The sequence below is a fragment of the Pollicipes pollicipes genome, unplaced genomic scaffold (assembly GCF_011947565.3).
Source record: "Pollicipes pollicipes isolate AB1234 unplaced genomic scaffold, Ppol_2.1 Scaffold_4002;HRSCAF=4701_pilon_pilon_pilon, whole genome shotgun sequence".
In the NCBI taxonomy this organism is placed as follows: Eukaryota; Metazoa; Arthropoda; class Thecostraca; order Pollicipedomorpha; family Pollicipedidae; genus Pollicipes; species Pollicipes pollicipes.
Window position 1 is genome coordinate 15643549 of NW_023596420.1, and position 71309 is coordinate 15714857.

A 71309-nucleotide genomic window follows, 5' to 3' on the forward strand; every position below is an offset into this window, starting at 1 on the left:
GCTGTCAATGAGTCACGTGCGTAATGCGCTAGATATCTTTCGGCATTTTTTATGTCTCATCGCCTTGGCGAACATTTTGGCCACTGGCCTGGGAAATGGTGCCGAAGATTTTGCCGGGCATCGCGTCATTTCACTTTTTACGGCGCGCTAGAAAATCTTCCAGGGGTTATAAATGTTTCCCCATCAGTCGGCCACGGGTTCTCAGCCTGTTCGCTACATCGAATCCTGCTTAAAACGTACATTACCTGTAGTCCATTGCGTTGTAACATGTCACTTACGTTACCGGAAGAGACACAATTTCATTCATTTTCTCATTCTTTCCAGCTCATAACATTATTTTTCCAGGTCGCGCAAAAGCTGCAGATATCGACCCTACGGAGACGCCCAGGGGTAGCACCACACGAGAGGCAAGGGAAAATCGCCCATTTCCATTTGTCAAGGGGGCAAATATAGCCCTCTGGTGGTTATGTTTACATCTCTTCTCCTGTCAGTTCTCCGCAATGCGAGACACAAAGCGCACAAACCCATCCCTGAAGTCATCAAACTTGATCGTCCTTTCGTGACCCTGCTGGCCAGTTCACCCACAACTGCATGCAATTTTAGTGTGCAGCAGGGGCTGAAAACTTGCTTTGCTTAATGATGACGCGGAGGAAGATCGCCCTACATAGTGTATTACGTAATTGCCGTCGCCTGAACCAAATGGATCCAGTTTATGCCGCAGTCGCATTTGCCTAGCTAAGCGCATCAAATCAAAGAACGCTTGGCTGCGCTTAAGACCGCACAATAATGGGTGTTGGTGAACACCTGGAGGGAGTATGTGAACTATGTGATCCTCAAGCAGCGCGTTATTGGGATGCTTTATCGACACCATAACAAATGACCGGATTTACTCCCTGTCTTTCTTTTGCCATAAGAAACAAAAAAAGAAACTTGGAATGTAGCGTCCAGGCCATAGTGCAGCTGCGGGGTAAAATGCATGAGATGTCACCCCGCAAAACACGTTTATACACTGATACCTTACACAGTCGACCGGACTAGATGATAACATGCACTGTTCTGAGAAGGAGCTACGACACTGCGGTAATATTTTCCGGCGGAATGAGCAGCGGACGTCCGCCCGCGTTGGGAATGCGAAGGGATGATAGCCACTTGGATCATTTCTTTCACGTCAACACCCAAAGGGTCGGCGTTAAAGTTTTAGAAAGTTCTGGGTCTCAGTCCCTGCCATAAACTCCGACCCCTGCGCCCCATGTCTTACAATGGTATAACTCAAAACACATGCGGATTGGCATAACAATGATCATTTACGGCAACGTCAATTATTGAACGCATGGTTCCTCGTCCACTCCCCTTCATTCAGGCGTCGCGATGGCTTTACGACCTCTTCCGACTTCCAAAGATTGCTGGCGCTTCCCTGCTGGCGACCCCCCCCCCCGCTTCTCCTGGGATAGGTGTGTGTGTGTGTTTGTGTGTGTGTGCTCGGATCCCCATGAAATTGTATACGGGGACACCCTTGGTGCTTAAGTAGATAAGAGTATAGGGCTCGGGCAACAGCGTAGAGTCCTCCAGGCACGTGGGAAGCACCCCGGACCAATGCGGCGGCCCACGGAACATCAAGAGTGCCCGGGCAGGTGAACAGAAAAGGACCGCCGGCAACAGAGTAGGGCCCTCCGCAAATGGAAGCCAGTGGCAAGTACCCGAGACTGTGAACAGTGCCGGAGTGACCGATGGGAGCGAACAGATGCCGGCAGATGCGCATGTGGGAGCCAGTGGCAGGTGCCCGGGACAATGTCAACAGTACCGGAGTGACCGAGAGCACGCCGGCAGGTGCGCATGTGGGAGCCAGTGGCAGATACCCGGGACAATGTGAACACTGCCAGAATGACCGAGAGCACGCCGGCATGTGCGCATGTGGGTCCTCTGCCAACGGGGCACGGCAACTTCCGAGCAGATGGAAAACTGTGGATCGTCCATGAGTCATGGACATCAGCCCGGCAAGTTGGGTCCTAACGGTAGCATGGATACCTCTGAACAAACACGAAGAGCCCAAGAGCAGAGTGGGAAGCCCCTTAGTGATCGAAAGTGGTCCGACATACACACAGGGCCCCCGTTGACAACGCGGGCAGCCGTGCAACGGAATACGCGCTACAACCTCTCCGACCCCCACCCTCCCAATTAACCAATAATTCTTCTTGTCTGTTCATTGTCCCTTCATTTTTACCAGCAGCCATTTCCGGTCGGCTGGAGGTCCGAGGACGTCCTACTCTTTTCACATTGTGTTGAAAACCCGCGTCCGTTTGGCCGGTTATGGACTCCTTCGAAACCTATGTACCGCTTCAGAGACTGGGGGAGGGGAGGGGGGGGGGGGGGGCCGTAAACCTCTTTGGATCTAGCAGTGGTTAGAACAGCTGCGCGTGGGCGAAAATCATTTCAGCGGGCGTGGGGGTAGCGGGAGAGTGGTGGGGGGGGGGGGGGGGGACTTGGCCGGGTGCGGGGGCGATCCCACGCTCTGTGGTACCAAAGATTCAGCATGCAACGAACGAGACAACGACAGGACTGACGACTTCTGATCAGATCTGCAACTAGCTCATTTGGTTGAGCGACAGGCAGGCTCAATCAAGTTAAGCTCAGTCAATAAATATCAGCCTTTGCAGTGGCAGGCAATCGACACTGAGTTGTTACTTGTCAAGCTTCATCATTTCCATTCCCCTTATCCCATCCGTGTTCCAGCCCCTGAGCCAGGTCAACAACGCTTGAGAGCATGGTCGACGCACGCGGCCTCCCACTCTCCGCGCTCTGAACACCCACTTGGTCAGGATGGGACGCGGGCAGCAGAGACCGCAGCAGCAGGCGGGCGGCTTGGTGAGCGGCACGGTCATCTCCTCCACCGCCTCCAGGAGCTTGGTCTCTCCGCCGAAGTACATCATACACAGATCCACAAACTTCGACACGCCGTTGCTCATGAAACTGGAAACACAAGGCGACGCTGCAGGAGACGCAGGCACTCTGGTAAGCTTGCTTTAAAGTCGTCATTGGTATGCACCAGGGCAGATTAATAATTTCATATCGACTGCCAGCCACATGAAATACAACTCAATTAGCGTGTTAGAAAGTTTCATTTTGAGGGCTGGATTACGCGGTCCGTACGTTTCTGTCCTTCGTTTTGATGCGTTTTTGCGTCGTCTAGGAGTGCAATCGTATCACGTCATCTAACCCAAGCATTGCACTATCAATATGAAGGCGTCCAGGTTATGAGATACTCAGTGTCTGCAACGCCTATTGGCAGCACCCACTCATGTCATCTTCACACTCACATGATTGCCACGGCTGCTAGAAGGCTGCTGGACGCTGGAACGATGAGACTGCACAGGCACATCAGGCTCACAAACTGCAAAGGACGGTACGCAGTCGTGTAAACCGCCTCCGCATGTAGCCGAATGCGCTCGTGCTGATATTTTAGGATGACTGCTCAAAAGGCACAACCGGAAAATACAGAATAGCAAAATTGGATACAGCATCTCCATACACTGCTGGAGGTCAATGTAACAACTGAGTAATTGCACTGGGATTTCTTGCTAGTGGCATTTCTGAGTGATATACCGTTACGTAATCCACCTGCTACCTACCTGGTGCCTCACCTGCTATCTACCTACCTGCGATAGTGCCCATACTCACACGTTATCCATGTCCTATCACCTGTGCCCACCTGTTATTCACCAGCCAGCCTTTTCCCAGGACTTAAGTCTTTAGTATGGAAGAGTGTCAGGTAACCTTACATCCAAACCTTGCTTTTGTGTTAGTACTTGCAAAAGTAGCTTGAGTGAAACTAATTACGACAGAAAAAGGTGCGAGCAGCAGAGCAGGTTGACATTCCTTGAGGTACTTACCAGACCTTGAGGTACTTACCAGACCTTGAGGTACTTACCAGACCTTGAGGTACTTACCAGACCTTGCGCAGGCGTATCACCCATACCCGCACCCATTCCCCTATTTTTCTTCAAATCCCTCACTCTTATCCTAAATCCTTACCCATTCGATATGACCCACGCATTTACCTAACTGTTACCCAACGGCTGTTTACCCAACTGGCTGTTAAGTCTTCTATTATTCCCTTATTAAGATTATCGTGGATTAGGGGTCTCAATTTTTGTAAGTGACCGGAGAGAGGGGAAGCCGATGACCGGACGACCAGCCCAACCCCATATCTTTCTCAACGGCTTTTGCCAACTCAATTTTGACGAAGGTAGTTCGCATGTAAAATGTTTGTATGAAATACCAAATAGTTCATCATTTAAGCACCGTCGCCGCCTTGCCAAGGTGGCCGCAAAGGGAAGGGCTCTGGAGACACGTGCGTTTTCTCATCAAAGAGTAAAGACTGGAGGCCTGGAGGCCGTCATAGGGCGCCGAAAGCTTTCCTCCATGGCGGCCACAGGCGGCAGCCGCCATTTTTGGTCATGGGGACGGCGACAGGGTTAGCCATGAATGACTTGATGAAGATAGCTAGAGACACCAAACTTACCAAATGGATTGGGCTGTACGTGACCTCACTTATGTCAGAACTTGAGGTTCTTTCATCATAAATTTGAGGTCAAATAAGGTCAAACAAGGTCAAACTCTAGTTTTTGGTGTTTCAAGTGCCCCAGGCATCCTCGTGCAACAGCCGTGCAGCTAGATACCTGTTCTTATCAAGAGGTCATTGAGGTGAGTGACCTCGCTTAACCTTAATAAAGTCAAGGTGGCCAATGTCTACGACGTTGCTTTTATTTTTTCCATTCTAATAAACATCAGGGATTTCGCTGGGCGGTATGTTCTTAAAAACAAAATGCTGACACTGGTCATTTTAGTTCAGTGACCTACTTTTACCTTAAAAAAGTCGATGGAACATGACTGTTGCAGTCCCTGTCATTAATAAACTAGAAATGAGCGTCAGAAACCACCCCACAAAACCAAGCTCTCGATTAAAAAACGGATTAGTTTTGATCTTGATCTGACTTTTATACTTGACCGTAGGTCAATATAATTGATTTAAATTCAAAATTTGATTGGTTTATTGTCTAAGAAAATATCTCAGACAGATATGGCTTTGGCTAGCACCCCGTTATTGCATCACATTGAACAATTTCCAAGAAATGCCATTCGCTGACAGCCATGGCCTGACTTTGGCCGACCGTAAGCCAGCGACCTTACAGATTGCATGTAATTTTATGTACCAAGGGATCCGCTATTAATTCTCTACAGTTATGCACAGTTTGACGCGGCTTCGCCTCGCTGTTCCGAAATCAATCTGGAAAATCTTTCGTTTGGGGAGTTAATATCACCTCCACCCGAGTGCGTGTTAAGTTACAATTTTTGTGCGACACGCAAGCGGCGTGCGACAATTTTTGTCTGAATTTTACGTCAAACCACATTTTTTTAATTCAGCTACGTCAGGCTAACCAGGCTGGCACGTGTTTGCCTGGTTAGAAGGCGGTCGAGGGTCGTGTAGCTGCGTGCCACGGTAAATGTCCTTTGGTGCTGTTTGGATAAGGCAACAAGACAAAACGGATCCATTGAACGTGTGTTACATTAATGGGATGGTAGGTTCGGGGTGCTAGCAATAAGCTATTTTCAGCACGGAATCAGATTACGAATTCGTCCAAACCAGACTATCGTTTTTCGTATTTTTGTCATTTTGTAGTTGCACTGGACCTAGAACCTGAACTAACGATGCCACGCGCGCAAAAACAATGTGTTTCCTGATTTTTCTCATAAGACCTAACAACAAAGCAACTCGAGTCCCTACTTCGGGTAAAACGAGGATAGGTTTGGAGGATAGGTTCGTTGCCCACCATGGGTAGGAGACCAAATGTCGCTTGGCATAAAAGAGTCCTCAAGACCGGTGAATCAGTGGCATAAATGCCATGCTTGGGCTGCGGAGAAAAGGCGTCTGGGCTCAGGTTAGACGGACTAAAAACCGTCAAATATGCAATGGTTTACCCTCGATACCTAAAGTTACCCCTCATTTGAGCACACAATTTTGAGTTTACGGGGTCGGGTTACCCCGCTGCACCCTCCATGGCCATGCCACTGCGATGAAGGGTCAGAAGAGATGCCTTTGTGTGATGGCCAACTTTTTCCTGCACTTTTGCGATATTCCAGCCAAAAACTGCGACGGAGCCCAAGCCAACAACGGGGAACTCCAATTTGGGGTATGTCAATTTGGGGGTAGGTCCTCACAAACGAATACAAATCAACAGTCCAGACGTGGATTGCGTTTCTTCTCAAGCACTGCCACAGCATGCTCCTGTTACAGATGGCACGAGGCTCAGGCGAAAATGTCTGTTAGTTCTGCAAAGTCTACGGATAAGGTCACGGCCGCTGGGCGTGACAGGCTGATAGACGCACCTATGTTTTCCAAACCAGTAAAAAATCCTGCGAATATTCAGTTTCAAACAGCTGTGCAAATGTAAATGTTATGCAGAACTGATGTTTACCTCATTTGCTATGAGTACACCCTTGCTCACAGGTCCGTGCCCAGACTGAACCTCCAGGTCGGTGCCCACACCGGACTCCCAGGCCCGTGGCCAGACCGAACCTCCAGGTCGGTGCCCAGACCGGACTCCCAGGCCCGTGGCCAGACCGAACTTCCAGGTCGGTGCCCAGACCGGACTCCCAGGCCCGTGCCCAGACCGGACTCCCAGGCCCGTGCCCAGACCGGACTCCCAGGCCCGTGGCCAGACCGAACTTCCAGGTCCGTGCCCAGACAGGACCCCCAGGCCCGTGACCAGACTGAACCTCCAGGTCGGTGCCCAGACCGGACTCCCAGGCCCGTGGCCAGACCGAACTTCCAGGTCCGTGCCCAGACAGGACCCCCAGGCCCGTGGCCAGACCGAACTCTTCTGGGGGAGAAGCAATGTTACGAACGGCTTACACAGCGCTGCTTGCAGCGTTCTTTATAGAGCCCCAAGCAAGCTGGTGCGGCTAACGGGGAAGGGGAGATACAATGTTGGGCAAAAGGAGCAGAAGCAGCAAGGTAAATTCCCTTGTTTTACTAATGCTGATGCGTATTCTAGATGCTAGAAGCGTTAGAAAAACGGGATGTCTAAATGCCGAGCAGACCAAGTGATGGCATGTAGAAGAGTCCGAAGAATATTCGTTTGTAGCTAAGTTGTCGGCACCACTGCGAGGAACGCACGTTTGCTTCTACACAACGGTCGCCTTCGGCCGCCTTCGTAACACACGTTTGCTTCTAGCTGAGTCATACGCGCGCCATTGTGGCACCACGACGCACTCAGCTGCTCAAACGATATGGTGTCGCCTGCCTCCCACCCTGGCAGGAAGGGCGGATACCCCGGGGATTCTAGCTGAGTCATGCGGTCACTCAAGCGACTAGGTGTTTACAACACGTAATGTCGAAGCGGAAGCCAGTGACTTCGAAGTTTATAAACGCGAAGTGGAAGTCCAGTCAGTATCTTCGAACTTGCAAACACGGACCCAAAGCGTATCAAGTTGGCACAGAATCTTGCGTACAATGTTACTGTACAGAAGTCTTCTTTTGGCGCCTGCCAAAACTCTGTGGTGCTAGGAAAGGACTTGCGTACTCGTCTTGCGTGCTAATGTGCACACACCGATTCGGACAGTTAGTTCTCCGGCCGCCCTCAGGCGTCACTTGGTTCCGAAAACGACAGGCTTCGTTTGCAGCCATGTATGTGTCGCGGCATCGGAAGGCTGTGTGATAGGCATATCGAGGCGACAGGGCTGGCCCGCGTGTTTCTGCGAAGCAACGTCAAACCTGCCGTGAAAAGTCACCACCAAAACCCGAAAACAGCAGTTTAAGATTGTATGAAGCCTAAACTAGACCCACAATTCGAAAATTGTTCGAAGTCAAATTCGAAACCAGTTTTAAAAATTAACGAGAAATTCGAATCATTCATAAAATGGCACGAAGCCGAGGCCAAATCCACTGCTTTCTGCGGCTTCCCGGAGCCGATGCCGAAATAGACTTTAACCTCATGAAGTCGCCCATACCTGCTCCCAGCATAACTGAAGACTTCGGGACATTCAAAACCCCACGCGGATGCCGATCACCATCGAGTGAGCGCGAAGAGCTGTAGACATGCTATTGCTTCCACCTTGCTGTCCTCGCTCAAATATCGCCTGGTTGCCATCGAGATGTGGAAACTTTTTGGGCCGAAAGAGCGTGTCAACACAAAAGCTTAAGCAACGCCTCAACACGCAGCTGCCATAACAGGTTTGAGGTTAGAAGCTGATATGGTTGACACAGTTTTGCTATAATTGTTACAAATTTCGACACAGGGAGGGGTCTCATCCAATATTCGCGGGACAAGACCGCTGTACCATGCGTACAAGAGTTGCAGGGACGAGGCTGGAGAGTGCACCGCAGATCCCAGGGAAGCATGGGACGGGGCTGAAGAGTGTACTGCAGATCCCCAGGGAACGCACGGGACGAGGTTAAGGAGTGTAGTACCGCAGATCCCCGCGGATGCACGGGACAGGACTGAGGAGTGCTCCGCATATCGTAGGGGAGGCACGGACACCCAGCGAACCTGCCTCGCTACGGGCCCGCCAACTCTCATCACACACCATCGCTGCCGCATTGGACACCGAAAGCGCGAGCATCGATGCAAAAATTGCGTTCAGCATGAGGCTTTGGCACGTTCTACACGCGCAAACAGAGGCTTGCGGTGAGTTCCTTTCGTAGTTCGGGGGCTAGGCCACCAGCATTCCCATCCGCTGATTGATGCGCCGTACACGACAGCCATAGCCTGATCATCGTCACGTTACCATACATGTGGCGTTCCTGCGGCACCTCTCACCGGATAGATCGCATTAATCCAGACGATTTTGCGCCGCCATTGTCTTGGTGCATCCTTGTTGACGATTATCGTCGTCTTCACGAGAAGCCCGCACAATAGCAGCACAATTAGAGATGCTATCGTCCAGAGGGCTATGACGTACCCACCGAGATCTGAAAATAATTAATGTCTAGTCTACAAATGCACAGAGTGCCTGTGCCGTCGCACAAATGCAAACGTCCGTTGGTATTGATATCCGCTGTATCCCGCAACTTTCGACGAAAATAGATGTTTTAATTCACCTAGTAGCTACTGATATAAAGGGAAACATAACCCGGTATGCAGCAATCTAGCGTAGTCTTCAAAGTCACATTTTTGCCATTCAGAAAGCTCACATTGTTAAATAGATTGGCCAATCGAAAACCCGTCGTTTAGTTAAATATGCTGAATAAATCTGTGTTATAGACTGACTATTTGGCATCCACCTTTTTCACATGAACTCTCTTTTCATGCTTCGATTATTTCACGAAGTCCCTGACAGAGGCCCTATGGGAAACAAATATCAAGTAATGATAAAAATACAAAATGGCGAAATATTAGTCCGTTGTGTTGTAGCCGAACACATATTGCTTAACCACAACCATAGACGTTTTGGGCGTTTGAATTCTTGGACTAATGCGTATTTTGTATTCTTCTTTTTGGTATGGGGAGAATCACATAATAATTTAAATGCATCCACCAATGTCTGCAATACGAATATCAGCCAAGAACAAAAAGCGTCTGGAAAACCGACTGCCGCCTTCACAACTTCTGTACACGAATGCAAGAGACCAGAACCCGGCATCATACCCTCTTTTCAGTTCCCGTCTGAAAATTCTCTCCTGATGTCTGTATGCGATTTATTACTGGTTGACGCGTGTAAGATACACTCGAGCAAAAAGAGCGTCATTATCATGAGCCGTAACTATAAATACATCTAATCATGAACAAACCGTCTATGAGCTCTCTGGTTGTTGGAGCCTTGATGACTGGCGGACATTCGCTGTTGTTCAGGTATCCACTCCCGAAGTTGACGGCCATTGCTGCTACGATTGCTCCACACCAGGATGTGGACAGCTACTGAAGAGGGCGGCCGCGGCCTGGGAACAAAGAAGCATAGTTCGGAATGGCGCTCCTCTGGGCGTGTGCACATGCACTGGCTGGCTCGCTTGTCGCGCCATGTTGGGCCCCCGCTCCGAGGGAGGAGGAGGGGAGAGTAAGAAGAGAGGGAGGTTCACTCCACTCCGCAGTGCCGACACGGACGACGCCTTCCTGACTCTGCCGAGCCAGCAGGAGTGGAGCCGGAGTGGCGGAGGAGTGGGACCGCGCGCGCCGATCGGGGCGGCAGCACACAGACCCGGCTGATAACGGCAGGTGCTATCAGTGGGGCGCCGAACAAGATTGCGTTGTCCTCATGGCGCTCCCAGCACCGGAAGAACTGTGACGACCGTGCCAGTTCAGAAGGAACTGTGAATTGAGCTGTGAATTGCATTTCTACGACGGAGCGGAGGGCAGAGTTCTCGCCCAGCGGAGTTTGTGCGCACCCACACACTTCACCATCGAAGCGGTCCTCTCAATGTCGTACTCTCTTGGTGTATCTAATTACATGGCGATCAGGTGAATCAAGGAACGCCTTCGGCGAGAACTAGTCCTGGATAGTTCAGGTTACACATGTGATCGTCATGAGGTCCGGGTCAGTTAAGGAATCTCTTAAGGGGGCATGATTGGTTGACAAGAACGCGGTGAGAGGCGATGCATTATAATGTTAGAGAGCTGAAGGGCCAGGGATCAGATGAGACGAAACGCCCGTAGGCTTTCAAACAGAGGCCTTCAAACCAAGCGAGTCCCGACCGGATTCGAAACGCTCTGGGTGCTCTAGCCGCTCAAAGGTTTCTAAACAATTTTGAGCATGTCATTGCCATAGCAACCCAATGAGCACCATGATGCAAAACAAATCCAGTGCTGCTCTTCTGCCAGCATCAGCAGCGGAATGCTCCACACGTCAGCAAATGAGCTGGCAGTGGCATATTTCAGTAAAATTTATGGATACACTCACTTTAAGGTGCGGCGCTGATGATGTCTAATGCATTCAGCTGGTCCACGGTGTCACATTTCCGACACACAATCTTACTCACCGATTAAAATCCACAGCCGAATGTTTGTTCAGCCGAGGAAGCCGCCACAGCTCCTGCCCTGCAACCCAACGTGCCTCGTCACCGTGGCGCCTGACGCCCCGTCCTCACCGTCACCCGGTCCCGGCACGACTCTCCGCTCGCTCGGCCTCACGCCCGCTGCACTCGCGCCTCACTCGCGCCCCTCCGCGGGACACCGCCGCGCCACACACGCCGCGCGCCGACGGCCGGCGCGTCCGGCGGAGAAAGCGAGCATTGGCGCACAATAGTCACAATAGATTTTCGCATCACAATGGGTTTCCCTGGACGATGTAACGATGCCATTTATTTCGCCGCCGTGCCGCCACCAAATGTATTTCATTGATGGATCAAACTTGTCATGCCATAGAGTCATTAGGGCCGTAGGACGACCTTGTTTGTGGCCTCAGCTGCCTTGCATGTCCTGACACACCCATTTTCACGTCACTTTATCGTCGTTTTCAGCTACTGTTTATCTACATTTCCGAGGTCGTTGTCCGCACAGCCTTTAACAACTACCCAATCAAAGAGAGGTGATAAGTGCATTCGCAAAGAACATTGCCATTGCACACTTACATAAGGCAATCTTAAGAGTTATTCATCATCAAATAATCAGGGAAAAGAGAGATAAATGCATTGATATTTCGGCTATATGTGCTTGTTAAAACGATTATGAGCAGTAAATCTAAAGTCCTGCTCAAAATTCTGCTAAATTTGTTTAGATTTCTTGCTCTCAAGCGTTTTGAAAAGGCATAGAGCCGAAATATTAGCGCCTCTATCAATATTTCGACACGGAATTTCGGTCTGTTCGCTTGACTTTTGCGGCCGCCGAGTTGTGACTTGATGCCGCCAGAGACATCTCTATAACTTTTAACTCTGAATGTCCTTGCCGCTTTTTTTACCTATTGATGTCAGTTATCTCTTCATGATGAGGTAAATACTGGGCGGCCCGGTATTCCACTGATTCCGAAAGAGGTATGACGGCCGTCTGCACCAATCAGGACAACCGACTGCTCTCTACCGATCTTGTTAACCGGCGAACGACCTGCCGCCGGTAGTTTGCAAGTGGCTAGAAGCTTTTCGCCCCAAGATTTCTGAGAATATTTGGTGGAATGTTGCGGTTTCTAAGTTGCTGAGGCCTCGGCGAACAGGACAAGCTGTCATACTGGGGTACCTAGCTTTGGTGGCAAATTCAAGGTGGCGGCAGGTGGAACGATTGTCGTGTTGTGCATGTATGTGGACCAAGTAAGAACCAAACACTTGCATTGTCTTTAAAAATGATTGAGTAGTTGACTACATAGCTATTAAACACACTGCTTACAATGTAGAAGGAGAGCGGGTAGGTTTTTACGCAGAACATGCGCCCCTAAAACCCAAATCATCATCATCATTATCATCTCGAGCAGATAGTTTCTGGTTCTTTCATCCTTTTTTAGTCAATCAAGCCCCGCTTTCCGATGTGTATGAGACTTATGACGGACATCTGGTGCAAACTGAGTAACTTATGTTAGAACTTAATTTTTAAAAAGGCCCATCTATGCTCCGACCTACTCCCGCATCACCACTCCCAGCGCGCGTTATGCGCACTAGTAGTGACACCTAGCGGTCAATAGATGTAGGCGAGCCTCGCAACTTCAGCCCACAACTAATGCGGACGATGGTGAGGTGGGGAGGTTGGGGGAGGGGAGGCAGTGCACGTAGTTTCGTAAAATTAGTTGCGGTGGGGTTTAGCAGTGCAAAATGGCGAAACCTACACACAAAATACACTCAAGACGGGTTTCTCCGGATCTGACCTTCTCCCCTCTCAGCGTTCGAGAGAGGGACTGCAGAGACCATCTGAGAGACGGACAGCGGAGCCAACTGCGGACACTACTCTGTACCGACAGGAGAGATATGACACAAGCCGGCGTGGGCAGCAGTGAACAACTATGCGTCGATGTTTGGAGCGAGGCGCGGCCGGTGCACCAATCCCCGTGACGTGCGTTCGCAGTGGATCCACAGCAGCAACGCCCGCGTTCATTCAGGACCCGCACCGCCCCATGACCCGACTTTTCAACTGGAGCTTCGCTTTGCAGTGAGATAAAGACGAGACGATCGCTTTGCGCGGTGTGGGGATCAAGTAGAGTTGATGGAAGACCTCTGGGCGTGGGCGTTTGCGCAATTCGCCTGGAAGAGACCTGGTTTGTCGAGGAAAGCTGACAAAGCGGGTCTCCTTGATCTTGCTTGTCTCTCCTCTCCTCTCCTCTCTCCCTGCTTTTTCGCGTCCTAAGTTAAGAGTTCTTACACCGGCAGCTGTAGGCCTTCTTTATATCAACATGTACTGGTTAAACTGCGTTATCGAGCAAACACCGGCTGCATTATCTAGATAAATTTAAGATTTGTCAAGGCAATTAATTGACCTGCCCTTACTGGTATGTTGAACGCCAATTATTGTCAGTTAAATAACTAAAGCTCAGGTGCTGAAAGCCTCGTGGTCAGGGCCCTTCTTCTTACATCGAGTGTGTTCTTTGTGCACAGAAAACAAAACACAAATCCGACTTCGCGACAGCAGTTTTTACCTTTCAATAAATAGCGGACAGTCGACATTTTGGCGCTCGTGTCACGCTTATTTCACAATGGAACCCCCTTTGACACGTTTGGCATGGGCCCGTTTTCGACCTGTGGTCCGCCCCTTTTTGCGACTCGAAATTTCCCTTCTTCCGTCTTAATCACCAATCGGATGACGGAGTCCGAATAATACTGACGTTGTAATATTGCAGGAAAACCCTGTTTAGTCAAACAGCTTGGCTGCAATCTTCTTAACAACTCATGGAGGAGCACAATGTTAAAAGAATGCCTCTCCACCCTGAAGCCCGCATGAGCCTGCGGTCAGTGCTAGCGATGCTGTTCACTTCTGGAAGTGTGAGTGCGGGGCTGCGCTGAGCCGGGCCGGGCCGAGCCGTTCAAGTCAAACGTTCTCTCACAGTTCAGATAAAGCTCGCGCGACTTCTTGCCCCGCGAATTCGCCCGCAATGATCGCAGGAGAAAGCTCAGCTGCCATTTATACTGTTCTTGCCACTGCTGCAACGTAATGATCTAGACTTGATTGCTGCCTCATGTTTTGCTGTGGTGTGTTGCTCTGCAAATGCAGAATAGTGGAATGCTCCAGGAGGGTCCAATTTTACAGGTTGCAATTTCCCTAATCATTATCTTGTCTTGCCAGGATACGTCTAGCTGGCTTCTTAAACAGTCTTTATCTAACGAAGAAGCAATCCAACGCAAAATGCCTGTTTTTATTAAACATTAGGCCTGCTGGGAGGTCCAGCACAGTCCACGACCCGCTGCAGATCATGTTTAGGTTGAAAGGTTTGACTGGTTCGAGTTCCTTAAAAAGAAAGGCAGATCGACCCATGACTGCATAACGCTTAAGGATTTCCTGACTTCGAAGGCCGCTGCAGGAGTGAGATTCAGTTCTTGTTAGTGATCAGTTATCACAGATGAACCGCAGACCTATGGTTTCGTCATCGCACGCAGCAAATTTCCAACCCTCTTACAGGGGGCCGGAATATTGGGTCATCGGTATACAAGGTTTAAAGCATTCTGATCAAGGGTAATTGCTAAAATAACTAAAGAAGCACGGAGCATTGAGCGCAGGCGGTCATGACCGGTGGAAAGAAAATAACACTATGAAAATGCAAATAAGAATAAAAAGGAATTAACAGTATTTTCCAAGTGCCTACGCTGTAAGACTGCAATGCGCCGTAGAATGGGTGTTGGCATGCGTAAGCCACACTGAACAACATATTTGGCCCTCACGCTCAAGAAGATTACAAATCTGAACTAGATTGAGCGCCACCTGAACAAAGAGATTGCAATCTGGTTTGGTGGAACGAACTGGTACAGTCCATGCATAATGCGACAATCATTTTCAAATATATTTAAACTTTATGTGCAATCTTAAAAAAGGACTGCAATATGGGTGGTATATTCCTATAAATCAAACTTCCCAGCTGCGATCATAATGGTATGACTTTTGCGTACTCGTCTCCCCTTCGTGTGCATGCCAGTGTCAAAATATTTTTTTGAATTATTACGGCATAAGGAAAAAACTCCTGGAAAAATCAAATAAACTAAGAGAGAAGGCTACAAATTTCCACATGTTGGAATCAAAGCCAGGTGTGTGTGCGCCAAGTCTGGTTCATATCAAAGCATGCTTATTATGGTATATGTATCGGCGGGTTACTTACAGCAGCTAAGCACTCGGTATAGTATCCCATTACTGGTACAAATGACACAAAATGGATGAAACAGCGTGGTAACAGCTTGGTTAGCACTCCTGCATAGTTGCACTGCGAACGACGAATGCAATATCTTAGGGCACATTAGTACCCAGGTTTGACATACGTTAAAAGTGTTACTTCCCCGCAATAAGGAAGGGAAACCATTAACATGGGTTGCCATTGCACGACAGCCTGCGAAAGCTGAACTTGATATGCCTCCCATGTAAGTTGTTGTTGTGACTGGGACTTAAGAACACGCTCAGCTGCTGAGACTAAAGGACGACGCATGCCTCGCACCCCGACAAGAAAGGCGGGCTCTGCGAGGAATCGTCCCGCACTTCAGATTTGTCAAACGAGCATCTTAAACACTACGCTGTCGGCACGCCTGTAAACTTGCTTACGATCTTACTTTGCACGACTGCATGTGAATATGCCGAAAAGACCACAAAGCTTGTTATGACCTTGTTGCGGTCAAGACGAACAGCTTCAAAACGGCGAGTTGGTGCGATCGCATGACCCGATGTTTCTCTCGGTTTAAATATTTGATGAGAAATCGGCTGAGCAGTATTTTGTGTTGAATTCGCTTCTCGGCGTAAGTAGTTAAGTAATGTCGAAATATCGATTGAAAGCTGTTGCCCTACGTCAGCTCATACATTTTTCATAAATTTAAACATTGCCTTTGAAGCATTTGATTGCCTAAAGGTCTAACCACCCGGCGACAAGTGATGACGACCAAGCACGATGTCGAGTGATGGCACGATTCATCGACGGTTCCGTTGGGATGAACAATTCAATAAGAAGCTTGTTCGGGAGTTTTTCTTGTTAAATACCCGCGTCGGTTTGAATGATAACACTGTGTTAAAATGCCCATTGGAAGCTGTTGCCCTTCATTAATCAGCTCATAAGCGTTCCGATCAAGAGAGACGTTCACTTTAGGAGTACACTTTAGAGGCCAAAAAGGTGAAATACTGCCAGAGGTGAAAAACTACCGATTTACAGGACATGGTAGGTGACAGAATTGAACGCTTTTGCGAGCTGTTTGGTGGCAGGATTGTGAAAACAGAAACAAAATACAACGGAGCATCCCACTAGGACGAAATTCAAGGCTTAGCATTGGCCTGTACTCACCAACGCTCGCATCGTGAGCTTGTGTAGAGCACATGCCGAAGCATTGACGATTCGCTGTATGAGCAAGTTGAACCACAAAGTGTGGCCAATGGTAGTAGCTTTAATCCGGATAGCAGGTGACAGAAGTTTACTGCAAACTATACACTATCAAGGCTGACGTCGCAGATCAGTGGTGGACAATGCTTTTCTAATGACCCTCAGATTTGATGACAGCTCTTCACAGATTTCTCAGCCAAGATTCACTTCACATCATGAAGAGTGTAAATTACCAAATAACTCAGCTTATTACTAGTCGTAAGAAACATGACTAGCCTCAGCGCTTCGGGACGGACGTGGTCAGTCTGCACTGCTAGTACGCGGCGTTTTTAATCACGTGCAGTTTAAGACCGATGGCCTAAAACTCTCGTCACGCGGCTGTGACCGGGCTTAGTGAAAGGCTGTGGGCTGCCGTTGGTTGTGTTTCTGTCGTGAGAAGCTCACCGCCTCGAAAATCTTCGGATTCGCTGGTCGCCTCTTCTAAGGACTTGCCATTTAGGGCGTCCGCGATAATAGCGTTAAAAAGCCCTGCCGATCTAGGAGGCTCATTATTTGTGGATTTCCGAACTAAAGCTTCAGAGGTCAGCGGAGAATGTTGGTGCGACACACGCCAGGGATCCAGCCGGGTTTCCTCCCGCCGAGAGGAGCAGCGGCTTTGGGGTAAGGTCGAGTATCGCAGGCATAGGCCTCGCACGCCGTGTGCGCACTATAGATTACACCAGCTGACCAGCTGACAGGTGTGAGATGAAACGCGTGTTATTACCATTTATGGTATATAACTCCCGGCATTTACAAATGTCTTGTGCAACTAGTGATACCAATATCGCATGGGTTTCAAACTAAACTCCATTGATTGAGGCCATGTCAGGAAGGGTAGGGTCTACGCCGACAATAACGGTGACATGCGAAGATAGTGCAGGTCGGCAATGCCTCCGACTGATTGTGCGATGACGTCACTAGACCAGAAGTGCTGTTAGTTTCAGGTGCTTGTAGAAGTATGATAATCGGTAGATGTATGGCTACATAGATGCAGTTTTGCAAAACACACAGGGGCGAAGGAGGGAGGGGGCTCAAGAAGAAAACTGCTGAGCCCGCCTCCAAAACACGAATCAAAGTTTTCTCCCCTTGATGTGGCCCACTTTCATGTCTGAGTTGGGAGCGGGGACGAAGCTGCTCAAAATTGGTTTGCGGTGCTCCGAACTCTCAAAAATGATGAGGGATGAAAAATGATGACTGAAAATGATAAAAAGAAGTAGCAAGCTGCATCATATGGATGGGAGGCACAATCCCACAGGGTTGAAAGACGTACCTTTCTTGTCACTGACGAAATTTTGAACAGTCTCAACAGTCACCTGAAGCCAAATCTTTCAGAAACCGTTGCAGTGTAACTCTTAATGTCATAGAACACAAAAACAAACGCAAATGAAATGCAATGCAACATAACCATCAAACATTTTTGTCCCGGGAGTTCCTTTACACTTAAGTATCATTTGCTGGCCGTCAAACCCGGAATTTTGATTGGGACTTAACTAATAAATTTATTAGATAAGGGCATTAATAACCTTTAGGCTGGTTGCTTAACATGATCAGCCTAGAGACATGTAGTTTCCTATTCAGTTATTAGGGGGAGGGGAGGGGAGGGGAGGGGGGGGGATTGTGCCTCCTAACCAGGGATGCAATTTCCTATGTTAAGTTATCATTTTTGTCCATTATCCATCATTCATCATAATTTGTGGGGTTCAGCCCCCAAAACTGATTTTGAGACACTACACCCTTGTTCCCAACTGTGAAAAGAAAATACGTCAAATCTAGGGAGAAAGCTGTTTTAAGTGTATTTCGAAGGCAGACTCAACCATTCTCTCTTCTCGTACCCCTCCCTCACTCACCCCCACGTATTTTGCAAAACTGCATGCATCCCTGTAGCCCCACAATTACCGACATAGCTCTACAACCACCTCAAAACAAAGTCACTTTTCTTTTTGTGACCCCCGCGTACAATCAAAAGGAGGCGTTAGCGACCTTCACAATCTCGGCATAGTTATGGCCGGTGCAAAACCCGCACTTTTTAACGTGGTCTTAACTATTTAGTGTAAAACTCATGCAATATTGATATCAACAGCTGCCAACGACATTTTTGAACATCTCTAGCACCTTCATTTGGCTTTATATGCAACATGATGACAATTGAAAGCGTTTTATCTCACGCCTGTCCACCGATCAGTACGCTAAGCCGGAGGGGAAACGTGCAATGTGAGAGGCTTATCCCAGCGATGCTTGGCTTCTTACCTCAAAGCCGCTGTTCATTTCAATAGTAGGTGGCGCCGGATGAATCCTTGACATGTATCGTTCCAGCTTCCGTTTACCTCTGAAGCTACACTTCAGGTATCCACAAACAGCATCCCTTCGGGATCGGCAGGGCTTTTTAATGCTATTACCTTAAAAACTGACGATCAGCTACGTTCTTCTAGCCAGTCAGCTTCTCACGACATGGACGTAACCAACAGCAGACCACAGCCTTACACTGAACCCAGTCCATTCCCGCGTGGCGAAGACACGAGCCCACCTGCCTCAAATGACACGACGCTTTAAAACGCTGCGTAGCAAACTGATCACATTCAGCGCAAGATGCTGTGGCCAGCCACGGTTCTTACGACTAGTAATAAGCCTAGTTCTTTGGTATTTTCCACTGTTGAGTGTGTGGAGTGAGCCTTACGTAGGTTGCCGCGTGCACTTGCGAGGACCGATATGCACATCCACGAGTGCATACGGGTGAGAGTTCTGCTGTGTGCGATTACGGGGTGTGCGCTGCCCAAATGCTAATAAGAAACTGGCGAGTTTGGCCCTTGAGCGACGCAGAAACCAGAATCGTTGCTTACTGCTAAACAAGGTCGCCATGTATTAAAACGTATATATAGCCCCAGCGCCAGAAGTCCAAAACTGGCTGTTTTTCCGGATTGGGAAGTACAATTTCCCAGGCGTGGATAGAAGAGGTCAGAAATATGAATTCTGACTATTTTGGAAAGCTATGAAATTTCATTTCAGGTACTGCAGTTATGGAGATAGGCTATAACTGTGGTTATAGACGTTATCCGTGGTGTGAAAAGAGACTAATTATCAACTTAAGGTAATGCAGTTGTAACATAAAAAAGTGTACGACCAATGGCAGAGCTGTGATGGATGAATTAAATTCTGTAAGAGTTTATTCTCCAACACTGGCGTCACCCAGCATGTCCTGAGATAGTGCACGGGGTTTTGTTATGTGTCATTTATGATCGTAGTGCGACCGCTGACCAAACATGCTCTCGCCTTTCTCCATGCATGAGACGCCTTAAGTTTGAACCGAACTGACGTGCTCACCGGCCTTAAGCTCGCTGCGCCGGCCACTCATGCACAAAGACCTACTCTTTAATCACCGGGTGCTTTTGGCATGGCCAGAAAACGATACTTAAGTGCAAATGAACCTTCGCAACGCAAATGTTTATGATCTTAGTCTCATTGCCTTTCCTTTATCTTTGTTTTGTGTGGTTCGTCGTTTTTATAGTAATATTGCAGCGGTTCCTGATAGATTTTGCCCCACGTGACAAAGTAGGCTGTTCCGAATTTCGTCGGTGACAGTAAAGACACTTTCACCACTGTGTACTACCACCCGATTTCTTCGAGGTTTTGGGGTTTGATGGGCAGGCTTGACTGTCTTCTTTGCTTCTGAATATCTAGGAGCCTCTAAACATCTTGGAAACCGTCTGAACGTTTTGAGACGATCTATTCTTGTTTAGGCTCAGTTGGCACCCAAGGTTCTCCAACATATAAAGTCAAGGATCCACCATTGGGCCCTCTGACTGGCTGCAGGCCCGTTGGTGGCATTGGAACCCTTGACTTAGCCTATTCCTTTTGTCAGGTTGTTTGTGTTAGGCCAGCCAATATGTATCTCAGTACATGTCGGCCACTTTGGGAATACTGGCTCTATTTCAAGATATATACGCTTGCTGACTGTTCCTGGTCATTCTGTGCCCTTTTGGCACACTTTTGTGCCATTTTGGCATGCTTCTGTGTCCTTTTGGCACCCTTCGAGCCTTGGGTTGACATTACAGAGGTGGTGTCTACGTGTTTTGAAAGCTTACAGTGGTGCGGCTGTCGTCAAATCTTTTATATTTGGTGCAGAAAGATGTACCACTTTGTAAACACGCATGGGATAGTGCTTTCAGCAAAAACAGAATTATGAAATTTATGGTCCATCTTTCGGCCCTGAAATAAAAAAAACAAATTCGCCTGCTTGTGGGGCGCCTTGGCAATGCTGTGTTCCTCATGTTGTTTTTTATGACAGCTCCTTCAACTCCAACATCGCAAACTTTCCGGCGCACCAAAATTGCATTCCCTTATCCGTTCAAGTTCACGAAGGCTTTTCGTATCTCCTTTTAACCAGCGCAAAATTAAAGTTCTATCCCCGTCGCATGGTCTCTCAATTACACTGATGCGACACTGTTTTTTGCGTCTCATTACCATCTGATTTAAAAACTCGGTGAGTGCCAAACACGTAGTGCCACCAGTGAGTGCATGTTGGGTAATAGATGCGTAAAAATCGCCAATGCTACTTAGATATCGAGTAAGAGAAAAAAGTCCGTGAAAGGCGATCACTTGGATGGCGGTCCAGCGTCGACGCACCAAGCAATGCTCGGCACATAGCCCACGTGGCCGATCCGAGAGGGTTTCGATATGTCTTCGGACATACCCAACAGGCTGCCCTGGCGGCCTGGGAAGGGGCGGGGCTCGGGTGGGGCACCGCTCCCAGGTCCGCCCACGCCCCACCGGTGCGTCAGCGGCCGGCCGCCAGCCAGCGCTCCCACCGCCGCAGTCACCAGCCACCCGACGCCCACACTGCGCATGCGCAGGTCGGCGCAGAAGCGACTCCGGCGGGAGCTCCCTTCCAAGCAGACTTTGACACCAGTGCACTGATTCGCCGATACCGTTCCCACCAACTTATCCTTTCCCTGCCAGCTGGCTTCGAAGCTCCGGTCAGACTATGCAGCGGGCCTGCGGTTAGGCGGGAGGGGGGGGGGGGGGGGCGGGCCGGGGGCGGCCGGTGGGCACGCTGGTGCCGCCCCTGCGCCGGCGCCGGTGACGCGCCGGACAGCGGGGCCGGGCCAGGACATACCGAGGTACGTGGTGGCCGGTGGAGGCCGCGCCCGCCCCTAGCGCGTGCAGACAAGAATGTGGTCACTGCTTCTGGTCGCCCACCATGCCCTGCTCTGCAGCGATGGCTGAGTTTGAGGTGAGGCTGCGTGCAGGGGAGAGGCGTTGTGGGCCAGCGGTGTTGGCGGAGGGCTTCGGGTGGCATGGTTTCGTCGTTACTTACATTATTCTGTAGCGCCGGCGCTGCGTGGTGAACGGAACGTGCGTCGACGTCGACGAGTGAGCGCTGTGTGTCGACCGAGGCCCTGCAGCGCCACACGTGCGTGTCCCGGAGACAAGTGTCGGGCCGAATGCTTCGACTCTGGCTTGTTTTCGTTCTCGGCGAGCCGCCTCGCCAACACCTGCCTTCCACACGTGTTTGTGGGGACGCCTCGATAAAGCCATCGCCGATCCCACGCACCTCTTGCCATTATGGAGGTGGATCCGTGACTCATTGAAAGGCGGCTAGTGCGGAAATAATTCCGAAAGTTGCATAACGAACGCTTCACCCCGGTGGGCATAAACTCTAGTGGGTAGGTTCTCCCACACGGCGAGCAGCCGCCTACCAGGGAATAATGACGAATAAGGGAATAACGAGATTTTAGAGTGGGTTAACGGACATATGGATCAAGAATGAATGCCGTTCAACAAGTTTTCAAATGCTCTGATGGTTATGTTCTTAAATGCATTAACAGAGGTTTCTGTGAGCATCGACAGTGACCGCGCAACATCATGCACTGCAGCCACACCACTGAGCTTCCGTTGTATTTTTAATGCGTGTCATCGGGGCCTTTAGTTGACACGGTGTTCTGTATAGGTTTGCACGTGCCGCCGCGCTGCTCACGTGGACAACCATGGTGAAGCGTGCGCCCAGCCACTAATGCAAGTGGTTCGCATGTACGTGTGCGGAAGTCACTAAATCAAAATCTCGTGTGGCGTCACGTGCCAAGGAGCCACAGAATGTCCACTACAGTTTCATTACACTGAAGCCCGCTTACGCGTCTGGCCGCTGGTGAGCCCGACAGGCCGGGCGCGGCCGCGGGCTACTCGCGGGAGGCGGTCGAGCACGCGTCGTCGGCCGAGCACCGTCACGTGGACGACACTGCAACGGAGACGGCAGCGGATTGACCGGCTTATAGGTGGCGCTGACGGACCGCTGCCGGTCCTCTCGCCCGATCGTCGGCTCTTCCTGAGAACACGCGCTGCAGGGGGAGTTGAAGGGAATGCTATATGAAAAATTGCGGCAATACAGCCTTTGCTCGCTCGTGATCGCAATGCTTGCAACGGGGCAACCATTTGCGAAGGACGGTATGCGTGACCTTTGGTGGTCGAGCTGATCAATGGGCGAGGATGGTATGGAAAGGCAAGAAAAGAGTTCAGGTGTATGACCGGGAGAACTGTCCTCGCATATGCACCGAACGGGGAAAGACCTGTGGATTTTATTCATTGCGGCCGCACGGTCTATCCTGAGGCCTATCCTTACAGTGCATCCATCATATATGTTCAGAGAATTAATCAAGATTAAGTCATCAGTCAGTAGTAGGTCATCAGTTATTTTTTTCTAATCTCACTGTTTCAATGGATTTCTCGTCTGTTACTAGTCACATGTAATGATATTGATAGCCTGATAATGTTGAAAACTTTGAGGTAATGACTGCATCGCAAGCAGTAAAACTTGCTTTATGATTTAATACTTTAATAAACGCTGGTATTCCTTTCGTATTTGCATCTATTTTTAAGAGCTGCTACTTTCAAACTACTAGCTTTTGTAAACGCTATCTTAAATGTGAGCAGTGTTTGTGCATGTTAAGAAACTATCGACTCGTTGAAAACAGTTTAATTAACCTGACATGATATATATATATATATATATATATATATACACATACACACAAATATATTATATGCATATATCGCACGACAATTCTCGACATTCTCGACAAACGGGCGCCGATAGTCCACCGTTTACAAGGAATAAGAGATGCATGGATCTGCCGTCTGTGAGACCCGGGAGGCAGAGGCCTGCCACCTCTGCTAAGCGTTGTTGTAGACCTCTGGAAATGCATCGGATTACAGAGTGTTTTTTGAGTCCAGTATGCATGCCATGCGTCGTAAGTCTGGTTTATTTTTTGGTCGAGGAAGGGTCCGGCCCACAACCCTCCTGAATCTCCAGCACTCCTGCTGAGACACGGGCCCCAGGGGTCTGCTGTCTCTGAGACACGGGCCCCAGGGGTCTGCTGTCTCTGAGACACGGGCCCCAGGGGTCTGCTGTCTCTGAGACACGGGCCCCAGGGGTCTGCTGTCTCTGAGACACGGGCCCCAGGGGTCTGCTGTCTCTGAGACACGGGCCCCAGGGGTCTGCTGTCTCTGAGACACGGGCCCCAGGGGTCTGCTGTCTCTGAGACACGGGCCCCAGGGGTCTGCTGTCTCTGAGACACGGGCCCCGGGGGTCTGCTGTCTCTGAGACACGGGCCCCGGGGGTCTGTGGTCTCTGATACACTGGCTCAGAGGCCTTGCTGTCTTTGCCGGAGGCTTTTTGAAGAAAGGAAACCAGGGATTTCTCTCCGAGAAATGCAATATTGGGACCCTTGTCCTTATTTACCAATATTAAACTGATGAGTCATACCGGATGGATCAGACCAATCAGAATTGGACGACCTGCATTAGGATCAGGAGCTGAAATGTATCCTTTTATAATACATGCCTATGTTTCTACATGTAATATAAATAAGACCAAATTACTCTGCCAATTTGTCAAAAATTGAAATAGAGCAAAAACCGTAAGTTTGCATCGGAAACATCTTGTACGCAACGAAAGAATACCTGACTTTCGATACACACTGTATTTCGTCCAATACCCGAATTGGGATCAGGTCGTATACTGGGACTTAATCAGTAATTGCCTCGGGTAAATTTTGGTTCAAGCAATTGATTGACATTGGTAACATCTGCTGTTGTTATAGCTAGCATGTCACTGTACCCACCAGTCATAGCGGTGATCGATCACCTCAAAATTTGCGCATATGATGATTTGGATACAGAAGCCATTAATGCCACGCAGGCGCAGCATTGGAAGCAACATGCCTTATGTTAACCAGGGACGATAAAGTATCAGTGATGAAGCGATTTGATCCATCAGCTGAGTAGGTGCACATTCACTTGTACTGTGAGTTTCGCGGACAAACGCGATCTGTTGGGATGGAATGCCCAACAGCCTATTCAAACATCTTTGCAGATTATAAAACAACGCCCTGCGCTGTTGTGTTTCTGCCATTCAGCCTGCGGGCGGATTTCTTCGGATCCAGCACAAACCGCCATGCTCTGGTATATCCATCCCGAGTACGTCGGCAGGATGCCGTCTACGTCTGTGGAGTATGCGTTCAGCGGGCCCAGTTGACTTCGTATAACTCGATTTCTGCTTGACCTTAGTCTCGTTTGATCACTTAGAACATACCCAAGGTGAGCCTCATTTATCACGGCTTTGGATAGAAATGTGAGCAAGCTCCGGCAGGTGACCAGCTCTTCAGAGCCACACTCACGAATTGCAAATTCGGCCTTCTGACAGTTGGATAACGTGGCGGGTGGTACATTGACGACTGTCGGCGTTCAGTCGTCACTCATCCTCGTCGTTTGGCCCTGGGCCGCCTCAGCTCATGGCCCTGCCAACCTTTGAACAGGGCGCACTATCGTCGTTATGGCAACGGCGCCGTAGTGACATCTGTGCGCCATGCATGAAACTTTCGTATCCAGCCGGGCTGGCAGTGTGCGCCGGCCTCTGACGCGCGTTTTTGTGCCAATATCGGGCGCGCTAGCGCCACCGATCCGTGGCGGCGGCGGCGCGAACTAAAAACTCGATGCGCCGTCTGCTACTGGGAGCGCGGTACGTCGGGCGGTGCGCCGACCCCTGCCCGGCTCGATGGGCGGGACATCTGTCCTCGGGACGGCAGCCTCGCAGCGCGCGGGGCGCCGCACGCTGGAGCGCCGGAGCCGCGGCGGCTCGTCTCCTCCATGGAAAAATCTAGACGTGCAGCGAACGCGCTGCAGGACCACCCGGCAACCTGGAATATTCCATTGCTGCTTGTTCAAGCCGAATGTCCTCGTCCTCGTGCGGCCAGGCTCCGGACAGTTGAGGCCCGTTGCGGCTATCCCATTCTGGGTCATTTTGTCTGAGCGGCGCAGCGGCCCGCGCGCTGGCCAGCCGGCGGGAGGTGAGAGTTGGCGGCTGGCGCTGGCAACCTTGGACCCGGGGCCGGCCGCGGCCGGCCGAGGCTCGGGCGTCCGAGCGCGGGCGGCGTTGGGGCTCGGGACGCCGGCCGCGGCCCCGGCGGCCGACCCTCCTTTCACCAGCGCCTGCCGCCGCCTGCCGCCCGGCCCCAGCGGCGAAAACAAGGGGCGCGTTCAGAGGGGGCCGCCGTTGGAAGGGGGGGGGGGGACAGGACGCGCTGGGGGAGCGTGGGCCGCAGCTGCAGCAGAAGGCAGTCGGCTCGCCGGCGCCCAGCAGTGACAGGCGGGAAGGGACGGGACGGACGGGACGGACGAGTGGGGATCCGCTTCAGGGGTGCGAGACGCCAATATTATATCCGCTTGCGATTGAGCATTGAGACTGCTTCATAATTGGGCTGTGAACCGACTGCTCGTCAATTCGAAACAGGTTTTTGCGCCCTGCTATGCTCAAAATTAGTATTTGTAGATATCTACGTGAGATACCTGTACTGATCCAAGTCCTGTGCTACATTCGGTTGAAGCTTCAGCATAGGTTGATTTTAGAACCCGCTTCGAATCGATATACTTTTGCAAAATGTCTGCCGTTATGGCACTGCCCCCCACTCCCTCCATCAATGGAAAAATTGAACGTAAGCGTTATTCAGACTTACACAACTTCGTCCAAACCGGGGATTTGTGTACCAAACCAAGCGGGCATATGGCGGAGCATTGGAAGTTGTCCGGTTTGAGGAGGGATTTTCTATACGCTCTCCCACGTTCGATGTCCACACACCAGGGCGTAACCGCACATTCGTGGTTGCTGGGGTTCGGAGACTGAGTCTGTAGTATCCGCTGTGTTGCCATATCCTATGAGCACGACACAAAATATCCTAATCTGCCTGAGCGTAAAATCTCAAACCCCGATGATCCCAGCTGTGGGTAGCGTATTGTCATGACTAAAGCACACAGTCGCCGTGCGTTGGGGGGGGGGGGGGGACTGCTCCAAAACTTAAACAATCTTGTTTTCTTTTAATAATCGGACAATTACGATTGCAAACGTCAGCTCTTCATTCTTAAGAAACTCAGAACAGCGTAACTACGGTAACGTGTATGCTCCACCTACGTGCCGCCGTGTCTAAACGTAAGCGAACGTGACTTATGACCATTATGGAGATATTACTGCAGCGTGCTCCCATAAGACCGATGTTAAATAATGCCAATACATTGTAGATAAAAACCGTCGCAACGTAACAAGACTTTGCCTAGGAGAATTCCAAACAATGGAGTATGCAAGACCTTCTTTGCATTTAATTCACTGAATATTCTTCTCTGGATTTCCAAACCCGTCAACGAAGAACAAGACAAGTGGAGCATATGTGCACCACAGGTGCTTGTTTTATGCATATGCGATCTCCATGGCTCAGCGGTGAGGAATCGAATCCCATTTAACGTAGCAAAGGCAACTTTGTACCAAATCTTCTCCAGCCCCTAAAAACCTTCAGAACGCCCGTCACAAGCCGCGCACCCTCGCGACGGCCACCGCCGGTCGGTTCAGCGGGCGTGCGGACGGGCGGCAGCGGCGGAGCGGCCGGCGTCCGCCGGCCGGCCGCCGGCCGCTCCCCCCGCCGCCCGGTCCAACCGCCTCTGTCCGCCCGGCCGGCGCCGCGCGCCACCACAGCCGTTCCGCCGCCGGCCGCCGCTCGATTCTCGCCCTTAGCGGCCGATCGAAGCAACCGGGACGCGGGCCTCCTACGTTTATTCCCGCAGTCGATAAGGCCGACGCTTTTTGTTTTGCGGCGTTGCCAGGGCAGCACGGCAGGCGATTGTGAGCCTTACGCGCCAGCGGCGGGAGTGGGCTTGGGTTTGGCAGCTTTCCAGCGCCGGTGAGTGCGGCGGGGCGCGCACCGATGAAATAAAGGCGAAGGGAAATTTGGGAAAGAAGATCAGCTGAAAGGAATGTCAGCTGTTACGGCGGGCGGTTTGCAAACTATGAGCGTGGCCGGGCGGTGATGAACGCGACCCGGGGTCACACCGACATGGCCGCCGGCCGGGCGGGCACGACTGGGAGCTGGTGCCCCGTGATCCGCCAGTGGGTCTTTCATTCAGAGGAAGCTACGCTCCGAAACGAATCGAAATTTTGCTAAAGACAGCTAACATGTGCCAAGGCGCTATCACCGCATTTAAACTCGAGGACAAAGCTGGATAAGTGATATATGTGGTGTGATTGTACGGAAAGTTGTTTTTCGCTGAATTCATAGTTTTACTCAGAGGTTTGATGATGCCGAAATGCCGAACATCCACTTCGCATAATTTGCGTTTTTTTTTTGTCCGAGGCTCCAATGTCGGTCATCTTTTCCACATTCGGCGGTCATCTATGGGCCACACACACGTCGCTCACATGATGCAATGCTGGTGTTGGTTCTCTCCCGACCACCAAGCTTAGGGGGCTGGGCGTAAAAAGTGTCAGTGTGACATCCTGATTCATTGAGCATCACTCGTTTGCCGGGGAGCTCTCTCTTAACGCTGCGGTAGTCCTGCAGAGTTTTAACCTTAACATGGGCCCCGTGAAAGGCGGTTAGTAGTATGATGCTCTGATTCTGGCGACGTTTTAGCTCCACAGCGGTGCGGCAAAAAGCAAAGCGCGAGAGTAATCATGTTTCTTTTGTGGAAGATTTGTTATGTGTTTAGTAGGACATTCTTGACGTGTTCCTGGAAAAAATAAAGTCGGGCAATCCTTTTGATAGGCCCGGTCCTTCAACAACTATGCATGCATCCTTTGCAGTTTTTAGCGCAGACGAATGTGGGTACATATAAGCGTAAACCCACTGCACTGTACGTATAGTTAGACATCACCAACCAAGCCATATGCATATATGTATATTTTACATAGATCTATACAATTAGAAGAAAATAATTAATTAGAACATGAAATAATATAAAAAGTCCAACAAAATATTAGGTATACACACCCACACATTATATTAACCCTGCTATGAGCGCAAAATACCCTCGGCGGTCGGCACGCCGTTAAGCCCCAGTCATCATGATCTGTGTGCCGTTTGCGGTTTCTCCTAGGCAGTCATGCTTTGGTCAGTCCTTAGCGATGGGCTATAGACATACTTGTTCAAAGCTGCCATAATCATCGTATTCGCCATGCACGTAGCCAGCGCTAATAACAAAGCGTTGCATAATTATTGCGGCGTAGGGTCAAACGGGCAAGGGTTGTGAATCAGAGGTATTTTGCCTGAACTCACTACAATTGGAAGTGCTTCTACCGTTCCTTTGCCACTGTCTTACGCAGTATATATATACATATATATATATATATATATATATATATATACATATATACACACACACATATATACTAGCAGTGAGTGACGGGCCAAACGCATTTAGCATGTTAATTGGGCCGGCCGACGAGCCAGTCAGATCATTCGTGGCGAAAACGCAAGGAGGCAGTTCGGTCCCAATGTCAAATTAGACGACCTGCATAGGAACTGCCATTGACAAGTCGATCCCACAGCTACAGCCCCCACTGCTACAGTCGGGCAGCAACGGCGAGCGGCAGCGAATCGCCAGGGAAATCAGCCAGTTCCATGCGCACTCGGGCGTCGGGGCGGGCCCGGTCGCTGCGCGGCAGTCGGACCCCTGGCGCCCAGTGTCTTTAAAACCTGATCGAGCACCGCACCGTCACATAGATGGCTGCGTACAGGCATTGCGGCGGACAGGGGTCAGGAATGGTGCGAGGTCAGGTATCGACATCCCACCATCCGGCGCGCATCTTTTGGCACGTGCAAAGTCCCTGCATTGCCGGGCCTGGCCCGTTCCGGCGGCACTGGTACGTGTTTTTTCCCGGCCGCCAGTACAGTGACATCAAAATCCCGTCTCTTCTCGAAACCAGCGGCTGTCGGGCGCAGCGCGCCGGGCTTGACTGGGACGCGGCGCCGACTACGACGCGACAGCCGCCAGCCGCGCTGCCGCTGCCATTTCCGGTGCGCCTGCGGCCGGCGAGCGGCGCCGGACCGGTCGGCCCGCACGCGTAGATGTCGCTGTCGGTCCCTACCGGGCCGCTACGCCGAGTACGGTCACTACCGGGCCGGATCGGGTCGGGTCGGCTACGGCGCTGGCGTGCTCGGGTCTGGCGGGTACGGCCGCAGTCCGCACACGCCCGAGGGCGCCAGCCTCGGCGCGGTGGAGGCGAGGTCAGCGGCGGCCTCGTCGCCGCCGCTGCCGCTCGGCCTCTCGCCCGCCTGCAAACCGCCTGCTGGCCGTCAGAGCCTAGTGTGCCGCGCCGCCCAGAGATGGCGCTGGTGGGCCGCCCGCCTTTGTGCCGCCGACTGCGCCGCTGCACGGACCGGTCGGCCTAGAATTTGGCAGCGCGGAAACCTGTCCCGAGTCCAGATCTGGCAACCGGCGTCGTGCCGCTGTGTTCGAGGCAGGCAGAGTTGCACAGTTTGCAGGTTCATGCAACAACTTGCAACTGACCGCCTACCAGAAGACAGACATAAGGAACGATATATCAACTCTAATAAAATATTGCACGTTTGTGAAAGGAAAAAGTCCAGCGAAGTGGGTGCGTCCAAAAATCATTGTAACACATGCAGTGTACGACCAATTTTAGTGCACAGTGTTACTATATTTAGTAGTACATTATCCTGATTTATTTTACGTTTTTTGGTGGAGACCCTTCAACGCGCGTTTTCGCTGCCCATTCCGTGGCTGCACAGAATGTGGTAAACCCAGCCAGTGTTTCGCATGGTTGGCAGCAAACCAAAAACGTGCGCTGGATGAAAACCTTCGAACTGAAAGTAATAGCGTTGCTGGTCTTCACAAATCAGCTGTAATGTGTAAAGTACACCAATAAGCAGCTGGAAGTTAAGTCCATTGGGCACGTTAAGTCGGTGTTCATTGGTGACATTGTAGTGCTGTGTGCTGACCAGAGACGCTCACGTGGATCAGCTTAAATCAGCTCCTCGCTGCAATCGCTGGCGTGGCTGGAGCCTGCGTGCTTCCGTCCTCTGTCATTCATGGTGAAACTTTTACCTTGCGTACTGCGGAGGAGCAGCAGCATCTGCCCCCCCCCCCCCCCCAGATTTCCCATCTGCAACGTGGAGCCCTTAGGGGTTGAGTACAAATAACTGATTTTCACGCTCTGTGCACGCAAATGGACCACCATAAGTTCCATGGCTTCCGCAAGCCTTCTGATGCAAGACCGTGACAACAGGGTATGCAGCGTGTCGGGAACTCCCGTGAGCGGACACGTCCGAGCGCTGGCCGGGGTATGCAAGGCACCACTCTCGGGAGAGACTGCACTGCTGTCTGGCCGCGCTGACGGCTAACCACATCGCTCTGGCCGCGCTGACGGCTAACCACATCGCTCTGGCCGCGCTGACGGCTAACCACATCGCTCTGGCCGCGCTGACGGCTAACCACATCGCTCTGGCCGCGCTGACGGCTAACCACATCGCTCTGGCCGCGCTGACGGCTAACCACATCGCTCTGGCCGCGCTGACGGCTAACCACATCGCTCTGGCCGCGCTGACGGCTAACCACATCGCTGCCATCAAACACTCGGCAGACGCCGTATTTAAAGGGGCTGGTGAACACCACGACTGCGCAGCCAGCCTGGCTGGCGCGTCCCTCCGCCAGTTCGGCTCGAGAGGGGATGGGGGGGGGGGGGGGCTACTTGGAGACGCCGGCTGCGGCGAGCAAGCGGCCAGTCCTCGGCGCTTGTGCGACCGCTGCAAGCTCGTGCATCTCGCAGCCACATCGACAAGGGCTGCAACGTCTGGTCCGCAGACTGCCAGTCATTTTTACCTGGCAAAGCCGGTTTTGGCGCGGTTGCAGGAGTTTCCAGTCCGCACCGACGTGGACCGAGAGTTTCCCGCCAAAATCCGCTTCTGCTGGGCGGCAACGCTCCCGGTAGGGCGCGCGTGGGGAGTGGGCCCGGCCAGCGGCTGTGTTTATGCTCAGCTGCAGATTTGGGTGCGCTTTTAATTAGCCCAGTAGCCCGTTCCATGCCAGCTTACCTCCTGCGTAATGTCCACAGATAACGCGGTCGTGATAACGTCTGCACTCCCCCGATGTTCTTTTTCGCGGTCGCAACCGAACTCTGCCTTCGCAAGTAATCCTGACTCCCAAATAAGTATCGCTGCCTCCCACGTTCAGCGTTCTGCATGTCACACGTCCCTGCGCATGCCGCATCCCTTCATCGCGGCAGGCGGTAAGCACTGCAGGTGTTGGTTCACCTCGTCTTATGCCGCCAACGCTCTTGCTAGTGCTGCAGGCTCGTAATCTCACCAGGACAGCGTCAGTACACACCGAGCAAGGTCCTCATTAGATGAACAGGACCGCAGACATGCGGTGCTGTTCGGTATCGTCACATTGGACTCCATTGGATACCCCGGTGCCCACGGCTCCTGGCGCGCCGTCGTGGCGGGGGGGGGGGGGGGGTACGTGCGCTGGTCCCAGGCGCTCCGACGGGGCGGCCTCGACTCACTCGCGCGCCACTGCGCGAGGTCCCGCGCCAGCCGACGGTGAGGCCGCTTTCTACGGCCCAGTCGATGCGGTGGCCTCCACGCGCCAGCCCCGGCCACGTTAGTGGGACACGCCAGCCGAGCGCGGCGGTGCGCTGCTCCGCTGGCGGCCACCTAGCGGCGATGTATCGCACCACGACCTCGGCTCCGTCCGCTGGGTGGCGGGGCGATTTGTGATGTGACGGTCGGATGCATGTGACTTGGGCGCGACGGCAGGCCCACCGTGACGAGTCACGGCGTTTGAAGCAAATGAGAGGCCGCTCCCTCGGCCGCGGTGCAAAACAGCTGTTGAGGTACTTACTAGAGCGGCTGTGACAATGCGCTGCTAACTGGGCCGAAGGGATTTCTATCAGTGTTCAAATGTGGATTTTGAAATAATCATGTCGTTGGCACGTGCGCTAGAAACTTTTTTGAATGCCATCCAGTTATGAGCATGGTTATTAATAGTTAGGTTTGAATGTGGTAATGCATATGGTATGAACGATATGCGATATTTCGACCGGCGTGCAACGATGAGTCTCCTGATTATGCGAATCTTGCGAATCGATTTTTTTTTGCGTGCCATGGTCTGCCACAGCCCGAGCCGCTCCGCGTTTCCGCCACTGACAGGCTTCTACGCCGGCAGGTTGACGTCATGGGTCACGTGGTGTCGGAGGCACCGGAGTCGGGCCTGAAGCGTCCACCGGAGTCGGCCGACCCGGGCAGCAAGCGACCGCGTCCGGCCGAGTGGACCGAGGAGACGCCGCCGCCCTCGCCGCACGACTCCTCGTCCGACGCCAGCGACGACGAGTCGGACGAGGAGGATGAGGACGAGGAGCCGGAGCGCGGCTACCAGGGCAGCATCCTGGCGTCATGCCTGCTGTCGGACAAGCGGACGGCGTTCGCGCCGGACGCCGAGCCGGCCTACAGCCCGGCGTGCGAGCTGGGCCGCGCCGGGCCCGCGTTCGGCGGCTGGTACCCGGACGGCGGCTTCCAGCGGCCGCAGAACCAGACGGTCGAGTGCGACGGTAAGAGCTACATCCAGCTGGGTGCGGTGCCGCCGCGCCGCGAGCGCTCGCAGTTCTACCGGTACCAGCGCTTCACGGCTCTGCACGCCACCATGGTGAAGCTCAGCCGACACCGGCGCATGATGGATCCGCTGCTGCGCAAGTCGGTGCTGCTGTTCAACACGATGCGCCACATCGAGCGCGAGCTGGAGCAGGAGGGGCTGAGCCTGGCGGCCGCGTTCAACCCGCACCACTTCGACAGCGGCCCGCTGACGCTGGACCCGCCGCCCCCGCCGTCGCCACCGCCACAGTCACCGCCGCCTCCGCCGCCGTTGCCGCCGCCGCCGCCGGCGTTGACGGCAGGGCCGGCGTCGGACGAAATTAACTGGGGCTCAGTGCTGAGCCTAGGCAGCCAACCGGAGCTGGAGCTACTGGCAGCAGACGGGGTGCCGCCCGGCTGGGCGCTGCCGCCGCTGTCGGCCGAGGACGTGCTGCGCTCGGTGCCGAACGAGCGGCGCGACGAGTCGACCGACGCTGTCGCCTCCCTGCTGGCACTCTAGCGTCGCGCCGTCCGCCGCCTGGCGCCGCCTCTGTGATATTGCGAGTACCTGGCCGGCCGGCAGGCGGCAGCACCGGCGGCGCTGCTCAAGGGGACTCACGCGGGCGAGCCCGTCTGTCAAAGCAAAGTACAAATGGGCGCGGGCAGGGCCCCGGGTGGAGTCCGGGACTGGCCGGTCGAAGGTGGTGGGTCGGTGTAGGGCGGCGCGTGGAACGGTGACCGTGACAGGCCCATTCCAGGCAACACTGCCCCTTCGGTGCCTCCCGGGGTGCACCATCGTCACACAGCGTGCTCAAATTCGTTGGCGTAGGGCGAGGCGCGACGGACCTGCCCAACGGGAGACTGGTCGGCCTCTACGGGCGGTCACGGAAATCACAAAGCTATAATTCAAGCTATTTAATGCCTAGCAGTATTTTGAAACAAGCAAAGTAGATTTTCGTATTAGTTTCAGGCGTCTGGGAAGCGACACTAACAAGTGCTGCCGAACCCCGCAACAGGCGGCAGAGCCCCGCCGCGGGTCCAGTGCCAATAGCAACACGAGCTGGATTTTCGTACTTCGTGACTTATGGCTACGGCCGAAAGGAACTTGGCTGGCAACCAGCCGACACGCGCACGCAATCTTTAGTTTTATACTACGGTTATCACCCCGTGAGATGTCGGCACTGGCCGCCACGTATTTATTCAGTTGTCGGTCTGCTTACTCTGTCTCGTCGAATGTCTCCACTCCAGTGTGTGAAAGATGACTGCAATTCGCAACGTTGGGTCTGCTTTACTTGCCATGCCCACATATCTTAGTGTCGCTGCTTTTATTCTTTTCATCCGCACGCTAGCGGGAAAGAGGTCCGCTTCTGCCTAACGTCTCACTTTCTGCATTTATGGCGCATCCTGAGCACCCGCGCCAGCAGTCAGAGCCGGACGGCGGTAGACGTAGGCAGGGGGCTGTGCAGAGTGACCGGTGGTGACGGATACTCCGGTCGATGGTGAAGTCGCCGCGTACGCGAGCACAAATGGTGCTCAACGAGGGCCACAGCTACCGGCGGGTGATTGTGTGCGCTGTATGACTCCGGGCAAGCTCAACAGGCACCTGGGTGAATTTCCAGGTGTTCACATTCACAAGCGTTGTGACAGAACGCGATTTCAAATCATCGAAGCATCCAGATTTATATCGTGTTTTGTACTATTGTAAATATTTGTATTCCATTTCGGAATAAACGTGAGTCATGCATATGTCGCGATTTGTTTGAAGCCGCTGCGGCGGGACGATAGCCAGCCCATCGCACGTGTCGCACTGGCACCAGCAAGCAGAGCGGACCTCAAGACGCCTCCCGCGACGAGCAGGCGTCCCAGAACACATCTGATAAGGGAAGCTGGCAAAGCTCGCGAAAGCGCGCCGGCGACAAGCCGTGCGAATCTGCGCACAATTCTCCGAGAATGGCACGCGCCGTGCGAAGCCCCCAGCCGCATATACAGACGGACGGGCGCCCAGGCTGAGATTCAAATTATCATCGAACGACAGGTTAGCAAAATGGAACCCGACGCGATGTGAAAACACCATCGTGCCCATGGAGCGCGGCCCACAATCGGTTCCCAGCTAGAGGACGAGACTGGCTGCTGCTGACAACGCTCCCACCAACGGGAGATGGGGCCTGATCCGTGAGGTCCAGCAGCGGGCCAGGCTAACCGTGCGACCACTCCTCAGGAACAGCGTCAACCCAGGGAGACAGACAGCAGCCAGAAAACGACAGGCTATCGGCACGCCATCAATAGTGAACAAGGGCTGCAGCAAGGCAGTGCTCGAACATTTTCATTGCATCAAAATGTTTGAGTGAGGCCACGGATTGCGAAACTCAAAATTTGTTGGTCTCATACATTCGCGAAAACATAGGCTTGACGTGGTTGGGAAAATGGTTGATATTCTGCGGTACCATAACAGCATGTGCTGTGCACTGGGCAACGCGAGGAGAAGAGAACTAAAATCGGAAAACGTTTTCCTTTATGTGCCGTTTCCTTTCTTTTGCCATTTCTAACACGCTGCCTTCGACTGGCGCATCAGCTGCAAATCGCAGATAAACGAGATATGGTTGACTTGACCCGCTGCTGGTGGCGTCTACTCACCGGCCATAACATCAAGAATCCCACCGACAACAAAAAGCGTGTGACACATCGCCCACGGATGATAATGATGATGATTTGGGGTTTTAGGGCGCATCGACTGCTGAAGTACATGCAGCGCCCATAACTATCAATTTATGCAGAGCCGTCAATCAGAGAAGTGCATCAATCAGGTCACCCTCTAAGGCCTTGATGATCAGCCCTAGCATCATGATGAACAGATTACTGGGAAATCTATAGCGCGAAGAAACTGGAGCACTTTACCAAACTCGACGGCGTTCGAAGAATCCTCTAAAAAGTCACATAGCGTGCGACTCTGTACGTAGTGTCCGAAAAACTGCGCTCTCGTTGCAGTGAGGTGGCGGCAAGCGACCAGTACGTGATGCACGGCCAGTGTGTCAGAGCATCGACTGCAGCGTGGTCTGTCGCCAGCCAATAGCAGATGACGGTGCGTAACGTATGTGTGACCTATGCGTAACCGGCAAAGGGCAACTTCTTCCACCCGATTGTCCCGAAAGCACGATTGCCATAGTCCAATACGGGGTTTCACCGACTGCAGCTTGTTGGCGCTCAGCGAGTTCCAGTGGAACTGCCATCGCTTCTGCATAAACAACGATACTGCGGGGTACATGTCTTGAGCTGGTAGTGGTGTTATAAAAATTCTAGTCCCTGTCGTAGCGCGCTTTGCTGCCGCGTCAGCAAGATCATTTCCGCATATCCCCACGTGACCTGGGATCCAGCATAGAACGACCGTTTTTCCTGCTCGATCCAGTGATCTAAGACGCCATTGAATGTTCTGGACCAGTGGATTCGACGGGGAGAAGCCGCCAACAGCCAGGAGACTGCTCAGGGAGTCGGAAAGAATCAAATGCAGATTGCTATCGTCCACTTCAATAAAACAGAGAGCTTTGCTGATGGATATAAGCTCGGAGGTGAAGACCGACGCGTGTGCAGGCAGTGTGAATGACCGTGTTGTGGATCCACACACAAAAGCGCGCCCTACACCTGCGTCCGTCTTTGAACCATCCGTATAAGTCGTCATGCACCCATCAAAAGAAGCTATGTGTTCTAAGGCTGCCCCTTTAAGTTCCGTCATGAGAACGCGTTGCTTTTTCATGTTTGATAACGAATTATCCACCCTTGGCGATGCTAGCTCCCAGGGAGCAGTCTTCATGAGTTTAGGTCTGATGACACGCCGTAGGTTCAGGCCGCTCGCGTCTAGAAGTTCTCTCATTCGTACACAAAAGGGGAAGTTTGTGGAGACCGTTGACGTAGAAAAAGCCTTCGTAAGCTACTCGAAAACACTGCTTTGTAGGTGGGATGATCTAGGAACTGCGCCAGCTTGCACGTGTAGCGCAATCCCAGCATCTGCCTTCGCAATGCTAGTAGGGGCTCGTGAGCCTCCACCAGAAGACTATCTATGGGCGGTGTTTGAAAGGCTCCTGTGGCGATACGGAGTGCAGCGTGATGCGCCGTGTTTAAAGTCGTTTGATCAGGTCTGACGAACCGTCATAGATAAAACAACCGTAGTCAAGTTTTGAACGAATCAGGGAGCGGTATAGGAGTACGAGTGCCCTCCGATCAGCACCATATGTTGCTGATGAGATGCTGATATGATGTTGAGAGATTTTAAACATTTGTCGCGGAGATTTCTTATGTGCTCACGGTATGTTAGGCGTCGGTCAAATCGTGTACCGAGAAATTTCACGGTACTGCCATCGGCGACGCGTTGCCCATACAGCCTGATTTCCATATCAGGACAGTGACCGCGACGACGACAGAAATGGACTACAGTTGTCTTCGATGCGGAAAACCGGAAACCGTTGAGCACACTCCACTTCTCCAGACCTGTGACAGCCAGCTGCAGCTGTCGCTCCATCATGCGAGTGGTCAATGAGCTACACCAAATAGCGAAGTCGTCTACAAACAGAGAACGGCTAATCCCATGTGGAAGCGTGTCCCCTATGTCGTTTATCATTACTGCGGAAAGAATGACACTTAATACGCTGCCCTGAGGCACACCATTGCCCTGCGGATACCTGTCGGAGCGATGAGAACTAACACGCACCCGAAAGAATCTGTCAGTCAAAAAGTTTTGTAAAAACTTTCCCATGTGGCCGCGGATGCCACAATCAAGTAATTTCATCAAAATTCCATGTCTCCATGTGGTGTCATAAGCTTTTTCTATGTCAAAGAAGATGGCGCCGGTATGACACTTGCTACTATATCCGGCTCGCACTGCGGTATCAAGAGTTAAGATGTGGTCAAGCGTGCTCCTGTTCTTACGGAATCCGCACTGAGCATTCGTGAAAAAGTTTTGACGTTCTTAAGTCCACGAGAGCCGCACATTCACCATTCTTTCCATGAAATTACAAAGCGAAGATGTGAGGGCAATCGGGCGGTAGTCAACAGCGTTCGTCCCACTTTTCCCGGCTTTTAAAATAGGCACTACTATGGCCTCTCACCAGATTGGCGGGAAGTTACCTGACTCCCACATGCAGTTGAAAGTGCCAGCAACGCTCGTAGTACACGGGGAGGAAAATGACGTATCATATCATTGTGGATGAGGTCGGGCCCCCTCCGCTACACTACGCAGCGAGCAAATGGCCGCTTAAAGCTCCATCATAGTGAAATGTTTGTTGTACGTCAGAACGTCATCTGTATAAAAATCAACCTGCGAAGTTTCACATCGTGCCCTGTGCCGCAAAAACCGTGGATCGCAGGTGCCATTTCGGCAACGGTCTGACAGGGCTTCCCCAATGGCTTCTGCCACATCACTTGGGTGAGTGATGTCTTGACTTCCCACTCGCAGTACGGGAAGGAAAACTGGTGGATGCAGTCCAGCGATTCGTTTAATGCGGCCCCATACATGTGACGTCGGCGTGTGGCGATTCAGTGAATTGACGTAGCTGCGCCATGATGCACGTTTCGCCTCTCGTATAGTGCGGCGTGCGGCCGCGCGTGGTTGCCTGAAAGCCAAAAGGTTTAATGTGTTGCTATGCCGGTCAAAAGCCCTAAAAGCTCTCCAACGTGCACGAATATCGTCGCGACACTCGTCGCTCCACCAAGGTACAGGAGTGCGACGAGGGCATCCGGAGGTGCGCGGAATGCCTCCTTTCGCCGCATGCAATACGAGAGACGTAAACTCCTCCGTCGTCGGAGTTGCAGAGTCGAAATCTTTAGAAAAGGTTTCGTCCAAACGGGTCTCAAATCCACTCCAGTCCGCCTTCTTGAAATTCCAACGCTGAGGTCGAGTACCAGGGACAGTACCGCCACGGTACCGAACCCAGACCGGAAAATGGTCACTTCCAAGGGGGTCCTCTGAAGCATCCCAGGTGAAGTGTGGTAACAACAGCGGACTACAAATGCTCAGGTCTAGCACCGACGATTGTCCTGATGGCAATGCAAAATGCGTTCTTGATCCTGTATTTAAAACGCACAAACCTTCGTCACGCATGAGAGCCTCACATAGCCTCCCGCGAGTGTTCGTGGAAGCACACCCCCACACAGTGTGATGTGCATTAAAATCGCCTAAAACGAGTAGAGGGGGAGAAAGTTGAGACTAACTCTCGTAGTCCTCCAGATGGAAATGAAACCCCAGGTGGCAAGTAGAGAGAGCAGACAGCTATGGTGCGGCGGTTGAAATTCACCGTTGCTGCGACAGCCTGCAAGTCTGTTCTCGATACCAGACGCCGTGTAGGTACGCTTTGGTGTACAGCCAAAAGAACGCCACCGTGAGCAGCGGTGTCTGCTGGCATGTCAGTGCGGAAGGTAGTGTACCCTTTCAGGCTGAAGGCCGCATCAGGCGCCAACTTGGTCTCCTGGAGACACACGGCTACCGGGCAGTGCGCGCTTAAAACTGTCTGCAAGTCCTGGGTGCCTGACCTTACACCTCTGCAGTTCCACTGTAAAACTGACTGCACTGAAGAGGCTTTAAAAGCACTGTAAGGTTTTAAAAGAACTCAGCAGCCTGGCCCATGGTTGTTGGTTCTGTCTTCAGAGCCCAAAGAGATCGGGCGGATCCTGGATCGGATCCGGAGACTACCGCCATCTGTTGGCGAAATCGGCCCCGGCGGTCCACGCTTTTCCGGTCGCCCCGTCCTAAACTGAGCCGGCGCCGGCGACGCCGTGGTCCTAGGCGGTGGTGGTGGTGGAGGACCCATAGACGGGTCTCTCCGCGAGTCGGAGGGGCCTGAGGGAGCTTCCACACGCTTTCGGGGAGGTGGGACTACCTCCCCCGTGGGAGCAGGCCCGGGGCCCGCACCCGGCAGCCGACTGGCTGCCTTCGCCCTCTCCTGCTCCTGAAGGCGTGCACGCTTTGCCTCGCGCGCCCGTCTCTCCGCCTCATGGCGCTCAAGGTTGTCCAGTTTTCGTCCCATCGTCTCACTCAGGGTTGTAGGACGTGATGCTCCTAGGGACGGCTGTGAAGCCGGTGATCGCGCGCTTACTGGCGAAGACCGGGAGGTTCGGCCCCGGCGGACCACGGTCCACTCACTGCTTTCGGCTGGAGTGGGGTGAGGCGGCGAGGTAACAACTGGCGCGCTGGTCTGTGCCTCAGAGGGGGCACAGGGTGCCAACGAGACGGGGGACGACAGTGTTGCCGATGCTGTGGCGTGCACCTGAGACGCCGGTACAACCGACAGCCCGAACGATTTAAGCAGTTTAATGAACTGCGTTCCAGTCATCTGGTCTAAGGAGACCTCAGGTGGGACAGGAGCCTTGGCCGCTGTGGCATATGATGTCTTAGGGTGGCTCAGTTCATATAAATCCCTTGCTTCCCGAAATGAGATGTTCTTCGTGGTTTTTAGTGCGATGATCTCCTTCTCTCTGGCGTACGCCGGGCATGCGCGATCGAAAGTGGAGCGAGGTTTCTGGTTTTTCCCACAGTTCACACACCATGGGTTCGCTGCAGTGCACTGATCGCTCGGGTGCTCCGGAGAAGCACACTTGCCACATGCTGGCTGGTGGCGGTGGAAATCCTTTGTATGTCCAAACATTTGACACTTAAAACATCTCATGGGATTCGGAATAAAAAGGCGCACCTTTACCTTCACATAGCCCACCCTTACTTCAGATGGTATGTCAGGACGACTCAAAGTCAGCACAATGTTGTTCGTGGGGACCAGCTCCGCACCTCTGCGCACCTATATGCGGCGAGCATCTGCTACCCCGAACTCAGCGAGACCGTCGACTATCTCCTCATCACTGACATCTCTCAGGTCAAAACAGTTCATGATACCCTTTGACGAGTTCTTTGTCCTGTGGACCTCCACAGCCATCGCCACTGACACGTCCTTTTTCCCCTCGGCATCCCGTACACAGTACACAAACCTATTCGAGGTCCTGGCCCGTTCGGCCTCCTCTCCGTTCTGGAACTCAACCTCGATCCCACCGTCCTTGAGCTTATCGCATCGGAGCACCTTTCCAAACCGATCACACCCATTTCGCCTTTGAAAGGGCGAACGGGACGACGACGGCTTCTCGGCGCTTCGGAAAATCAAGATCCGAGGTGTAGGCGCTGACGCACTACCGCCTGTAGCCTCAGTCCGCCCCCCTTTCGGGGTGCGGGTGTTTTTTGAGTTTATAGTTACCGTGCGCGTAATGTTGTAACATTCGGCACCGAGGCTCCCCACCCACCTCGGAGACCAGGTGGGGGACGGCCCACTCACCCAGGGGGTGGTGGTTCCGCCAGGGCTACACCGGTGCTATACGGGGCGAACGACGCCTCCCACACGGCCAGGTGTAACCGGGGAGACCCCTCCCCGTCCTGACCGTGGTTCAGCGCCGCCGCCCCTTGACCCCTTAAGCCGCTGCGCACGGCCAGGCGTCCCAAGCGGATAAACGCACGGAGCACCCAGCCGCAGCGTGAGCGACAAGCCACTAGACCCGTGTGGGGCCCCACGAGCCCCCCACGCCTCCGGATATCCTGGCCAAAGTGGAGTGTTGGGACGCGCCGTGACTGACCCGCACGACGCGCCCCTCAGCCACCAGGATCCGATCAACCCGGGGACGTGGGCGAGGGGGCACGGTGACCCCGATAAAACGGGGATGAGGAGTAGCGATAGGGCCGGATACGGGAGCGCGGGTAATGTGGATGGAGCGGTCGGGACAAGAAGGAGCTCACGTGTAGTGATAGGGCCGGATGCGGGAGCGTGGGTAATGTGGAGGGAGCGGTCGGCACAAGGAGCAGAAGCTCATGTGTAGTAATAGGGCTGGATGCGGGAGCGCGGGTAATGTGGAGGGAGCGGTCGGGACAAGGAGCAGGAGCTCACGTGTAGTGATAGGGCCGGATGCGGGAGCGCGGGCAATGTGGAGGGAGCGGTCGGGACAAGGAGCAGGAGCTCACGTGCCGGATCACCCACGGAGCCGCCACAGCAAACACAGTCCCCATACCTCAGCTGTATTTGTGGAAGCCACACAAGATCACTGGTACAATGGACCACACAGCCCTGCATGCATGGCGGCGCGTGGCAGCCGCACACCACTGTTGTGGACGGCAGCTGTACGCCTCCCTCCCGCGGCTAGCGTAACGAGCGGGATGCACCCCGATATACCCCCATACATCTATCACGCCACGGTCACCAGGCTCCAGCCTGTCGACGCGCACGCCAGTCGAAGGGTCCGAATGCCACCTGTCAGGATGGCAGAACGTACCCCACTGATCGCCGAATACACCAACACGAGCCACGCGAGGGTTCACAGTCACGCTGCATTCGATTACACCCACGATCACTATCACGTGGCATCCGCCCGGTGTCTTAGTTGGAAGGACGACCCGCCCAGCCCCTCGCTCCGCCCCAGCATTCCCTCGCGTTTTGTGGCGACGAAGGTGGACTTGCCCGGTCGACACCTGACCCACTGGGACGCAACCGGCGTCAGTTCAGGGTCTCGCGCGGGGCTCGCCAGCGGCTGCTGAGAGCTCGGGTCAGCGCCATCAGTGACAGTGACCTGGCTGATCCAGCTAGTGGTAGCGAGCCTCTGGTGACAGCAGCGTCATCCGAGCATAGTTCTGAAGCCTCGGGAAGCTTACGCATTACAAAATTTGACTAGATGATATAGCCCTGGAATGCATGGCATGGATGACTTGATGTCTTGCTATCAAAGTTGCACCCTTAAACAAAATTCCTATACAAACACCGCAGCCTGATTTCACTCAACGCACTTGCTATCTATTTATGTTAATTCTTCACCAGTGTGTGGTGAAGCGCAAAATGCATCTACTCAATATTCCTGAGCATAAGTGCCCTTATGGCATTGGTATCGTTAGCGAGCATTAATACCGTGATATATTCCAAAAGCCTGAGTCCAGCTTCGCGAAGATTCAAAAATGTCTAGGTTAAAGGGAATGTCCCGCCCTTGACGATATAGACGCAAGTATCAGGTTTGATGAAGTAAGCTCACTTTTAACTACTGGTATATTTTAAAGTGAGCTGCTCCGGACAACACAATTTCTTTATTTAGCAGCTATGCTGCTCTATGCATCATCGTTTTATTGCATCATGGAGCGTTTGAATGACGTCGAAGTGCTGCCAAGCTAGCCGTGACAAATTGCCATCCTTGCACCAACTTGTAGAACTTGAAAATCACCGAGAGATGGCAGTGCGGTGATAGAAGTGTTCGGCGAGCAATATCGTTATGTGCTCCGATTTCGGCCATTTCTCGTGACGTTCTTGCGTATTCATCCAAGCGTTTAAGACGTTCCCTTGCATTCATTATCTGTCATGGTGTTAGTTTGAAATTATTCGGTTGCATGTCGCTATTTCCGTAATGACTACCAATAATGTCCAATCTCTTGTATAATATAGCACAAAATGTCATTGGTGGTTACAGATTGCATAGCTTGCTCAACCTTAAACGCGAGCCAACTGATGTGCGTTATATTTGGGAATTGTGCTTGCGGACACTAGATCTGAACGGCTGGACGATGCTATTTCTTCTGGCCTTGAACGCCGTCTGGCTTGAGGCGTGGCGGGGTCTGGATGTCATTACTATGACATCATGAATGCTTACATGACCTTGAAATAGTCTACACATCTTCGCAGGCGTGCAGCTCAAGAAACTGGATGGTTCTATATATTACAAAGAGCAAGGCTGTGAACTGCAACGAATGATCTTTAAAATGCCTATTTCCGTTTGAAACCCCACACAAATGTGAAACACTCCCTTTACTACCTTTAAGGAGATTATGAAATTATGCGGATTATGGGTCATGCATGTGGGAAAATGCTGAATCAGGATTAGCAGCCCACCCTCAAAAGTCCGCTTACTAGTGTTGTGCTTGTAGCCGGTTGACGTTCATGTGATATGCCAATCACTTGGCTTTGTTTTCATGAGAAACTCCGGGATGAAACCTTGCTATAAAAGCACGCATGTGAGGCCTTACACGATGTGCTCCCCATTTCTGTGTGGTTTTGAACTAAAATAACTATCCCGAATTTCACTAGGTGCAGTTCACCACCCTGTCCTTCTTAAGACTCCAAAACGCCCTGACCTTCGACGCCCTGTTCTTCCAAACCCGCTAGCTCCTGAGCTACACGCCTGCGGAGGTGGGGAGACTTTTCTTGGAAAGAGTATGTCAAGGTCACATTGACATTCATAACATCATAATAACGGCCTTGAAGTCCTGCCATTCCATAAGCCATGCGGCGACCAAGGCAAAAAAAAAAAAAAATGACCGGGTCTTTCATGTCTGGCGTTCCCGAGCATTATTTCCAGATTTAACAGCCGTCAATTGGCTCTCAATCGATTTTGTGCAAGGTACGATGACGTAATAAAAAATGACTTATTGAGGAGCGTATTTACTTAACGTAGAAATTGTGTTGTCTTGAACAGTCTTTTCTAGTTAAAAGTACGCCAAAAGCCACAAAAAGCCTGTCTCGTCACATCTGATGCTTGCTTCAATGCATTTAATTGTGAAACATTCCCTTTCACGCCAACATATTTGTTTATACATTCCCATAACTGGTGTCCCCAAAGCCATAGCTTGTTCACGGTAAACTTGGATCCCAAAGCTAACTTTCTTATCCCGTTTGTGTGGAAGTCGATTGTGGACCACAGCCATATCAAGCTAACAACCTGGCATGTCGGAGGTTTTGACACAGGTCACACGACGCTAGCCTGTCAGAGGTCACTGACAGAGGTCATACGACGCTGACAGGTCGAAGGTCACTGACAGAATTTTCACACGAAGCTGACCTGTCGGAGACCACTGACAGAGGTCACACGACGCCGACCTGTCGGAGGTCAGTGACGGTCGCATACCGCTGCCGGTCGTCGGCCGTGAGAGCGGCGTTTCCAGGCCTGACCGCCAGGGTGGTCAGCAAGCCGGCACCGCTGGCCGCCTCGGCCTCTGCCGACAGAACACGGTCGAGTCAGGGCCGCTCAGCCGCCGCCGCCCGGCGGCCCGCACGCAGATGACACGTCAGCCAGCACGGCATGGCTCAGACTATGCACCTACTGCTCGACATACATCGCCATGCACAGATGTGCGCGGTGGAATAACTGCGCTGGCATCTAGCCCACTGGGCCGGGGGAGTCTAACATCGCTGCCGCCGGGGACAGCCGGACGAAGCGGGCGCTGCCGTCACCCGTGTGTCGCAGTGGCCGGCTGCCAGCCACAGCGCTGCTGTCTCGTGTGCGCCAGCACAGCAGTGTTCTGGCTGGGACCGGCCTACCTTTCGGAATGTCTGTGACGAACATGATCTGGTCCGGAGAGCAGCCGATGGCCTTCGCGATTTTAGAGTAGCTCTCTTGCTCTGTCTTCGGTCCCGTGGTGGTGTCAAAATGGCCACTGAATTGCTGAAAAAAGTTCGTGGACAATTTTTGGGTCGGCGAAATAAATCGTCATTTACCGGGATCTTAGGACACGTCGACTGCTGTAGTTTGCGTCATCCAGCCAAAAAAATCCATCCATAACACAACATAGTTGACGAAGTTCAAAGACGTATGAAAACATACACAGCACATCATTTATGAGGTAAAAGCCTATTATCTTTTAGACGCCATGCAGGATTCACTGATGCAAATGAGCATGCACGAAGCATGTGGCAGAGACGATTGGGGACCGGGCTCCAGTTCTGGCCCAACCCCACCTGTAGCAGAGATCCCCACCCACCCCACCTGCAGCAGAGAGCCATGCGGGGTGTGTTCAAACAGCAGCTTCTGGGCGGCGATGCTGCCCGACGAGTAGATCCAGATGGTGAGACCCTGCCGCCGCCACTGCTCCAGGGCGTGCGGCACGTCCTCGTACACGCTGGGGGTACAGCAGCGGTGAGGCCCTGGCGCCGCCACTGCTCCAGCGCGTGCGGCACGCCCTCGTACACGCTAGGGGTTCGGCAGCGGTGACACACCGCCTAACGCGAGGTCCAGTCGCCGACTGACAGGCGGCCGCACGACAGCTGGTGCTTTGCTGTTTGATGGAGAAAACGCTATACGTCATGGCAACAGCGAGGCCGCAGTATGCTGCCGTCCGACACTACGTACCTATACCCAAAACGAGGAAGAAAGTGCACTGAGCTAATGCAATACGAGCATGCAAGGCTGAACGGACGAGACGCATGCACACAGTATAACCAATACACCCAAGCCGCCATCACCGCCGCGAAACAAACACTCACTAGAAATACAAGTCAACTTATGCTACCAAATCGTAATTTTTACATGCTGTTAAGAAACGCGCCCAGTCCGACTGCGGACTGGGTGTCTGACGAACAAAAGACAGACCGCGAGCTAGTTCGGCCTGCGAAGCCTGGTGCTGCATGCATTGGTAGTGAAAGGACAGGCGAGCACGATTCAAGGCCCTACCATGCATCCGACTATCACTGTATGACGTTCAACTGGACTTGCCGAGCGAACTTCCACGGCCACTTCACAATGGGCGCAGGCTGGCCATTCCTGCATGCAGCAGAATGCAGCAGTCCCATTCCCGGCCGTAAGCACCACCCCATGCCTGCCTGGCGGCCTGCGCCTGGCCGGCCGCCGCCGGCGGCGGCGCATGCCATCTCCCAGCCGGACGCACTGGGCGGCGATGCGGCCGGAGCGGTAGCCGTCGCGCCACACCAGGCCCTGCAGCCGCTTCAGGGCCGTGACCTTGCGGTCTGCGTCCATCAGCAGCAGCAGGTAGCGCCCCACGGCCGCGCGCAGCACCGCCGGCTCGGCGTCGGCCGGCGGCAGCGGCGGCGCCGGCTGTCCCGACCGCCGGTCCGCGGCAACCTGGGCCGGGCCAGGGGCCATGTCACGAAGACTGACGCCCTCACAGACAGTATGAAGGCGACGTCTGTAAGGTTATGTCCTAATGGCTGCTGTGCCAGACATGTTGAGGTCCGAGCAGACCACACCTTCCAGACTGGGATGGGAGATTTTCCCGTGATCTGCTGCATCATGGTGCAAGGCATGACAAGCATTCAAGGACCTCCTAAGTTACTGGATGAGAACATATTAAAAAAGAAATAATTTTGACAACTGCGCTTCATCCTTATCTCATCAGTTCACCTAAAATTCCATTCAGGTAAATGCAAAGCACTATTCACATGCATAGCTAGATGACAACCAGGTTGAAGATAATTTGTCCCCATTTGTTACACAGGAAAAAAGCCTTTTAAGCAAACTGTTAATACCTGATCCCTCAGCATACCAACAATACTCTTGCACTCATCAGTCTCCCAGTTTTCGTGAAGAAATGCATCAAGATGTTCTCTTGCATATGGGAATAGTATGTCCTGAAAATAAGGTGATGTGTTAACAATGAATAAATCTATATGGGTTTTATTCAGCTCATGTGACCAAAAAAACCAGCTGCAGATGTGTGTAACTTATCAATTAACACTTCAATTTCTGCCCACCATCAAACTGAAAAGTGCACCTGATTCATGCTGAACACAAGGCTGAGCGGTTCACATTTAATATGGTGTGTAATCATAATGCATCTGAATCTCTTTGGCTCAAATTGTGTATTACAACTGTTTGATCTGTTTGATACCAAGCAACACATCAAATAAGCTTTCCCCTTCCATGCATCTGAGAACAAAATCCCACAATCAACATGTATAAACAACTTATTGGGGTGTTTGCATAGGTGACAATGTTGCCACTGCTAGTCACCACAAAGTGAACACTCTGGTACATCTTCACCAAAATAGGATATCAAATAAAACCTGGATGAAAAGAATCACCTTGACAAAACTTATAGATGTTGTTGTTCCTTCTATATCCAGCAAAACAGCATTCACAGGGGCAACCATGATGATATGAGTTCAGGACCTCCTGAAAACATGTAGTTAACCCATTAATACAACAACATATCATGTCAAACTTGTCATGTCATGTCAAACATGTCATTCTTGGCCCTTATGGTCACATGGCCTAAGCGTCCGTTCTTACCGACGCAAGCATATGGTTTGATAGATCAAATTGCATTGTGTTAGCAGGTGCTTGGTTGGGGGAACAAATTGAGCCCTCCTAAAGATTCTTCTGGAACAGTTTCCGAGCGGGGCAGTGCGGCCGCGCCAAATTTTGCATAGCTTTAGGCAACTGAACAGCAGTTTGTATGGTATAAAAAATTTGATGTACCTTGTAACATCACTGACCTACTGCTGGTCAAAGTTAGGCCTTGAATTCAGCAGACAATTTCCACACAATCATTCAATCTGATGCAAAATGGAGTTTTAGATGAAGTCATACATCCCTGAAATAGTTTCTTGGATCACAAAAAAATTGATTAGAGAAACTCCATTGACCTAAGATCAAGCATGAAGGTCAGACCAGATACAAACCAACCTATTTTATTCATCTACAGCTTGTTGTATGGGGGTAGCTTCTGGTGCTCATTTTTAGTTTGTTGATAACAGAAACCACATTATACATCTCCCATTGAATCCTTAAAGGTCATACCAGGTTATTGACCTAAAATGACCTGGGTCATTTCATTTTTAGGGATATATTGCCTAGCATAATCTTTGACACCTGTTCCAGTGTAGAAATCAAACCTGTCTTGTTTGATTTTGGTCCCCATGACCTGCAACAAGCCAAAACAAAGTCACTGACCTTGCACAAGCACCAGTGACCAGGAATCATTTGATTAGAGCAGGTGTCTTGGTTCACTGTGGCTGCTTGGAGCAGTCATCTTACTTGCTTAGAGTAGGTATCTTAGTTCACAGTGGCTGCATGAGAAAGTCTGGGAGCACTTTGGACACCAATCTGGAGTCTGGCCTTGTCTGACCTTATTTGACCTGAATGTCATGACCTAGGAACCTCTAACTTTGACAAAAATGAGTTCATGTAGAGGCCGATCCACCCTGAGAATTTGATGTCTTTAGCTTCCTTGGTATCTGAGATCTCAGGAGGGTCAAATTGAACTCCACCTGAATAAAGAGTATTTAACTGGCCACCCATGTGCGTATTGAGTTAAATCTAAGATCTATTTGAAAATCATTTTTCTTTGAATGACACTGAGGTACTTCACTTCCAGGACCAGTATCCAATGACAATCTTTTAGCAGACAAATACTTAAGAGTGATATAAAAACTAAAGTTTCTGAGCATGTTTTACTATTAGAGCATAGCAAAAGTGCAGCAAGGAAGGGAGGAGAGGTTTTATACATCACAACATTGCACTCAGGCCTCACATGTGATTGCAAATTGCTAGACAGAGTATAAAATTAAAGCTGGGTGCTGCTGGCTTCCTGTGGTGACAGTTAAAACAATAGCCATTCACTTCACATTTCTAGCACACATAGGGGCTTAACAGGCAATGCTTCTTTGAGATGTAACTTACGGAGAGAACAGGGGTAAGCACAACCAGTGCATAACCAAGGGGAGGGACAGGTGAAAAATATGTGTAACCAAGAGGATAAAGAGGTGAAAAATATTGAACAAGTAATGGAAACACCCCAGATGACTAATTACAGCTTCACCCATGGTTCTGATGATAAAAACATAGTACCACTCAAAACTGCTATTTAAAAAAAAAGTTTCCATAAAACATGAAACCTATAACAAACCAGTAAAAAAGCATGACACGTAAGGTGGCAAAATCCGCCTATAACTCGAATTCATCTACCTTATACTTGAAAATCAAAATTAACATCAGCATGAAAAATATTGTTAGACATTTTAAACAAAACATAAAACACGCAAACCAATATGCTGGCAACATTCACAATCAAATACAAATTGACTGTAGCTCGTTGCGGTTAACCATCACTGACACAAAAAGTTTGCCCTGCAGTTAGCGCCCAACCATTAACTTACGTTCCTAACATACCACCCCACACCCCCCCTGCACTTCCACGGCCAAGGCCAGCCACGGCATTCTCCAAGGAGCACCCCCTACCGTGCTCTCTTCATCTTGAATTGTGTCACATCTGCGTCGTAGTCGAAGCAATGCAGGAGCGCGATGCTAGTAAATGGTGACAGGCTACGAGCTGTGAAACAAGAATGCATGATATCAACGATGTTGATTAACGTCACCACATTGAGCCACCATTCATCGACAAAATGAATTATTTGGAACAATTATCTTTTCGAATCATGAAAGGGATACGGCTGTGTTTTTTTGGAAAAAGCCTAAGACGTCATCATAGCATTGTCCCTCCCTGCAGTAGCCTATATGCGGAGAGCACAGACAAATCTTGAAATGTCCCAGGAACACATGGACAGCGGGTGTCGCGCGACAAATGTGAGAGCGATCACCATATCCTTAGTGAGTGCATTGCAATTAGCTTAGTGCTGACATGTCACCAGTGAAGGATGCTTGTTGCTGCAGCTTTGCTACCATACCAGCTTTTCTGGGCATTTTCTATCCGCGATGTACAAAAGTGGCAAGTGAAATATGATATCATAACTAAACCTAAATCTGATACCCAAATGTTTTCATTCGGAAGGTTTTTGCCACATTGAGTGGGCTATCTGTTCAAAAATGTCATGAGAGGTAAGGCTAAGTACTGTCGCGTTACGCCCAGTCGCATTGAGTTTTGGGTTAAACCTGTCATTGGGCTCGGCGGATTAAGTCTCGTTTGACTAAGGTTGAAATCGTCAAGTTGTCGCAAGGCATCGAACCAAGGATGTCCCCTGCACACCATGCACTCCATCCTGTTCCTCCGTACACCATGCACTTCACCCGGTTCCTCTGTACGTCTGATATACATGCACATGTTTTAATACCGTGGAAACATGACAGATTTCTCACATTTTCAGGTGGTTTTAATAAAAGTACACGTGAAAAACATGTATAAAGTACTTACGAAGAGGTAGGCATGAAGCAAGTACATGTATTTTGGTAAGCAGAACTACGAGGGGTATAAAGTTCGGATGACAGAAGTACGTACGCAAAAACTCGTCAGCAAATGTTCGCATGCTGTACAATACGCATTGAAGATGTTCGCATTGACAAAAGTTCGCCGGAACAAACGCACGTATGGAAATGGCTCGCATACATTAAGAACGTATGCAGTTGTTCGTAACAACTGAACGCACGCATGTGTTCAAAGCGGTTAAAGTTCTTTTGACAAAAAGATACGCGCGCGAATTTCGTGGGCAGCATAGGCGCAGAGGCGGCGGGCTGTGGGTGCACGCTACTTTCCGAGAATGGTAAACATTGGGCCATGGCGGTGCAACCACATGGGCATCAAGTCATACACCGGCAGCTCTTAATTTCACTGAAATGTGATTTTCGGGGATGATCTAAGGTACGAATTCGAGTGAGACATTTTTAGTTCCTTCCGGCGTATGGCGTAAAACTGCTGCTATAGGGCGATGCAAGGTCGGCTGCAGGCAGTAACCTTATAATAGGGGCTTCTTTAAAGCGGATCCAGCTGGTGCATCATTCTCTCTAGACTCTGATTCACGTCATTTTACAATCTTGTTCCGGGTGTCACTGGCGCGTCTGCCTGCTGCATTCCGCAAGCGACCTGGCTCGCTACGTCTATTAGCTGGCGTCAGTGGCGCACTCAGGGCGTCAGGCGGAGTCCTCAGCAGAGGCGGCGTCAGGGTTGAGTGATAAAGGGAACACAACCAATTCAGCGGACGATCTGCAGTGAACATGTTGTTCTTGTTCTTTGAACCTCCAGTCCCTCCGTCCCAGGGCCATCTTGCACTGCCCCTGTTGATTCAAGTTCACTTGTTGGCATCCTCAGACCGTTTAAGTTCATGCCGTGAAGAGTCAGGTTAGACATAATACTTAACCTGGCCTAGGCAAGTTAATCGCCCACCGTCCAACGCACACCCTCTCCCCTCCCCAGTCAACGGACTGCGGTTGCTCCTTCAGTGACCATTCATCCGATGCCTGACACCAAAGATGAAGGTAAGTATTTCAACGTTCAGTAGACACCTGCATACATAGTTTTGAGAACGTACTAGGTCAGACAAGCTTCATATGCCTGGCGAGCATTTTCATGCAAACTTTGAGTACTTACATCAGAAGCCGCAATACGAGCCTTACGTTATGTTGTCAAACCAACGTTATCATTGATGAACACCCGCGCCTAAACAGTTGGGCTCAAACAATTGCTTGCGACCTTATCCATTAGGTTGTTTGTTTTTAGGGTTTGGGTTTTTTAGGGTTTTATGGTTTTTAAGGTTTTGTTTTATTTAGGTTGCAATGCATTTGCGTGGAACATTTTACATATAGGTAAAAAGGTTCTGCTGGCCTTATTTCGTGAAGAATAGCCAGGAGAAAGATATAGATGCGTTGATCTCTCGGCTACATGCCTTAATTAAAACGAATGTCACCTCTAATGTTATCACAATGTGTTATCACCACGTTTAGCACTAGTCCTCGTGGTATAACCAGGAGAAAGCAGATATAGATGTGTTGATATTCTGACAATATGTCTTTATCGAAACAAACACCACTCCTGATATTCGTTTCAACAACAAAAGCATGCAGCCGAAATATAAATGCATTCAAGACTCCAAATCATCACTTTTCCCATACGAGCTATTATGCGTACAAACATTTGCGTGCGAGTGTTTTCCTCATGAGTGCTTTACCATACGATCTTCCTATACTTTTTTGCCATTGCAACTTCGGGTGCTATGAATTTTGCAGCCAATGAGTTTGATCCTGACGAACATTAGACATACATGTATTATCCTGCGAACAATTGGCATACGTTTTTTTCTGCACGTAGTGTTGTCCGCAACCCTGATCAGAGATCCACACTTGAGCAGAGTGCGCGGAGTGAGTAACATGCAACATCTAACAGAGTGAGATGGCGCGGAGCCCGTAAGCCCGATGTGGTATAGATGGCGCGAGAAGCGGTCAAAAGTCTTCTGAATGTCATAAATCACCGGGGTTTGGACAAAATATGTGAGCACAGACAGATATTTCACATGCATTTACTCTGTAACAAAAATGACATGGTCACAAGAAATTAAAGAGCAGGTTTTTCCTGGATTTTCTCGAGCTGCTAGAAGCATCAGCCTCGAAATGATCGCGGAGCTAGCTATAACCGACATACTTGACACCAGAAGGTAAATGCACGGATAGGTTGCACGGCGGTTTAGTAACAACGCCATCACTAAATATGCATGATTCAGATAGCCTTTCGGAACAGTCAGTCAGTTAAAGTGAAAATGACAAATCAGACAGTCAGCCAGGAACAGATTTCGTGGAACTCTGGCTGGAACGTGACATCGCACGGTGCTGAGGCACATTGCCCGCGCCCCCTTCCATGCAAAATCCGCCTCAAAGATATGAATACAATTCACATACTGCCATTTTGACCAGCCGCCTCATCCCTCCACAGAATCCTTGGTTCTGTCCGCACGCGAGCTAACCTGGTCGATGTGAGGCATCAGGCATGCAAACCCATGACGACGCGTGGAAGCCTTCCACTAATGTCATCGACACCTGGTGGCTTGCGTGAGGGGTTGCGGGTCACAGATCTATGCAGTGCCACCAGTGATGTACCTAGCTGAACTGTCCTTATTCAAAGCATAACACATACTTTCGGAACATACAATTTTCCGTTTTGCCTGCTGGTTGACTGGAATGTCCGCTTGCACCACGCACTATTTTCTCAATGCCTATTCAATTTCTAGCTATAATGTATCCCTTTACTTGCTTTAACCGCTATAGGAGGCTAATGTCCAGGGTTTTTGTTATGGCGGCACGGATCTAAGAGAGGACGCCAGGCTTTTTAGAGGGCGCCTTCAAAGTCTTCCTTCTGATTTCGCTGACCGGGTGGCGATGGAAGGCTACGTACGTTCGAATGAAATGCACGCATAGAGTTGAGCAGCGAGCCTTATCCGTCACAATCTGATATTATTTGGCGCCGGTGCTCATTGGCCACAATACTTCCTTGACCTTGTTGATCTCGTGAAAGAAGGAACGTTCCTTGGACAGTTCACTGCTCAAGCACCACCAACACACTGGAAGAATGGAATAACAAGTTGCAGCATAACGTCAGTTTTTACAAAACTGATTTTGTGAAGTCTCAGGCAATTTCATCTAATCTCATGTAATTTCAAAAAGTCTCATATGATTTTAATCCCATGAGACGACTTATTTGATAGTTACAAGATGCAGGATACAAACCATCCCAAACAGGCTGAGGATACTGGGTCACAAAACATTCGCTCATCAACTGGCAGATATGCCACGATTCTGCCTGCCGAATTTCACCATCCTGGCGACCTTAGGCTGGCGAGAATGGCATAGGTTTATTGATCTTCGACCACCCCCTACGTATGGGCTAGAGCATCTTACCGGCTGGATTCGATCGAAATCCATAGGCCTCCCGTCTATCTTCAAGCCTATCACCGCACCAAACCGAGCCGTCTGAGCCTCTGCACCCGGGTCCAGGGGCAAAACGGGTGCAAAAGCCGAGCATGCATTCCGCACGTGGAGAAAGTCCTCCTTACTCGGTGCGGGCGCCAGACTCTGTCCCAGCGAATGCTCTCGAACAAGACGACCTTCTGGTGCCGCGTCAAGGCGTCTGCTCTTCGGCCAGTGGAGCCGACAGATGCCTGGTTATCAGCTGACAGAGCCGATGACTCGAATCGCCAGCGCGCGTCTGTCGGCCCACGCCGTGCAGCTGAGCTGGCCGCGCAGAGTCTGCGGTGTCAACCTCTCCCACCTGAGTCGCCATCCGCCACAGAAAACGGCTTGGAGTTTCACCCGGTCACATGGTCTGAGCCCTCCGCTGCCATGATGTGTCACCCCCTTCAGCGGTGGTACTGGATGGCGTAACTCTAGATGTAGTGCGCAAGTGTTTTTTCAGTTAAGTCTCATGTCCTCTTCCTCGTTAAGTCATCTGCTGCAATGTATACGTACACAAGCGGCTTGGAAAGCCACTTCTGTTTTCTGACGTCATAAATCTGAGGCACGTGGTACAGCCTAGTCATATGACGCAGGACACTCTGCACGACACATTCTATTGGATCGCCCACTGAGTTGATACCTGTCACGTTTTCGCCGTCATGCCAATTAATTTGGGTCGCGCGTTTGTCAATGCCAATCTCTCAACCCCTTTATACAAGATACATTTGTACGGCGCGGACCTCAATTGCTTATCTTTGTTGAGCTACCTTCTGCTGGTCGAGGAGGAGGTGAAAGGCGGATCCCTCTACCTTTGGCCATCACATGGCGTTCTGCAGGGAACCAAGGTCGCGCCTAGTCTATTCAGCGTCTTCACAAATCGTCTTCCTGCCTGTCTTTTGCATGGTCGTTTAGCACGATATGTTAAGGACAACCTACTGCTCGACTTCGAACACCCTGGCCATCTATCTTACCTTCAACCCGGGCAAGAGGATACCTTACTCCATACTCGTGCTGTTATTCAGAGACCAAAAAAATAGTTTGCCGAAAGAAAATGAAGGCCAATATGGTATCTGGTAGGTCACTGGAGAATTCTTCGTAATTTCTCTGGAAAAGTACCACGTCTTCTAGGCTCCAATGATCGCTCCGTGAACACTCGGGTGCTGACGACCTTACCGTGTTATGGGTTCTGCTGCTTTTTTATAAAGAACATTTGCTAAAACCACCTAAGCGTGAGACAAATCCCCTCACAAGCTCAATATGTGGCAACTGCCCAAAGATTCCTCATCAATGGACTTTTGCAATTTATCTATGGTTTTGCCCTTTCTTGGCTTTCAGGGCAAGAATCAGGACCTAAAGTAGTGTTGTATCTCACATAAAAGATCCTGGTCAATGCTCCCGGTCTCACACAAATTATCTCCCGAGAATTTGTGGGATCTTTGTCAATGAGCGTAACAAATTCAGAAAAAAACGCTTAAGTACATTAAAATTGCACTGAAAGGCTTTTTTTCTTCTATGAACAGAAAATGCATCATGGCAACGCGCTGCAGACAATTGTAAAACAGTTAACATTTTTATAGAGAACAGAATCGGTAAATTTTTGGACACAGTACCCATGTGCACATCGGCATCGGTTCGGAAGAGATTTGAGATTGGTCACATCTGACATTAATGCCCAGTGTCAGGTCTAATTTCTCTACCAAGTCCCTACAGGTGAACACAACCCTCCTCACATCCCTTTCCACCGACCATTCTCCATATCGGCACACCAAATCCTATCAAAATGACCTCATCCGTTTGCCTGGAGCTTGCCGGTCACTCACTATCACTTCCATCCTCTGTGAAGGCGCCGGTTGTCACAATAGACATACTTTTATCCTGGCAGCAGTACATTTCAAAAACAGTAAAAAAGTGCAACTTGATGCTTCTATATCTGTATGCAATTCGACACCACTTGAGCGCAGAAGTCCGTAGGATCCTTGTCCAATGTCACATCTTCCGTACATCCTATATCGGCCATCTGTCTGTGATGGGGCTCCAGCTCACCACCTCCATCGTCTGCAAAAGGTGCTCAGCTTCAGGACTGAGACTGTCTCGCGGCTCACCGTCACGGTCAACTTCTGGGACTATACCGTCATCAAATGGTCCCCGAGCGGCCCGTGGTCCCTGGGTCAGTTTGAGCCCTGTTTACTTGACGCACTGCCTCCATTCAGCGTGGCACCTGTGCGACGGTGACGGGCGCGCTGAAGCTTACGGCTCGGCGCCTGTTCGTCACGCGCCAACTGTCCCCGTGCCGCGCGGCCCTCTCCTGGAATCGTCTGCCTCCGGCCAGTGCAGCTTGTGGCGCTTGGCGTGAGTCCATTTCCAAGCTAGGCAACACTTTAATAAGACAAAACTTTGCCAAATAGGTGTACGTTTATGCATCAATTGACAATATTTTAATTCTCGTGTATGTCTGTGCAATATTCTTCTTTGTATTTTATCTCTTATGACATATTTGACTGGAATTGACAGCAACCCACAACGTGGAATGATTCCTAATGCATTTAAAACTGAACTGAGACACATATCGCCCAGCTTCGTAATCTGCAGCACACAAATTAATGCTGCTATATCTTTTTCCAATCAAGTTTTCTCTGGGCTCGCAATAAATTCACCTATGCAACGTTGGATGGGACTGCGTCTGAGCCCGAGGCACTATTCACTCACCAGCGCATCTCGCCTCGCTCTCATAGCCAGGGAACCCCTCGCATCTGTTAACTAAAACCGCGCGCACGCCGGTACAAATCTGGCGCGCCGCCTCTCCCCTGAGCTGGTTAATGGTACGCGGCACGTGACAACGCGCCCAGCCGCCGGCGGAGGTGTCATCGGGCGCCCGGGAGCGGCACCCCTTCACGACGGGCCGTGCGGCGCGCCAGACCACCTAATTAATGTAACCTGACGCCGGCTCTGCGCTGCGCCGGGCCCGCGGCTCGGCACCCGCCCGGTAGCCCCCCGGGCCGGCGCAGCGCGGAGCGAAGCGAGGATTAGCCCATGTTTTAGTGCGGGGTACCGGCGCGGACATCTGTCGGGGGCGCCGCGTCGCCACCGCGGCAGGACCGCCGCTCGTGAGTCGCCATCGCCGCCCGCCAGCGCCCGAGGCGGTAAAAAGCGCGGCGGTGCGGCGGCGGCGTCAGTGGCGTGTGTCAACAGAACGGGCCGTGGTCGGTCGGGGGTGACGCCCGCTGTGTCTGGGATGCTGCGCCAAGCCGGGCGCGCCGTGCGCCCCTCGGAGGCCCCCTCGGTTAGTGATTGGGGCATTGTCCTCTGCACAAATCTCCCACCTCGCACAAAGGCAGCCCGGCCGCCCGGGAAGGGGGGGGGGGGGGCGGGGGGCGGCCCCCGCCGTGATTCAGGCGGCCCCTCGGCGCCCCTCTTCCCCCGAACGGCAGCGACAGATGCGCGGTCATTATTCAAATAGATGTTTAAAAATCGGCTGGACGTCACCCGGTAAGTATGTGTGGTGCCTGCAGGAGATTTATCTCAGTTATGTCAGACGCCATTAGTTTTCTAGTTCGATTGGGATAAATCCGTAACATCGTTAGCATTAAATTTGCAGGGCTTCACCATTGCAAATTTGTGCAGAGCAAGGGAACGGGGCATCTAAAAATAGGTTCTTTGCTTAAGATATGCCATTTCGTTTGATCACGAATGCCCATCATATCGGCTCACTGCTCAAGCTGAATCAATGTTAATACTTGCCATTGCAGGTATTGTATTTCGCTGAAAATTCCTTCTGTTCGTTGCTTTTACATGATCACTAATAAGAAGCTCTTGGCCTGCTGGCACACCGAATGATGTTTCCTAAAACCCTACTCGACATCGATACTTAACGGTAGCGCAGACTGATGGCCTTGTACATGAGTAACATGAAGATGAAGTGACGTCTTCAATTTAAACTTTGCGATAAGCATCAACATGAGAGCGTTTAGCAGAGTGGTCATGTTGTACCAAGCGGGAGTGTCTCCATGGCGCTTCCCTTAAGATGTCATCAATCCCCTATCAGCCTGCATGGGTTTCGCCCGCGGCCATCCGGCGGCTGATCATATTGTAATTCTGTTTACTCTGGCCGGCAACACAGCTGATTCAAGGCGTCAAGGGCCGCCGGTAAATGTCGGAATGCTCACAAATAGAGGGGCGAGGGGTCCTCATCCGCAGCAAACACCCATTGACAGCCACGGGGACAATGCCGTGTTTTCCGTGTCTGCTTTTGTCGCCGTTCCGCCAGTCTATCATCCACGTTCATTATGAGATTGTGGACCCGTCTGGAAAGAGCAGCAGAAGCGGCCGCCGCCCATTGTGTGACAGTGGACTCGTCCACGCTGTGTACAGGAGCGGACGGTGCACAGTGGTAAAACGATGCCGTTCCCGGCGCAAACATGGCCTGGCCACAAGGGGTCGCCGCCATGTCACGCGTAAATACGCCTTCAGTGACGCGTCCCCCGCCTGCCGAGCCGTCACCAGGCTTCTGGGCCCTGGATCGTCCTGTCGGGCGGTCTTTGGGGCATGGAGAGGGGGAGGGGGAGGAGAAGGGAGGGATGCCGGCCGGAGAAAAAATGAGGTTTTGGATAAAAGACAGCCGCTGTGGGGCTGAAGCAGCTGGTCCGCCAAATTGTGAAAGGAGCCGTGTCAGCCTTCGATCTATTTTAAACTCGATCTGGTTCGGTGAGTGATTTTTCGCTGTGAATGATGGACCTGGGTTCACTGGCAACAAAGGCCCGCGGTAGTTCCTTTAAGACACATCGCCTTCGGCGGTACACTTTTGTTCCCCAAAATGCAGCACACGCCATTCCGAGCGGCGCTTCTCTTCACCTTCACCTCCCCTTCTTCACCACCCTGACGTAATGAGTGCCACCCCCTGTGATGAGGAGCGGTGCGCCGGTGCCGCCGCCCGCCCGCGGGGCCGGCCGGTGACCCCTGACCCGGTCACCAGCTGACGCCCCTCGCGGGGCGCCGGCGATCGGGGGTGGGCCGTGCTCCACCGCGGCGCCCTAATGACGGCGTGCGATGTGAGCGGCGTCATTAGTCGGACCGATCGGCGTGTAGCGGTAACCCGCGTGACCGGCGCTGAGTGATTGCCGGGGTCACGGCTTCTGTCGGCCCACGGCCGGTATCCGTCATCGCCCGAGACGTGCTGCTTCAGAGCGGAGCGGGCCGAGACGTGCTGCTTCAAAACGGAGCGGCCCGAGACGTGCTGCCTCAGAGCGGAGTGGGCCGGCTAGAACAGAGCTTTACTAGGGTTCAAACAAAGGGCATAGGACGGTCATCAGGTGGGAGCAGTTCGGGCCTTTTTCCTTGATGCTGAGTCTCCCCTCCCCGGTCCACAGGAACTGGAAAGCGATGCCTCCCGTCCCTGAACACAATGATCATGATGGATCTAAACAACACGAGTAATAAGAAACTGCTTATAACTCACCATTTACGTTTGTTCCAGATACCAACCCAAATTTGTTCAAATGAAAAAAAACATTACAAAACAACTTTGAGACGGTGAAATAGTTCAAGTTTATACAGATAGCAAGACAGCATGTCTCCGATCCAAAACCACTTCCAGAAAACGCCATTTGAAGAGGAACTTAATCAGTTGCCGTGAGTCGACTGCAAAGTCGTTTCCCATAGAACAAAACACCCCACTGACTTTGTGGAACTGCACCTGAGCTTGGTACAGTATGGCTGTGACCGGGAAGGCTTTCTGAATGACGCCAACCAACTCAATTCAGGCCCGAGACCGTTTTTCTGACCGGCCGCCCACACTGGCCTCGTCGGCTAGCGCCGGCCATTTTAAACGCTCTGTGTACACATGTATAAGTCTCTGATTTGTCAAAGCACGGCAGACACGACCGTGGAGGTCATCCGTTTCCCTTTGAGGCAGGCACTTTGTTACCGGCACAGGTCGGCGCGCGACGCCCGCTCTGGAACCGATTCAAAGCAGATGGCCGACCGTAAATTGGCGAACGTGATGTTCGGTCGACGAGGCGCCTCGCGCACGGCGCGCCGCCTACATTTGTCTTCAGGGCGAATAATGAGCTCTCGAATGGGCCCGGATGCGCGGCGAAGGTGCCAAGACAGACGGCGGCGGTCCTCAGCGACGCCCCGCCGGCCGTGACGGCACGTCCCCGCCTGTCCGCCGTCTCATGTCCAGACGGATTGCGGATGTTTGTCGCCGGTTGAGAATTTCCTCAAAATCACGGTTTGACAACGCTGTAACGGAGCGGCTGTGGCGAATGGCCACATCTTTTGCATGGGGTAGGTTTCTCAACCCAGTGTGTGCCGTGCTATTTTCGATATGAATCAGATTCAGTTTCCGATCTCTTTTCGGATTGGTTTCCTATTTTAAAAAAATATATTTAGAAGAAGTTTCCCATTTTCTTTGCAGACTAGCTTCCCGTTATCCTTCCAATTAACTCCTCTTCCCATTTACTATTGACTCCAATAAATGTAACTGCACGCCCTTTTGTGTCGCGATCTTTGAAGTCGGCTGATCAGCTAAAAAAGACCAAAAAAACAAAAGCAAAAACAAAACAAAACAAGGAGAAAAAACACGCTGTCATTGCAACATCGCGCGGTTCTTCGGGCTCCAACACACACCCAGGCCATGGCATGTCTTTGCTGGGCTCTGATTGGCCCCTTGCTGTCCTCTGGATGCAATTCAGACCAGACCAATCAGAGGCCCTTCGCCAGCTAGCTGCTTCTCTCTCTCTTCCCTCTCTCTCTCCTCCTCTCTCTCCCCTCTCTCCCTCTCGCTCCCCCTCTCTCTCCCTCTCACCTCTCTCTCTCTCTCTCCTCTCTCCCTCTCGCTCCCACTCTCTCTCTCCCTCTCTCTCTCTCGCTCCGCCGCGACCGGGCCGCCGTCGCTGCCCGACGGTCGAGGTGTCGGCACCGGCGCGACGTCGCCGTCGGCCGGAGATAGCGTCTCCCGTTCCCCCGCCCCGTCACGGCGCGTGGCACCACTGTCTGCAGGCCAGCTGTGCCGTCGAGGATGGCCGGCAGTCACCGAGCCGACGCCGGGCGGCGCTCACACGGCGCCTCGATGTAGCACGTGCAGCCTCTAAAGACGGCGCCGGTGATATGAGTCTGGAGAATACGTGACGCTGCAGAGAAGCCGGCGTCGACGCGTGGTGCAAGAACGGCTGTGAATCACGGCGACGGCGAGGCGCGGACACAAGACTTGGCTTGGTGAAGTCATGAATCCGAAAGGCTTCCAGTTTGCATTTTAGCAGGAGTGCGAAGAAAATCGGGCCAGGGCTGTGGAGATGACACGTCGTTATGAAAAGTGACGAAAATGGCGCTCCCACGACCTGGCCTGACCCATCACGTCCCCCCTTATCATCGGTTCGAGAAGGGTTGTTACAAAATGAAGCTTTCACGGAATTAGTCTCGGGCCGAACACAAGCCTGTCTGCGGCTGCTCCGCCCAGTTATTACAGATCTATGCTGAGGTTATTGGGGAACATCGCACCGCAGGATTTGCTCACATTCCATCTTGAAAAGGACGTCTGGCTATTACCAGACGCTCCGACCATCTGGAGTTTGCTCGCGCGACGCGGAAAGCAGGTCCGAGTGTAACCGTTGTCCCCCCCCCCCGACACTGGCCATTGGATGGCGGGTATCGTGGCATCGACTGGTGTTATCCGGCCGAGCGAGCCGGGCGCCGCTCAGGCGCGTCAATCGGCTGCGTCACACGTGACGTCAGATGATGGAGGAGGGCTCCGGTGACGACAGGGGCGACGCTATCGGCCGACAACATCTGCCCCAGTGCCGGGGAGCTGGGCGCGTCTGGCAACTTCCGCCATCCCGCCAGTGCCGCCTCGAGGGTCCGCTGTCGGCTGTTGTTCCAACCGAGCTGGTCTCCGGCGCGTCACCAGTTAACGGTGAATGCTATCAAAATGCATCGATGTCCAATCCCTAACAGCTTGTCTCAAATATCAAGCCATCTCAGACGATGATATCCTCAGTGGTGTACCATACACAGCTGTTACGGCTATGGGCCCCTCTGTTGCCTGGCTGTCTGCTCTCTGCAATTTGCTTCCTTTTTTTCTTCTTCGTATCATCATGAAAGGCGTTCTAACAGGAAAACATAAAGCAGTAAAGAAGCAATGCGCAAGATAACTCTTTAGGCGCTGGTGCTTGAGACCTTAATCAAGCCATAACGTTCTGACTTCGGCTTACGGCAAATGGCGCATAAAAGTCACAAAGAGGCCATTAAGGGGTGGAAACGCTGGTTTGCCCAGATTGCCTGGCTCGAGTCCCACCAAATCATCGATTCGTGCCTACTTGATGGAGATGACCTGACGTCACAACCCACCGCCTTTCAGCTTCTGATCCGCTGAGCTGTGTCGCGAAAATCTCTCGCTGAAAACTGCTACCGTTGTCAAAACGTCTAGCAGCGTCTTTTTATCAGGTCTGGTTGCCGCTTTCGAATGACAGCAAGCAGAGCCATAAGAAACCTCAGCAAAATGCCAAAATGTTCGACATGAAACGCGATTGCCGAATTTCTGTAGCAGGCAAATGCTTAGTTGTGCTGGCAGCGAATGGCTAACTCATGCAGATTCATAAGGTTTGGAGCTAGTTTAAAAGTAAATCACGATACACAAGTACCATGCACGCAAGGCTTAACTAAATCCAGCTACATATGCTACATTAACACGAGCCTGGGTGGCCGTATACATACCATTTGCTTGGGTGGGCGGCGGGGGCGGGGGGGGGGGGGGCACTAAATTAACACGAGCCCGGGTGGCCGTATAAAAACCCTTCGCTCGAGTGGGCGGGGGGGGGGGGGGCACTTTGTCCCTATGAGATCTCAGAAACAAAATAGCTAGAGACACCTAATTCATAGAGCGTGCTGGCCGTGGCTGGACTCACGTGTGTCAAAAACTGAACTCATAGGTCAAGTAGGATCACCTCTGATTTAATTAAGGTCAAGGTTAAGCTTTAAATTAGTATCCAAAGTACCCACAGACCTTCTCATGTAACCACCGTGGACCTAAATATCTGTTCTAAGCAAAATGTCAGTGGTGTTCATTTGAGTTCAGTGGCCCAGTTTAACCTATCGAAGACCATGGCATCATACAACGCTGCTTTGATGTTTTGCATTTGAATAAAAGGCATGGATTGCGCTAGGCAGCATGTTAATAACGATAAATTGTTAACTCGGGTCATTTCAGGTCAGTGACTTATTCTGACTTTTAAGGAGTCCATGGAAGATATATGATGCTGTTCCTATTATCAGCAGATTCAAAATGAGCAGCAGAACTACCCTTCACAGCAGGCTCTAGACTAATAAAACAGGTTAGTTACGGACTGGATGTAACCTTTATACTTGACCCAAAGTCAATGGAATTAGTTTATTCAAGTGTTATGTTGCCTAAGCAACTATTTCATGGATGTATGATTTCGTCTAAAACACCGTTGTTGCATCAGATTGAATGATTTCCGTTTTTGTGTGTGCTGAATCCATGGTCTGACGTTGCCCTGCCGTAAGTTAGTGACTTTACAAGGTGCATCTAAATTTTGATACCAAACGATCCACTATTCAACTTTTTATAACAATGAAAAATCTAGTATGGCTACGCCGCGCCGCTCAGAAATAATTCTTTTTTTACGCCGCGCCGCATCTAATCATTCCCGAAACACCTTTGCTGGGGTGGGGGAGAGGGTCAATTTGACTCCCCACTCGAGCGCGTGTTAAAAGTGATAAATGCCACCCACTTTCAAGTCTCTCCGGAAATCCTTCATGGAGAACAACCGGCTCGAACATGTGGCAACGTTGGGGCAACATTCCCCAAACCAACCCCAACGCTGGGCCAAGTGTTCATAAGTTCCTTGTTCTCGTTCATGAGCCCAACGACAAAATTCGCGAAACATAACCCAGAATCACCAGACGACCGTTTCCGTCGCCTGCCGAGGGCGGCATTCCACACAATCCGCGCTCCACATGGCTGGTGCACGGCTCACGGCCCAGTGGAGGCAGGTGGAGCGCGGCGCCGGCCCCAGCGCGGCGGCCTGACATCCGCCCGTCCGCCGCCGCCCCCACCCGACAGACAGCAGCTCTCACCTACCGAGTCGCGACAGTTCTCACGATATTAAACCGCGGCGGCCGTGCCGCAGATAATGCGCCTCCTAATGCCGCCACCCGCCCGTCAGCTGTTGTAATTGCCCCGCTTCCCGTCATTACGGAGACTCGCTGAGCACCCCTGGTGGATGGCACACGGGCTGAGGACCTGACTCCGGTCTGTGGTGGGTGTCACACGGGCTGGGCACCTGACCCCGGTCTGTGGTGGGTGTCACACGGGCTGGGCACCTGCCCCGGTCTGTGGTGGGTGTCACACGGGCTGGGCACCTGACCCCGGTCTGTGGTGGACGTCACTCGGGCTGAGGACCGGACCCCGGTCTGTGGTGGACGTCACGCGGGCTGAGGACCGGACCCCGGTCTGTGGTGGATGTCACTCGGGCTGAGGACCTGACCCCGATCTGTGGTGGGTGCCACAGAAGAAGCAGACCTGATCCCTTCACCCCCTTAGACTCGGTGAAGACGGACGGCGAAGGTGGAAGACGGATGTGAATATTGGTAATAATATATTTTGGTAATAATGATAATAATATTGCGAGCTTGCAGCATGTTTAAGACATGAGCCGAAACATAACGCATCTCTCTTCAGCTTCGGATCATTCCAAATTAATATTTTGCTGCGATGCCGGCTTTGCACATCTCGACGTGACATTTTTAAGCATTGCTAGGATGGTTAAGGGCAGTAATCTGATGTGGAGAGTAAGCATCGATATGAGCGCTGATCGCGGCCGCAGCCGATTCACATCCGAAAGGAAGCCTGATTGGGTTCCGTGTTATGTTGGGGAACAGTGCTTTACGTGGTAAGCCAGTGGACGTTCAGGGCCGTGGGCTTTGGTACATCACACAGTGTGTGACCAGCCCCCCCCCCCCCACCCCGTCAGCCCCCCCCCCTCCACCCCAATCGGCCGGACGCCGGAAGACGGATGACAACGCGGGAAGGGTTCACGTCCCCCCGGATAATTGATACAATTCGATACACGATCTCTGGGGAGGGGAGGCTCCTCGCGCGACCGAACGTGAGACAGTGACAAATGGCGCGGGAACAGGCGTGGTGTCCGGCGGCCACCGGCGGACATAATCGGATCAGACGGCCGCGGCCGGCCGGTCGGTCGGCCGCGGCCCGCCATTAGCCGGGCACACAACACAACGCGAGCTGGGGCTGGATCGGCGGCGCGCTGTATCCCGGTCTTCCTCATGGCCTTCCCGTTCGCGTCTAGCTGTTCGGATGTCCCGATCGTCCCGATGATCCCGCCGCCTTAGCGACTGAGTCTTTCAGCGACAACCGACTTTATGAAAGCAGCAGTCTACCAAATGATACCGCGGTATTCCCAGTGTCCCCCCAAAGCCTCAGTCATCCCTCTACTTCCAACCCATCTCCGGCCCTGCTTCGCCAACCCCAGCCTGTCAGCCAGCCCCAGCCGACCTTAGGCTGTCAGCTGTGCCCAGCCTGACAGCCACCCCCACGGCTGGCGGTGAGTCCCGGTCGCTGCCGCGGCCCGGGCAGCACGGCGTCGGGGCGACTGGCGGTGAGTCCCGGACAGCACAGCGTCAGCACGGCTGGCGGTGAGTCTAGGGCACTGCTACAGCTAGGGCAGCACGTCGTCAGGACAGCTGGCGGTGCGTCTCGGGAGCTGCTGCGGGCCCGGGCGGCACGGCGTCGGCACGCGGCTCATTTGTCGACGGGAATTAGTGGGCTCAGCTGGTGGGACGGGCCGTCCAAACAGCGTTCCGTCGTAGACGGTACAGGGTCACGTCTCCCTGGCGGCGCCCGGTGTGGTGCCAGGGGAGGTGTGGTGTGGTTTCGGCCGGTCTCGCGGCGGCGGAGGCGGAGGGAATGGCATCTAACTCCTCCCGGGTCAGGTGACTGGGTCAGGGACGTGTTTTCAATTTTTACCGGGATAATCTAGGGTTCGGTCGCCTTCTTCCTTGTGAGGGGGAGGGGGGGGGGGAACTGATTAGATACCTAAACGCATCATCATTGGTACCATGCTCATATAGTTTCACACAGTATGTTGTGGACACCCACTCTATCATTGTCGTGCCAGATTCATCGAATGTTACTCCAGCCTGCCAATGCTGCCAGAGCTTCACACGAAATGTCGCTCGATATTGACTTACAGTGACCTCGCAAATGCCAATGGCAATGACAATGCCAATGCCAATGCAATACAAATGCAATACACACAGGCAATTGCAAAACATAGGCATGCTTGCGTGCGTGCGTGCGTACGTGTGTGTGTGTGTATGCGTGCGTGCGTGTGTGTGTGTGTGTGTGTGTGTGTGTGTGTGTGTGTGTGTGTGTGTGTGTGTGTGTGTGTGTGTGTGTGTGTGTGTGTGTGTGTGTGTGTGTGTGTGTGTGTGTGTGTGTGTGTGTGTGTGTGTGTGTGTGTGTGTGTGGTGTGTGTGTGTGTGTGTGTGTGTGTGTGTGTGTGTGTGTGTGTGTGTGTGTGTGTGTGTGTGTGTGTGTGTGTGTGTGTGTGTGTGTGTGTGTGTGTGTGCTTGTAAACCCTCCTAAGTGGGGACCGAAGTCCGCTACACTCACGCAAGGTGAGGACCGTTTTCAAGGTGGGGGCCGAAAATCGGTCCTCATTTTGCAAACCATTGGAAAACGCTAATTTCGTCCAGATATTGGTCTGGTATCAATCCCTTAGAGGTCCCTACATGGTAGGTTTTGTCCGTCAAGTGTATGTTTCGTGGTCACGTGACTTAGGTCGACTTACACAAATCCGCCGGAGAAGTTCCTCGCCTTTCGACTGAAATGTGTGACGTCATCTTTGAGTAGAGGTGTGCTGATCTTGTTGTCACCTTGAACGCACCCTGTAGTGTTGATTTCACAAGACAGAATTGACTGAAGTAACTAGATGATAAACAATAGTTATTTCTATATGCCTTAAGACGTTTAATAATCACCAAACATTAACAATCATGTGGTTTGGCAGGGCACATGTGTAGTACCCATCACTACTGATTGTTATGGCAGACCTTGGCCGCGAGTTGGAATGCCGTGGAGGTGTCGCGTCGCTCGGCTGGTGTGGCGTCGCGCGATCGAGGGGCGTGAGATATAACTGCGTGGTACGTAGTGGTGTTCCTGTGGGCTGTCACGATATGGTGAGTACTGATAACTGCATGATGTTCTGTACTGGAAGCTCTGTTTTTTAAGTGCATGAAGTGTCTCGTGCTCGGGTGCACTGCAGTGTCAGGGACGGGGGAAATTCTTTCAACTTGATGGCGGTGCGGCAGTTTTACCGTTAAAACCTCTGTGGATATGAAGGAGGAAGGGGGCAAGCATTAGGTGCGCAGCGTTATGTGGGGCAATGCAAATTCTTCCAACTTGGGAGTTGCGTGGCCGTCTTAGCGTTGCATCCCGTGTAACTGTCGACGGGAAGGGGGGGGGGGGATCAGCGTGCTTTTCACCTCATGTTCCTATTTACCCCTCAATGGGGTGCACCATTCTCACCTTACCTGCATGCACTGAGTGGGGGCGTAGGTACATAAAGTGAGTAGGGGGGGGGGGGGCTTTGGGGGGGTTGCCAAAACTTGTGAAATGATGAAGCCTAACCCAAAGATCATCAACAAACCAATTTCTCTCTGAATTTGGCGCCATTTCATTTCTTAGTTGACAGCTATAGCTAGATTTCGAAGGGGGGGCCTAGAACCCCCCCTCCCTAACGGAATAGGAAACGTGAACCCTGATATCGAGTAGTGATGGCAGGAGACCTTAAAGCCTTTCAACCAGCAGATCAACACACGAGATGTGAACAGCCATGCTTTTTGGGAGCTGCAATTAATGCGTGCTTGATCACTTCAGAATGAATGCAACTTTGACCAGCATGGCCATAAAAGCATAGTGATCTGCGGACTGATCTGCTTGTGGCCCTCCACGTCATGGGGAGCAAATAGCTTTTCCTGCCTGCTCACACCACGTCATGTGAGAATGATTTGTCAGTTAATAAAACATCAAAACTCAACTTTTCGACCAATGCATTCCTTGGACCCTTCCACAGGTGCTTGATGTAGCAGTCTTTTGTAACCTGGAGGTGCAATTCTTTTGTTTTTATTTCAGTTTCCATTAGATAACACAGTAGATACTAGATGCCCGGCCCAACTCATTAATCTGTTGAAAATGTGCATATTGCATATGCTTTCCACCCTCTATGTTCTCAATTCCAGGCAAAACATAGTTTAACCTGCCATAATTTGTGGACTGTAGTGATTTGTGGTAGTGCTGGGGAGCAGCTAAATCAAGGGCGTAGCCTGCAAAGGAAGTAGCAAAATAAGACGAGAACATGTCCACTCTGTTAGATAAATCACAAACTGAAAGCTTAACGTGTACTTTTTAACCAATAGAGAGCAGCAGGGGTCGCAGCCAGAGTTTTTATAAGGGGGGGGGGGGGCACAGGATTGACAGAGGACACCCTGATAGTAAAATCCCCCCCCCCCAAATCGCCTCATATGACCCATTTGTTATTAAAGACATGTTTTTCTTATTGAGCTCAGACCAACACGGAGCTGACTGTTCGTTGTTCGCGATCGCTGACCGAAATAGAGGAGTTTTCTGTCTCAGGGGTCCCCATCGGTGCCAAAGATCATCTTACTGACATTTGAGATCACGACCCTACGAGCGGGGGTCCTTAATGTGACCTACAGCCAGCCCTTCGGACTCTTCTAATCTTATATTAGTATTTGGTCTCTTATATTAGTCTTTGGTTCATATTTGGTCTCGAGAGACCCTTCGGCCCCTCTTTGGGCCCCCTCAAAATCGCTCTGACTCGGGGCTACTTGCCGCCACAGTTCAACACGGTGGCCCCCAACCGACACAGAAGCCCTTCGTTGTACCAGGGACCCCGAACATTACAAATCGCGAGCCCCGGCCCTGTTTCTGGTTGGGAAATGGGTCTCAAGGGCTCAGACGGACATGGAGCCGACTGTTCGGTGTTCGTGGTCTCGGGCCGATTGTCTCAGGGGGGGGGGGGGGGGGTGATCCTAAAACGGTGCAAGGGGACCTCTGAATAGTATTTGAAGTCGCGATCCTGCGGGCCGCGATTCTTTACGTGACCTACAGTCAGTTTTTTAGACCCTTATATCCTCCAAACGGGCCTTTGATCGTCGGTTCCGGTGTGCTGCTCAAAAGTGCTGTTCAAAAGTTGAAGAAAGATATACATTTAATCTTCGGTGTTTTTGGTTCATCCTTAGCACGCATTAGCAGTTATAAAAATTCGACAGACAGATGCAAATATTTCACCACCTTGCCAATAATTATTGATGCTTTGAATGGTCATTCTTTCCGCATGTCAATTTACAAAATTGTGAAATAAACGGCCTAGACTGCTTAGCAAGCGCGCGGGTTGATCGAGTAAAACATTTTAAAACGCCTTCTGTTTCATACGCAAGCGCGCGGGTTGATTGAGTAAAGCATTTTAAAACGCCTTCTGTTTCATACTTAGTAAGTTTCTGGCTTTCGTTCGGGCTGGTCAGGTGTCACGGATATGACATGACCGGTGTACTGGCCCTAAACACTAGGTCAGTGGGTCTGATTGGTATGAAAACAAACATGACACCATTTTGGTGGTGGGTTCAGGATATACGCGACAAGCAATACTTCGCAAGTACAAGCAATGTGGGATACGTCTCATCATTTTATTACCGTCCCCTACTCATCTTTAAGAAAGCCATTCATTTGCCATTCCTCTAAAATCTGTATTAGTTGCTCTTGCGATTTGGAGACCTGCGATGAATAAAGTGTTCCCTTCTAATACCATTCCCTTGACCAAGTGATGTAATGCTAGCTTGTGATGAAAAGTGGCATTCGCTTCATGGAAGAAAGCATGGCGGCCAAAAAGGTGGCATTCCAGGAACTGATAGATTTCTGGTAAACAGACTTGATGATATTGTATTCATGCGCTTTATGTGTGAACAGACACGTGAACAGGGTTGACGGGTCTTGCGTGATTGATCTTTGTAACCTTGACGTGCGTCTCGCATATGTCTGGATTACATGTTTTTGCAGGGGTTTGGTTTCCTCTCCCGGTGGACGACTTTAGCGCCCCACCGACTTGTGATGCAGACAATCCTAATTCAGTGGTCAGCCTTCTCTTCCCAGTTTATGGCGTCTGCCCCGAGCAGGAAGGCTGGACCAGGCAGCGAATCGAACCCCGTACGTCTGGTTTCCTATACGCGCGGCTTAACGTATGTTTCTCTACCTGTTTGGTACAGTCAAAAGGCAACCAACATGTGTTGTGTTTTACAAATGCTCGTGCTTACTGTTACAGGCACCAATCATACCGCTTGAAGTTATTCAGCATACCACTGGCAAAGATGGCATGTTTACACTGGTGAAGTATAGTGGCTTCAGGTAAGAGCATACATTGTCCCAATCTCCTCGAGCTAACAAGTGATCCTTGTTGGTAGGACCTCAGTGAATGACACTCGTGCGTTGCGTTTCGTTTGATCAGCCGTGTGCCGATTTTTAAGACA

At 51.7% G+C, this 71309-nt stretch overlaps 3 protein-coding genes across 4 annotated transcripts in view; 1 reads left to right on the plus strand and 2 right to left on the minus strand.

The window, feature by feature from the left end:
- LOC119093671 (organic solute transporter subunit alpha) overlaps window positions 1–11086 on the minus strand; it is an 18235-nt gene extending 7149 nt beyond the window's left edge. For both annotated transcript variants that reach the window (XM_037216669.1, XM_037216668.1), the window contains exons 1-5: window positions 10970–11086; window positions 9788–9934; window positions 8817–8968; window positions 3315–3388; window positions 2809–2967 (exon numbers count right to left, since the gene is read on the minus strand). In XM_037216669.1, the coding sequence (XP_037072564.1) occupies window positions 2809–2967; window positions 3315–3388; window positions 8817–8968; window positions 9788–9875 (473 nt within the window). In that variant the 5' untranslated portion in view covers window positions 9876–9934; window positions 10970–11086. The remainder of the gene's footprint in view (window positions 1–2808; window positions 2968–3314; window positions 3389–8816; window positions 8969–9787; window positions 9935–10969) is intronic.
- Window positions 11087–21570: 10484 nt separating this feature from the next.
- LOC119093672 (formin-like protein 3) lies at window positions 21571–35087 on the plus strand. Its single transcript, XM_037216670.1, has 2 exons — window positions 21571–21673; window positions 32941–35087. Exons 1-2 carry the CDS (start codon window positions 21641–21643, stop codon window positions 33859–33861), a joined length of 954 nt encoding a protein of 317 aa, XP_037072565.1. The 5' UTR covers window positions 21571–21640; the 3' UTR covers window positions 33862–35087.
- Window positions 35088–42364: 7277 nt separating this feature from the next.
- On the minus strand, window positions 42365–50277 carry Enoph (enolase-phosphatase E1). Its single transcript, XM_037216671.1, has 7 exons — window positions 50219–50277; window positions 48143–48233; window positions 47588–47689; window positions 46990–47183; window positions 46092–46224; window positions 45647–45770; window positions 42365–45321 (listed from the first exon to the last, which is right to left on the minus strand). Exons 2-7 carry the CDS (start codon window positions 48209–48211, stop codon window positions 45191–45193), a joined length of 753 nt encoding a protein of 250 aa, XP_037072566.1. The 5' UTR covers window positions 48212–48233; window positions 50219–50277; the 3' UTR covers window positions 42365–45190.
- Window positions 50278–71309: the final 21032 nt, after the last annotated feature.

What these genes read in the sequence shown, in the direction of transcription:
- LOC119093672 (XM_037216670.1), top strand. Translation starts at nt 21,641, where the DNA reads ATGCCCTGCTCTGCAGCGATGGCTGAGTTTGAG. An exon ending in CAGCGATGGCTGAGTTTGAG is followed by an intron (nt 21,674 to 32,940) that starts GTGAGGCTGCGT and finishes CTACGCCGGCAG; the next exon opens with GTTGACGTCATGGGTCACGT.
- Enoph (XM_037216671.1), bottom strand. Translation starts at nt 48,211, where the DNA reads ATGGTTGCCCCTGTGAATGCTGTTTTGCTGGATATAGAAGGAACAACA. An exon ending in CATCTATAAGTTTTGTCAAG is followed by an intron (nt 47,690 to 48,142) that starts GTGATTCTTTTC and finishes CCTTATTTTCAG; the next exon opens with GACATACTATTCCCATATGC. An exon ending in TTGGTATGCTGAGGGATCAG is followed by an intron (nt 47,184 to 47,587) that starts GTATTAACAGTT and finishes GGCCCGGCCCAG; the next exon opens with GTTGCCGCGGACCGGCGGTC.